General features: G+C 40.5%; 2 protein-coding genes across 2 annotated transcripts; one reads left to right on the top strand and one right to left on the bottom strand.

The window, feature by feature from the left end:
* Positions 1-2,836: 2,836 nt before the first annotated feature.
* Positions 2,837-48,226, top strand: KAT2B (lysine acetyltransferase 2B; the record flags this gene model as incomplete). Its single annotated transcript, XM_082304776.1, has 18 exons — positions 2,837-3,058; positions 11,656-11,782; positions 16,373-16,518; positions 17,034-17,123; positions 19,390-19,571; positions 21,933-22,124; positions 24,740-24,846; positions 26,606-26,731; positions 29,134-29,270; positions 30,674-30,882; positions 34,796-34,922; positions 38,261-38,371; positions 38,608-38,751; positions 41,622-41,736; positions 42,497-42,533; positions 42,844-42,907; positions 43,005-43,089; positions 46,220-48,226. 18 exons carry the CDS (start codon positions 2,837-2,839, stop codon positions 46,411-46,413), a joined length of 2,415 nt encoding a protein of 804 aa, XP_082160902.1. The 3' UTR covers positions 46,414-48,226.
* Positions 48,227-49,927: 1,701 nt separating this feature from the next.
* SGO1 (shugoshin 1) lies at positions 49,928-54,194 on the bottom strand (the record flags this gene model as incomplete). The annotated part of the gene is made up of 8 exons (XM_082337915.1): positions 49,928-50,069; positions 50,310-50,481; positions 51,009-51,857; positions 52,449-52,600; positions 52,760-52,824; positions 53,302-53,406; positions 53,780-53,976; positions 54,059-54,194. The coding sequence occupies 8 exons, from the start codon at positions 54,192-54,194 to the stop codon at positions 49,928-49,930; spliced, it is 1,818 nt and encodes a 605-aa protein (XP_082194041.1).
* Positions 54,195-61,520: the final 7,326 nt, after the last annotated feature.

Genomic DNA, 61,520 nt, shown 5'->3' with positions numbered 1-61,520 from the left:
AGCAAATGATCTTTTCATTCCTTATTCATGCCAAAATTGTGAATGTAATATTTACCTGTCACTGGAGGAGTTTAAGGCAATGTCAAGCTTTTTTTTTTAAACAAAATATTTGCAGAAAGTTAGAATGATAACAATGATTTAAATCAGGCTTAAAGTTCAAAAAAAGAGAAAGACTCACCTATTTGCAGTTAAAGAATGATTTCTTTCTAAGCTGCTTCTCTGCAGTAGCAGGCAGTAGTTCTGCATGTGTAGTGAAATTAGTGTTTATAAATGTTACTATAGTAACTGTATCCGTAGCCACAGGCTGGTAGACTTACTGTTCTGGTTATCTACTGAGCAGCGAGGTAAAAAGGGCAAAGAGAGACATAGTATTGCAAGACAGCCATGCTCTTGAGGATTCAAGGAGGACCTGCAGCAAAAGTATTTTTTGCCTTTATACTATCCAGTGTCTTACTGTATGCAATAAAGCAGTGTTTTTCCCATTAGATTCTCACAGAGACACCATGAAATGTAAACAAATATTTGGGCACTTAACAAAACTCTGTATCTGCTTCATAACAACTTCCAGCTTTGGTTTTACTGCAACGGCAGTAAAATCTTATCAGGCTTTTAAGGACCTTGAAGAATAAGGTGAATCGAATAAGGTCGTTTGCCTAGGCTGTGATCCTGTGAACACTCGCCCGTGCCATTTCAAACATAAGTGCATGCTCATTGGCCTTAATAAACATCAGTGGAATTACTGACCTATGTAAAAATAGTAAATGTAGTTTCAGAATTGAAACTTGTAATTCATTTCTATGCGGGTGTGCAAACTTGATGCTGAGTTACATATCATTAGCTTACCGTTTAAAGGAGAAGCTGGTGATTTTTTTTAAAAAAAAAAAAAAAGGGAAGAAAAAAAAAAGAAAAGATAAAACATATTGGGGGATGTAAAGGCTACAGCGTCTCCCAGAAAAACTAGGAGTCTATGTTCAGGCGTAGACATTAAGTGGTCCACAGGACCCAATACGTTGTTCCAGATGCGCTCTTCACTTATAATATTTGCTACCAAAGAAGAGAAATGGGAAAGCTGAAAGTGAAACTAAGCAATAACAGTTTCATTTTCAAGCCTGGGAGGAAAGTAGAAACCTAACTGGCATAAAAAAATGAAAGCAGAGTTCTTAAGTGGCTGTTACCACACAGAAGCTATTTGTTATTTTAAAACATGATTCAGACACTTAAAAAAATAATAAAAAAATAGGTGTTTCTTAAATTTAAGAGAAATTGGATTTTTTTTTCCCCTGTCTTGAACTGGCTGCAAAGCTTGGGGGAGCCGCCACCGAGGGCAGCGGCTCCTCCACCTTAACAGTCCGTCTTAAAGCACCGGGGATGGCAGCAGCCATCTTACGGGTCGCTGTCACAGCTGCTGGGAAGCCCTAAGCCAGCCCCGGCCTCCGACGCGGGGTCCCCGGGGCCGGGGTTCCCCGGCCCCGGGGACCCCGCGTCGGAGGCCGGGGTGCAGTTCCCGACCCCCCCCCCCCCCCCCAACCTCCTGTCGATTGAAAAATCTCAGCTAAAAAAAAAACCCAGACCCCCTTTTTCATGAAAACACTACAGCATTTTATTCCATTTCCCCCCCCTATCGTTTAATGTAAATACCAACTCACTGTATAACCTTATGCTTGAAAATATCACCAGGAGCTGAGAAAACGGGGGTGAGGGAAGATGGAGACCACAGGGAAAATATTTTCTCACTTCTTCCCCCCCACCCAACCCCCAAATACTACTCCTAAGTTTGCAGAAGTCTGGAGTCATCTTTGCTTGCCCCGTGCAAGGTGGCAAGGCCCTGCGTCTGCCAGAGCTCTTTATACGCTGGGATTCCCTTCCAAACTAATATTGCTGCTTCAGGTTTACACATCAAAGAGCCGTAGATCCCACACAAACGCCCAGCCTCAATCCCAACCTTTTAAACCGTGGTGCCATACTATAGAATTGCCATTTGTGGTTTCTCACAGCTCAACCACGTTTTTACATACGTGCAACGGAGCGTAACCGCCTCAAAACCGAAGCACTTGCTTCTGTGCATAGAGCGCAGTTTCTGTGGCGGGACCATTTACTTAATTTTAGCTTTCAATTAAAAGGTAGTGCCTCTAAGACATAAGTTGACCTGCTGTCAACACTTGTTCCTGGACAAAAAAAAAAAGCAAACCATGAAGCGAGGAACTGAGCAGAGAGTGTTTGAATTCTCCTGTATTTAAAACTGACTGATATTGATATATCGGCCGAAAAAGAAATTATCTGGAAAAAAAAACCGAAGCGTTTAAAAGCGGCTGCGAAGTGCGTAGTGTGGAAATGCAATGGTTAAGTCAAACAAAGTAGTGCCGCTACGCGGGGGAGCTGAGCTGTGGCAGCACGGCGGGCTCCCCGCGGTTCGGGAGCGCGGCGGCCCGGGCTCCGCGCCGCGCGCCCGGCCAGCGACCTCGCCTCTTTCTAGGGCAACTTTCCCCGCCGCCTCCCGGAGGGCCGGGATGGCTCCGCAGCGGCTTCCCGCACGCAGCGGGTGCCGCCGCCGCCACCCTTTCCGCAGGAGCGCAGGGCGCCGCCCGCCCCCGCGCAGCCCCCGCGCAGGGAGGCGGGCGCGCCCCCCGCGGTGCACAGCAGCGGGAGGCGGGAGCCGTGTCCCCCCCCCCCCCCCTCCCCCGCCCGGCGGGGCAGGAGCCGCCCGCGGAGCGGCGGGTCCCTCCTCCCGCCCCCCCGGGGAGCAGCCGGCGGCGGCGCGGCGAAGGGGAGGGTCTAGGGCCGGGCGCACCGCACCGCGCCGGCCGGCCGGACGGGCGGCTGCCGCCGCGCCGCGGGCATGGCGGAGCCTGGCGGCGCCGGGGCCGGGGCGGCGGGCGGCGGCGGGCCGCAGCAGGGCTCCCCGGCCGCCGGGGGGGTGGCCGCCGGGGGGCCGGCCCGCAGCGCCGCCGAGAGCCCCGGGGGGCCCGGCTCGGCGCGCACCGCGGGGAAGAAGGCGCAGCTGCGCGCCGCGCCGCGGGCCAAGAAGCTGGAGAAGCTGGGCGTCTACTCCGCTTGCAAGGTACCCGGCCGCCCGGCCGCGGACGCCCACCCGCCCACGGAGGGTGGGGATTGACGGGAGGGAGGGGAGGAGAGGGAGGGAGGCGGTGGGGAAGGGCCGTGCCGGGCGGGGGAGGCGGCCCGGCTGCAGCCCGGCGCTGCCCGCGGAAGTGGCGGCTCCGGCGGTGCCGGTGGGTCCTGCTCCCCCCGGAGCTTTCCGGCCGGCGGTGGCAGAAATAAACCTCAGACGCACCGAAGACGGGACCGCGGGGGCAGCGCCGTCCTCCTCCTGCCCGAGCCGGGCGGCAGCGGCGGTGCCGGTCCCCGGCGTCCGTCTGTCCGTCCTTCCGTGGGAGGCGGCGGCGGGCGGGGCGGGGCAGCTCCTGGTGCCGGCGGTAAGCACTGGGTTAACCGCAGCTGCCCGCCGCGTAAACATCCCAGCGGGGAGCGGGGACACCCGCCTGCCCGGGGGGCGCGGCCCGCCCCGGCCCCGGCCCCGGGCGGGGGCTGCCTGTCGGCCGGGGCGCGGCGGTGGCGGCCTCGCAGCGCTGGGCTGTTGACATCGCAAAAGCCGCTGCCCCGAGCTGGCACCGTCGCCGGCCGCTTTGGCAGAGAGGCGAAGGGGCGCGGCCTTCGGTCTTGGGAAAGTTGTGTCCCCGCCGGTCACGTACCGCCGTCCCGGTGTCCGGTGCCCGGGCCAGCAGCGGGCACTGCCGCCCGCCTGCACCCTGCCCCAGCGGGGATCTCTTCTCCTGCGCCTGCCCGGTGCTCGCCTCTCATATTCGGGAGAGCTGCCCTGGGTTTCCCTCCACAAGCGCTTTCCTTCCACCTGCAATTTTCTTCTTGGTGGGAGAAGCAGGACTTGCCTGTTTGTCAGAGATGGAGGGAGCCTGGTCGGGGCTGTCGCTCCCCCTTCGGAGGGCTGTGACCACGGGCATTGTCGTCTGTGCCTGTGCACATGCGGCGCGCAGAGGAGGACCAGCGTGCTCGGAGCATGGGCCGCTGGCTGCGCTGCTGCCGTCAGGGCAATTCCTGGATGCACAGCGGGTCTGTCATGTTCAGGTTGGCAGTGCTGATGTCAAATCCACTACTAATGCTTTCAGCATTGAAAATAGCTGTTTGTGAGAAATGTGCATCTTTATTTTCTCTGTTCCCTTACTTTAGAAGCCTCAAAAGGGCAAACATTAAGTGAAGGGCCAAACTAAATGCTAACATACGTGAGAAAGCATCATAGTATGACTTTGTAGTCCTGTCTGGTGGAGTGAGGAGCTTTAACTGTATGCTGAAGGCATGGCGCAATGCTGTCATGTGAAGGCAAATTAAGGAAGCCACACACATTTCAATTTCTTAGCTGCTTCCAAATGTGCAGGCACCTCCGCCTCAGCTTTGGTGCATACATGGGACATTGCAAGATTACACAGGTGTCGGTAAGCTAGAAGAGCAGCTGGTGTGCTTGGAACTTGTGGCCCTCACTGCAGGCTGGGTGGCATGGTTTGAAGCTTTCCCAGTGCTGAGTCCCCTTTGCACCACCATATTTTAATGTTACCGAGACTTGCTGTTAAATGAAGCTGGTTGTGGGGTGGGTAAGATTTTCGCGGGCTGTTAGGAGTGCATGTGCGTGTGTGAATTGCTTTTTTCTTCCCTCATTGGTTGTTTTTTCTTCCTCTGATGTACCTCCAGATGATCTTTGTGAGGGCAAAAGCCTTCTCCTGAGGTGCTTTGCTGCACAGAGGTGGCTGTGCTGTGAAGAAGTGCAGGCAGCCTTGTCTCCTCTCAAACCCTTTGCTTTTTTGGGGACTCACCAGCCCCACATGTGCACTGCCACAAGTGCTTTGTTGGAAGGGAGACGAGTGCCATATGGGAGGGGAGGAGGGCACGCTGTGCCCTCCCGCCAGTCCTTCTATCCCTCTCACAGGGCTCCAGCGGTGGGGTACAGTGCGGTGACAGCTCGTACTGCCCGTGCTCTGCTGGGGTGTCCTCGCTGGCCCTCTTCTGTGAGAAGTCCTGGATACCCCATTGGCACTCCAGTGATGGATGGAGCGGGACCCATGGCCAAGGGCACCCCATGGCCTCTTCCTCCTGCCAGGATCTAGGCACGGCCACAGCACTGAAAGCTGCTCTGTGTTCAGATTAAAATGCAAAACCTACCTTTGCTATTTCACTTCTCTTCAGTAATTCAGTGGCAGGCAGCTTTCTTCCAGGTCTCAAAACAGAAGCAAGTAGGCAGATGGGAAGCTCCTTGTAAGCTAATCAAGTGGCTTCTCCTGTGGGATGAAGGGGGAAGGATGGAGCTGGGTGGGAGAATGTTATTTTTCCTCCTGAACACCCGGCAGGTGCTCCAAAACGTCACAGCTTGCCTTGTAACATTACTGGTTTGCAAGAAACTGTAGCAGTGCAGAGTGTAACTTTGGACTTTTTCTTACTTTGGGTTGCAACTTGTCTTCCATTTATTTTGCATTTCTATATGTGAGTGCCAAAGAGTGAGAGAAGGCAAACACACCATGTCAGAATGGGACATCTGTGTTCATTCAGGTAGTGGCCATACATGAATCTTGTGTAAATCTACATAGAGCTGTACAAATTGGAGTGCAGAAAATATGTAACATCATCCTTAGGATTGATCACCTTCTCCCATGTAAAATTCATGACAAAATTCAGCAGGGAGGATTTATTAGGAACTCAACCTCAGAGATGCTGGGAATAGCAGAGGCTGGGAGCGTGTGTTCACTAGGGATGAAAAGCAGCAACACAGGAAGATGGAGAGCTTGGTGGCCGTGTAGAGGGTGAGTCTCACTGGCGACAGCAGAGAGGCTGAGCAGAGAAGGGTGGAAGATGCTGCTGTGGGGTAGGGTGCTCAGTGCCCAGGAGGGACCTCCTGGTCCCTCTTCAGTGACCCCTTCACGGGAAACATGGACAAAGACTGCTGGCGAAGACATCTTCAGTGTCCACATATTCTGAGCAGAACAAGAGTGAAGTTTAGGGAGCTGCTGCCCAGGCCAGATAAATGTGGGGTTTGTTTCTTTTTCCTGATAAAGAATTGGGACAGGAGAGTTGTAGCTCTTGGGCCTCTCCGCTTGACTTTTTCCCCTGTGAGAAAAGGTCAGGGTGGAAGGGAGAGAACAGGCTCTTCTGTTTAAAAAAAGTCCTTCTTAAAGCCCAAGTTTGTGTGTGTGGGGAAGAAAGCATGTTCTGAACAATAAGATATATATTAGGAGTTGGCACAGTTTTAATGACTTTTGGAAGCGCACAGTAGTGCTGTATGCTGTGCGAGGTTTTGTATTTGGCACTTGCTATATCTGTGCACATATGAATGGCTGCATACATCGTTTTGGTTTTGTCCAGTGTGAAATTGAGCATTAGGCATGCAAGCTTGCAGCACTTTTCTATAAAAGCAGCACTGTGTGACTTACACACATAAATATATTTAATGAAGATGTAGGAGGAAGTCTCCTCGGCTTTTTTTCCCTATTGGTTTGCAGTATGTGAAAATACAACTCTCTCTCCAGTCTCACTGGGAGTTTTTCTTATAAACAAGTTGAAATATGTACTATTTTAGTACACTAAGTTTTCTGTAAAATTGGTTATTTCTCATTATACATATCTTACAGTAATGCCTGGATGCTTATGAATATAATTAGAGCCCAGTAGCCTAAGGCATTTGCACAGGTAGCAGGGAATAATACCTCCTTGGAGAAAGACCTTGTGTTTTAGATAAACAAAATGTACAGTGAGTGAGAAGGGTTATGATGAGATGACTTGGCCAAGGCCCTGTGGCAGGTGAGCGAGTGGCAGAGGTTGAAGTAAAATCTGAGTCCCGAGCGAGCTGCAGACCAGCTGCTGACCCCTGGTAGAGGCACTTCTTCCCACTTCTCATCCTAGAGTGACCTCTATGGAGTTCTCCTGCTCCTACACATAAAAAAGAGTTCATAAGGTAGATATGTACCACCATTTCCATAACGAAATATTTTTCTTCCTGACTTTTATAAGGCAGATTAAGATGAGGCAGACTTGGCCATATTACTGCTGGAATCTGTGTAGTGCAAGTACAGCTCCTTGAAGCTCCACTGGAAATGTGTTAAAGTTCTTTTCTGCAGAAGTGTATAGGAGACATACAAGACATCTAAAGCTTTCTTACAGTCATTTTCATAGTGGGGTGAATCTGTTTTACAATGTCTTACAGGTCCAATTAAAGCATCTTCCTTTACATTAAACAGGAAATCTACCATTGACTTTACAAGGTGGGAATTGGGCCCCTATTATTCGTAAAAGCTTTGTATGTAGCCTACATCTATACTGTAAGTGAAACTGGAAAATACAGGGAATAAAATACTTGGATTGGTCAATAAATGAAGAACATGTCCTTAGAGCTTAACATTGAACTGATTATTTTGTATCGTTAAAGACAAATGGGTCAGCTAATTTCCTGATTTGTATGAGTAGCTCTCCAAGCAGTGTCTAACTGTCTGGTTGCTGGGTACTGGGCATTTGAGTAGGAAAAGTATGTATTTTAAATTCATCAATGTATTTGTTATGGTTTGTGTGATGTTCTTTGTTAAAAGCATCAATTTGAGATTATTGCTTGCAGGAAAAAACTTATAGGTTATTTTACACGGCTTTTGTGTTGGGAGGAAGAATTTTTTTTTTTTTTCTAGAGTAATTATACTTGCTGGAAATAAAGATCTGTAATAATATGTATACATAATCTGTTGAGTCTGCTTTGCATCTCAGTTACCAGACAGGGCAACCTGTATGATTTTGAGTTGGAAAGAGAGCCCAGCACAACAGCTGTTTTGAAAGTCAGTTTTAAGACTGTTGGGGTCTTTTACTTTGTAATTAAGTTAGCTTGAAGTTTGCATGTTCCTATGCTTATTTCACTATCCAAAAAGAGGAGGAATGTTTTAGTTTGTAAGTTACTGTAACATTCTTCATTTATTCATTATTATTTTGACACCTGAAACCCGCTTAAAAGGGGCCGAGATGTGCAATGTTGTAACTTTCAGTGCTTCCTTTGTAAATAAAAATGCTAATAACGTGCTAAAATGTGCTGTATTTTTTCACTGTCCATTTTTGACCTGCTATCAGTATATTCAGTCTTTTAAAGGAAACAGTAACTTCAGTTTGTCCAGAGTTGCAGTTTTCACTGCCCAGAGCTACCAGACAGTTTGATTTCCCACCTTGTAATGCTCCTCCTAACATGGAAGGGGTCAAAAAAATGATTGAAATTGTATTGTACAGTGCAAACTGTACATAATTTCTGCACTGGTTTTTGGTTTGTTTTTTTTTTTTTTTTTTTTTTTTTTGGAAGGGGGCAGGCAACGGTGTGTAATTGTGTTTCATTACACTGCACTCATCCAATTTTATTAAAAACCGCCAATGAAGATGCAGCATTCTTGATCCCCGAGCCTGCAAAGATGACAGTCATTACTTTGCAGGCTTCAGTAAGGTAGAAGTCCCCAACTTGCTCTGGTGGCTTTATCAAAGTTGTGCAGATGTCCCAGAAAACAAGGCTCCAAGTACTGGATGCACTAGTCCAAGTGCTTCTTTTCCTTCCTCCCCTCAAAACTGTTTTGATCTTAAAGTTTTTGCAGAGGTGAAGTCATACTTTATTTTCTAATGAAAAGCAGATGAGTGACATTAAAAACAAAAGGCAGAAAGAAAGGAGAAAGCTGAAGATAGTCAAAGGATTGAATGAACAAAACGCTGTGGAAGACTTAAAACAACTCAGCAATTTAAGCCACTGAGGAATGCACGTTGCCTATTCACTGCAAAATACTTGCACTGTCAACATCTACAATGAAAGCTTAGTTTTAAAGAGGACCTTTTCCGGTTGTGTTTCCCCTCGGTTAACAGAACATTTATGCTGATTCTGGTGTTTTATAGATAGATTAATGAAAAAACCCCACCCTAGTAGTTGTTTGAGAAAGGTCTCCGGAATAATTTGAACAATACAAATTAACATCTGCTTCAAAAAGATCTGGTGAGGAAATACTACCGAGGGCAGAAAAATCTGTGCCGTTGAGCATGCTGGTTTTATTCTTCTGTGGGTGGGTTGATATTTATTTTTGGCAGTTTAACTGAGCTGTTATCACGATTCGTACATCTGTTTGTTTGCATCTTTGCTGTTAATTATTGTGTGACACTAAAGTTTGTGTAGTTACTCACTGTTTATGGTTTTTAGGCTTGATAGTAAACATTGTGTGGTGAGGTTCTGTGAAATACTGTTTCCACTTGGAGAAAAAATTCTCCAAAAGCTTGTGCCTAGCTCGAGGGTTTTTTTTGGACATGTTTCATTGTGGTATGATTTAAGGCAATTAATAATAAGCATGGTATTATGTCAGTAATTTAGAGTGTTGAACATTTGTCCGGACAGCTGCATGGGAAGGATCAAATCTTACTTCCCTAAAATAATATTCAATCAATTTTTGTCTGAGAACTTCTTTGTGATCGTCTCTTGAATTTTCTTTGGCAATAATCTCATTTTCTGACAGTTTTTTCTGTGACAGTTTCTCTATCCTTGTCTTAACTGCAAAAACTTTCATGGCAATGTTGCCTCTCCCACAGAGCAAATGTGGATAGCTCATTTGGCATTGGTTTTGTGTCTAGCTTGAGATGCTAATTGAAAATGTGGTTTCACATCATCTCACAGATGTCCGAAGTCCCCACACCAGGGCAATCCTTGGTTTGCAGGTGTCACTCAATCACTGAGACACTCATTAAACTTTAAGGGGTCCTGTAGGTCTGGATAACAAACAAAAGTAAAACTGGCTCCATGCCTGTGAAACTAAGAGATGGTTTCTGCTGTAAAATAACATCGGGCCTTCTTCACTTCTCTGCCAATCATATTACTCATAGAAAACATGATAGAAAAATAACATAAAATTCACCATAAATCCATCCAGACTGCATTTTATGAGACTTAAAAAAAAATAAATTGTTTTAATCTTCCCCAGATTTCACACTGAAACCTCCCTGATGGCATATTATAAATACATGGGGTGGCAGGCAGTCTGCACCCATGCAGTGAGTTGGCAGAGCCAGGGGGTTCAGGTGACGCAGGTTGTCCCCCATCCAAGGGAAGTACGTGGAAGTGGTTTTGCTGGGCACTTGCAGGTGGATTTCTGAGTCATCCTGGTGGTTCTGGCTGCTGAAAATGCCGCTCACACCCCTTCGTGCCTGCCAGACTGTCCTGGGTGCAGGCAGAGGCCATGGCATCTGGGGCCAGGAGCCCAGCTGGATAAAGACTTAAGCATTAGAGACAGTAAAAACATCATGTGGTGCTCAGCAAACTGCAGACAGCAGTTTTCTTGGTGCTCAGGTTGCTGAATATTGAAATTAGTTTGGAAGAACAATTTGCCATCAATCTACAAAGCTGTCAGTCTTAGGAGCTGTCAAGCTGTGATCCTTTCTGCTTCTCCTGGGTGCTTCTTCCTTAGGTAAGATGGGATTTGGAAACATAAAAGGAAAATGAAATAGATTCCTGAAATAGATTGCATTAAATATATTCAGAATTGGTTTTGAAAAATGACACATTAGTGCTGGATATATTAACATCACAATTTTTCCTACTAAGGTTGTTTCAGTCATAAATATTATGCAGCAATTGGCATACTTTCCTCACTGAGGTCTTGGCACTGCCAATTCATGAGTATCTTGTTACAGCCCAGTGCACAGATATCTCTGAACAGTAGAAAAGCACGCTTTTCTTCCGATTAGATCTTCACATAGGGATATGAATGCTGTTAGAAGAACTTTACCATCAGAATACCTAAGATCTTTTGGATATGCAGAAGAGAATCCCCTCCTATAAAGTTGCTCTTTGGATAACTTTGGATTCGAACTTCTGAATGATTTGAAACATGATTACCCAAGTCACAACCTCTCCCTTCATGGTCACTCCTTTTAGCTGCAGTCTATGGGTGGTGTTTCGGAGTCACTGAGCATAAATAAACTTCCCAGGGTAAGCAGCAGGTTTCATTGGTAGTGTCACTGTCTTTGGCATCCGTTGCTTTTGTGGCTGTGCTTTGGACAGCATTCTCCAATAGTGTAGTTATTGTTTGCTTATTTCAGTATTTAGTTAACCCTGCTTGGGTTGTCATGGGCTTGGTTTTAGTTGCGTGAGTCCTTGTTGCCAGTATAGCTGATAAGGCAGTGATAAATGTGTTGTTGCCTGTTAGATAACCTGTTCGTGCTGAAATCGTTAAAACTGTCTTGGTGGCAGGATCTATATGTGTTGATGTACCAGTAAATGTTTGAATACTTCTTTCGTATAGGAGCTAGAGTGAGGGCTTTTTGTAAAGGAATTAGGCAGAGTTTGTGTATGTATTTTTTCCAAGCACAGTTTGCTTACCAGAACCATGTTAATCTCTCTGTTTGGGGTGCTGTTCTATTTCTGATTATTTCTAGAAAATAAAGTCTAGCTGTGTGGTAGATAAAAAAACAAAACCAAACAAAGCAACAACAACAACAACAAAACACCCTGAATATCCTCCCCAAAACATCAAAACAAAAAAACAACTTGAAATTAATAATGTTACTTTTTATTGCTTTTGAAATAATGCAGTTTCGGCAAGTTCCTGGGTTTTTACCCTGTTGATCGATACCCCTTTGCTTTGATTTCAGGCTGAGGAATCCTGTAAATGCAATGGCTGGAAGAACCCCAACCCACCTCCCACGCCCCCCCGGGCAGAGCTGCAGCAGGCGGTTGTCAGCCTGGCTGAACCCTGCCGCAGCTGCAGCCACGCGTTGGGTAAGCTTTTGCCTTTCTCCTGCAATCCACGTGCTTACACCCAGAAGTCTCCACTCTTGCGAGACGGAAGTCAAGATGCCATGCCAAGACCTAGAAATGGGGGTAACGGTTGGACATAAATGTCAATTAACTTAGATTAAAATGTGTCGGAAAGATCCTAAAATGAGTTTTGAAGAAATTGAATGAAGGTACAACTTCTAACAACCTTGACATCTTAAATTGTTAAAATGCAAAAGCACTTTTAAGCTACTCATAACAATTTTAATACTTTGTGTAACATATGCATTAACGTCACATTGTTTTATCTGTCAGCTCCCTTAGTTACAACGTGAACCCTCTCCTGTAGGCTGTATTGCATTTTCTTACTACAGAAAAAACTATAAAATATTCTTGGACATTGCTAAAGCAGGTATTCTTACCTAAAAAAAGAACTGTGCCTTTTCCATGTCACAGAAAATAATACTGTGGTTGTACATCTTAGCACTGTCTAAGTTATTGTGCAGACAGCTTGCATATCTTGGAAGCAGCTGCTCAAAATCCACTGTTAAATACTGTTGCGGGGCTTTTTTTTTTCCCCCGACTAATAATAATGATTTGTTAACCAACCACATAGCCTGGAAAAGAGTAGTGAATCACTGTATTTTTTTTTTAAGAATTTGTGGTTATCCAAAATAAAAGCTGATGACTTTTTCTGTATACGTTAGCAAATATTGAATAAAAATTGAGCTAAAATAAAATTCAGAACTAATTGAAAAGAAGCAGTTGCTATTTAATTTTTGTTGATGTCCAAAACTTAGGACAGTGAAATAAGAAAAAGGAAACATAAAACCTTCACAATGGATCATTTATTTTTTACTTGCAAAAATAATATTGTACTTTGTGTGGAATACTTTTTTTTTTTTAAATTGGGATTTATTTCTATTTCTGCTCTCTTTTCTTTTTATGCTCTCATTACATTTGATCTATTTCTAGGCTTTTCAGCAGATTCCTTTCCTTTCCTGATATCCCAAATCTCTGGGTTTGCTTGCAGGAGGAGAGTAACAAATGCATAGTATCGCAGAAAGTTTGGTCGCTCTAGCCAAGTTAGTTTCAACCTTTCATCAGGCAGCTTCCCTGTGCTGCTTTTGCAGTTAGGGTAGCTTGTGTTACCCATCCCTTGCAGTCCTGGCCTTTGAAGAAAGAGGTTTTTCTTTTTTTTTTTTTTTTTTAATTCTTATGAGATGTTGTGTCTGTCAGTTCCCTGTTCTTCAGCAGAATTTGTGGATGGCTATGTATTTTGTAGAAAAACAAAAGGCTCTTTTAAAGGCTGAGACTGTTTTTGGTCTATTAAAAAATCTTATATTGCTCATTAGCTAGGGAACCAGGGAAAACCAGTACTGTAAAACCAGTACCAGTGAAATGTACCTTACGGAACAAACGGTATTTTTATTTATTGCTGTTTTTAGAAAAGGCAAATTTTCTTATTCTGCCGGTTGCAGCTAATGAGGATGATGTTTCATTTGAAATAACTGAAATGAGTTGCTGTCTGCTTCCTCATGCTACTGGCAAACATATGTCTTTCAGTGGTGTTTTCCAGGATAATTGTCCTATTCATCTCCTTGAAATTAGTGTGTTCCTGCTGAATGCCTTTAAAACCGGACTGACCACAAGGTGTGCAGGCTTCAGATTATCATCTGCGCTGCATTTTGTCTTCCTCAGAGAGCCGTTGAAGTAGCAATGTAGAAATTCCTGTACTGGTTAAAGCCATACCTGATGTAAAATGTAGGATGTCTGGGTTTTTTGCCTTTTTTTTTTAACTTATTATTTTCTTCCAAAGGTAATCCTAGACATTAGTCTTGCTTGAGACATCTCTTTTTAGGGGTATGGTTCAATCTTCAAGCCAGTGCAGTTTTTGGTGCATAAGTCTGTTTGGTGGTGCATATTAGCTTATCAATCTTATTTCTGTCTACTTACCTACAACTTGTATTCTACTATTTGTGGCTCAGCCCCGCAGCTTGGGTCTGTACTGGGCTTTCAATGAATATTTATTTTATTTGGGTGATATATTGGGTCACTACCATAACACTGTGAAGTGGTGACTGAATTGTGTGTTGGGAGAATTCACTCTCCACCAGCCTCAAGACCAGATGTTACACAGTTAGAGGCTCATTTCTGTTTTATATTTAATTGGTTTCTCCTGTGTTACAGGGTGCATTTTCTTGTTGGTAAACATGTTCGGTCTTGAGTCTAGTGCACTTTTAAACCTCGTTAATTAATGTGTTAGTACACTATGTACACACTCAGGCTTTCTTTTTTTTTCCCCAGCACTGTCTTCAGTTCCCGCTACGCACCTTCATGTAGCATATTTGGGTATTTCTTGCTTTGTCTGTCCTATATACATTACTAGTGTTTTTATGTACACACTGATTTTAAGATAGACTGTGGCCATATTCCTTACGAGTCTGTTTTCTAACTGCTCCTAATTCATACACTCAAGTACTTGCTTATTGATGTTGCACGACTAAAAGAATTAACTTGCTGTTTTTCAGGTCTTCATATCATTGCATTGGCCCTGCTCTTTCTGCTTGCTTTCTTCTTCTATATGCTGTAGCAAGCTATACTTGTGATTTATTTTTTTTAAATTTATTATTTTGCAAATGCAACAGCAGCTGAAGAAGGATGTACCAGTTGGGCAATGCAGATAAGTGGGACTGTGTAACTCTAGTCAAGAGTAACTCAGTATTTGATGTCAGTGTACTAAAGCTTTGATCTTAATAAAACATTTACTGATGGCCACAAGAATTTGGGAATGGGCTGTGAACATCCGAAGAAAGAGTTTGTTGGACTGATGTACAAACATTGGTGACTCTGTAGTAAATGGGTAACCAGTAGTAAATATATGCTGGTAATACACTCATATTACTTTTAGATTCACCATATGGGTAATAATTCTCTAGTTTAATAAACTGTTTAAACATGGCCACTAAGTAGTCAAGGTAACTTTCAGTATTGTTATGGAAACGGTGTGGAAATGGCTTCTTATGCTGATGTTTTATTCATTTGTTGGTTGAGTGTGAGGTTTCTTTAGTATGTTACCAATTTCTAATGCAATGCTCATCTAGGAGGGAATTTATTACTTTTACAAGATCAGAACAGACAGCTGGGAATATTAAACCTTCATATATGGCTCAAGGACAGAAATGAAATAGTTTTATTCTGCCCAGAATGCTGAAAATTTGTCCTTAAAGAAAGCCCATGATGACCATCCCCCTTTCTGTTCTGAGCATATGCTCAAAACTTAAGACACTATATTATAAATGTTCATTTAAGTGAAATGTTCATTTAAGTGGAAAGGATTGGTGTCGTCATTTTAATGTTCTGAGCCATAGTGTCCTTTTTGCTTGAAGCTGCACAAATTTATTGAATTTAAATGTTTTGGCAGGTACCAAACTTTCCAAAACAAACCATCTTTGCTGTGTGCCCAATAAATATGATCGTTTCCAAGTCAAGCATTATTTCTCTCCAGTTCCTCTCCCCTTAAGGAATCAGATTTATGGTGAAAATTTCTTGCCAGTCCTGATCACACTGGCATATCTAAGATAATGTAATAATTATCTAAGAAGTAAATATTGATACAAGTTATTAAAATATATAAAACCGAATATGCCCAACCTTTTAAATAATTTTCCTTTTCTTGTACAGGATATTTTCTTGTCCTTTCAGAGGAAAGGATATGCATACCATGTACATTGGCCTGGAGTCAGCGAAGATCATTGCTTTTTGTAATGCAAATATCTTCTTTCTGGGAATTGACTTTCTGTTTTAAATTGGCTTCTCTCTTCCTGGGGCCACTTGTTCAAACCAGCTTGAAATGAAGGTCCTGCTTCACATGTACAAACCTCAAGCTTTTGAAAATTACAAATGTGGAATTGTATTTACTTTTGGAGATGATAAAAGGGAGTTTGTTACTTGGAAGTTATGATACGTTGAAAGATGCTTTTTTGTAAACTTCTGCACAAATCAGCATGTACAATCTGCAAAAGCTTTGTTAATATAGCGTGCACAAAGCATAGTTTGACTTTACATGATATGAAAGTATGAGACTTAGCCAGTAATGTCCAGTTTAAAACAAAAAGCCTATTTATGGAGCTTTTTTTTTAAAAAAAAAATCTTCATGGAATAAGGTGCTACTTGTATCAACAACTGGATTACCTAATTTATGGGAATTATGGATTTATTTTCTTTAGTCAAGAAACTTTGTCTCAACAGCATAGCTCTTGGACAAAAATATATGTAGGTATTTATATATTGCAACATATCTATATAGACAGGACTTGTGTGGTCTGTTTTAAGTGTTAACAGACACTGTGATTCCAAACAGCCTTTGTTCATCTGCTGTGGGAATTACCACCCCTGGACTACCTTTACATCCTCCTCATCCTCCGATGTGACATATATTTCAGTTACCTCTGATAAGATGTTCGGTTTAAATAGATTATTACAGGATCAGTGCCTTTACCATTAGGGCTTAGTTTGAGATTCCTGGGGAATACTTGCGCTATCGGTTCTCTCAGTAGGCTTTTTACAGGTTTGGATTTTTATTTCATTTAGCTACTCATGTTTCTCACCTGGAGAATGTGTCCGAAGAGGAAATGAATAGGCTCCTGGGGATTGTATTGGATGTGGAGTATCTGTTCACCTGTGTCCACAAAGAAGAAGATGCGGACACCAAGCAAGTTTATTTCTACCTGTTCAAAGTAAGCTGAACTTGTGTAGTATCTTCTCAGGTTTTTCACTCTCTCACGCGTAAGCCCATTTCACTGCCCCTCATGCATGTATTGACTTTATCTGGTGAGATTTTTTTCTCTAGTGTGATGCTCTAGTGGCTAACTATGGGCTATATATTGTGGAACTTGCAATGTAGCATATTTACTCCAAAAGTCATCCAGATGATTCAGGAGCTGACCCTGAGTCCCATCTATAAACTGTCCAATCTGCAAGCCTTACCCTCCTCACTTACACATTGGGAAAAGTCAGTTGACATAAATGCTAACTTAGCTGCCTCCATTTGCTCAGAGAAGCCTCTCATACGCATTTCAAAGAAGGTGAATTCACAGTGAAGTTTAGTAGCTATAAATTCAGATGGCTAAACAGGCAGATAGGTAGCCAGGAGATTTTCAACGCTACTTGCAGTGTGTTTTGCACCTATGACTTCCATTGGCCCTATGTATGCAAATATGCTAACTTAAAAAAATGTGTATATTTTTAACAGCTTTTGAGGAAGTGCATTTTACAGATGGGAAAACCTGTAGTAGAAGGATCTTTGGAAAGTCCCCCTTTTGAGAAACCTAGCATTGAACAGGTAAAGAGTCAACACATGGGTTTGGTTGGTGTGGGGTTTTTTGGGGTTTGTTTGTTTTGGAGTTGTTGGGGTTATTTTGTAAACATAGGCACTGGTTTTGAAAACATGGCATTTTAGGCAGTTTGCAGATGTTTCTGTGTATTACTTAGGACAAAGTAGGGGACTGTAGGAGACTTCTGCTGCTTCTCCTTTAGTGTTGGTACAATAGTTACATTATTTGACTTCCCTCATCATTCATCTTATGCTTTAATGAAACTGACTTTTTTGTGGTTTTAGGGAATGAACTCAAAATACTACTTTTATGTGTGGCAGTTCTTTCTTTGTTTCAACTGATGAAAAATGCTGTTGAAGTTTTGAAATCCAATATTAAAATGACACTTGTCTTCTATAAATCAATGAAAATGTTACAATCCGATTCAGTGAGATCATAGCCTTCTCTTTCAAAGGGTACACAACAAAAAACAAAGCCAAAATCAAAGAATAACTGAGGCTTTTGTAACTCTTAGTGGATAAAGAACATGACAAATTCAGATTTTGGTTAAATAAGCTGCTGAGAATGCACTTTTGGCACACAAGTGGGCCCATTAGCTCCAGTGAGACTATGCAGAGGCTCACATACCTCACTGAAACAGGAGCTCAATGTTTTCCCATCAGTGGATGAGTGAATGCTCTATTGTTAAACAGGATATTTTAAATGTTAAGGCTATTATGTGTAGTAATTATTTCCTTGCAACTCTCACTTCTTATAATTTAGGAAAATCAAAACACTTTATTGCTGAATTTCTGGGAAGCCTTCACCTTAAGTTCTCCTTTAGTTTGAGTATAAACAAAGAATAAGTGTATGTAATCTCTATACACTCCTAGTTCTTAAAATATGCTATTAAAAAGGTTTTGTACAATATAATTTTTTGTCACATTCATCATACTGTTCAATTTGCTTAAGAAAGTAAAGCATAGAGATAAAAGGGTAATTCTTCTTACAGTTTATTTTGAAATAATTTTCTCTTAAAATAGACTGATATTTTCAATTCTGTTTTTAGTAGTTCAGCAACTCAATCACAAAATTATTTGCCAAGCAGCAGTATTATAATTGATTTATAATATATATGTATTGCAGCACTTTTAGTCACACATTTTAACTATCTTCAGTAGTTTTTTTTTAAAGTGGACAGTATACAAAGTGCAATGAGGCAACGTACTTGTGAAATACTGGCACTTTTTAAGAAATAATGTGATGCATAGACACAAACTTAACAAGAAGTCCGCAAGCCCTAGTCTACTATTGAAAAGTAGCTGGAGAAGTTTATAGGTGATACTTGATTTATAGAGGAAATAAATCATGCAGCGTGATTATCAGCAGAATTGTGCATATGTGAGCATATAGAAGAAAGCCTACTGGATCTTTCTCTATTCCCTGACAAAGTTTTTTACTTTGAGAAGCAAGGAAAAATAAAGAATTTTCCTTTTCTCTCTGTCCTGGTTTCAGCTGGGACAGAGTTAATTTTCTTCTTAGTAGCTGGTATAGTGCTGTGTTTTGGATTTAGTATGAGAATAATGTTGATAACACACTGATGTTTTAGTTGTTGCTAAGTAGTGCTTACACCAGTCAAGGACTTTTCAGCTTCCCATGCTTGCCAGGTGCACAAGAAGCTGGGATGGAGCATAGTCAGGACAGCTGACCCAGCCTGGCCAAAGGGCTATTGCATACCATATGACGCCATGCTCATTATATAAACTGGGGGGAGTTGACCAAGGGGCAACGATCGCTACTTGGGGACGGGCTGGGCGTGGGTCGGCGAGTGGTGAGCAATTGCATTGTGCATCACTTGTTTTGTATATCGTTTCATCATTTTTATTATTATTTTCTCTTCCTCTGCTGTCTATTAAACTGTCTTTATCTCAACCTACGGGTTTTAGGTGTTTTTTCCTGATTCTCTCCCTCATCCCACTGGGCTGGGGGCAGGGTGAATGAGCGGCTATATGGTGCTTAGTTGCCAACTGGAGTTAAACCTCGACACTCCCTTTAAGTCAGCTGCTGGAGGTGGATAGAATAAAAACATCTGGATGTATCTGCTGCTGTGTACAGGGGAACCAGCTTGTAGCAGCTACATGAGTAGCTGAGCAAGGAGTTCATGGTCTCCAGTATTTGTTTTCTTTCCCATGTAATGCAAGTTCAGGGTTAATAAACATAAAGTGAGGAATGTTCAAGGGCACTCCTACAAAAATTATGGCTAAATAATTAAAGATTGTTTTCTTCTGTTTTAAGGGTGTGAATAATTTTGTGCAGTACAAATTTAGCCACTTGCCCTCAAAGGAAAGACAAACGATAGTGGAACTGGCTAAAATGTTTCTGAACCGCATTAACTACTGGCACCTGGAGACACCTTCTCAGCGAAGACTAAGATCACCCAATGATGATATTGCGGGGTATAAAGTGAATTATACCAGGTAACGCTGCTTTTGCTTGTTATAAGTCTTGCTTACAAATATGGCATGTACACACTTCAGGAATACATCAGTACCTGTATGCCATAGGTGCACCTTGTGAATTTTTGCTGACGGTTTTAGTGAGACTATATCAGAGTTTCACAGGCATCCTTGTGTTTTGAGAGGTGTGCTTTATCAGCCAAGAACAGGGAGTAGAGGTCATGGACATCTGTATCTAACAACGCTTTTTGCATGTCCTGTGTTTGCAAAGTTGCTCTCAGTCTTCTTAAGTTATGAGCCTCATGTAAGATCCTTATTTCATGTACTAAAAATTCAGGCAGGTTGTTATTCAACCTAAAAAAAAAAAAAAAGAAAAAGAAAGAAGATAACATTAAGCATTGCAAAGCATCACAGTTTGAAACCAAATCATGGAAGATTTGAAAAATTAAAATAATTTTCTGAGTGCTTGAATGCTAAATGATGAATAGATACTGATAGGTTCCTTAAAATGATAGTTCTTGTTATGACCTTTTAAGATGTTTTCAGAATTCAAGGGAATAACTTAGTCACTGGCAGAAGAAGAGCTAGGATAAAAAGCTGGGTCTCTCTTAATTTTGCTTTTCTTATTACAATAGTGCAACGCCTTTTTCAGTTAGCACAGAGACAGCAGTTAAGGTTCCTGCCGGCGCAGGCAGCAGTTAACGTGCCGCCCGTGAGTGCAGGCAGCGGTTAGCTAACGTCTCTGCCAGCACACCTGCTCCCAGGAATGGCCAGGGACATTTTTCCTGGCTGAGGATGAGGACTGCCTCCAGCCCGCTTTTCTGGTGGCCTTTCCTCTGAAAAACAGCTCCATGAAAGAGAACAGCAAATCCTGGTGTGAGTTGAGACTGTGGCTGGTGATACAGCAGACTGTGCTGTGTCTGTGTCCAGCTGGGGTGCGCTCAGATGACCTGTCGCCTCAAATAACTACCTGGCTTAAAGGACAGTTACTGATAATCCATGGGGCTCCTAAGACCATGTTTGGTGTGTCTTCACCCTCCATTTGTTTGTGATAAAGATGTCAGATAGCATGGGTTGGTTGGAGTCAACTTTTATTACGAATCAATAGCTAGCATTGGCTCTGGTTGGTGACTTTTATTGTTAATCATTTTGTCACTTGCTGTTTCTCAAACCTTCCTGCCTGCAGTCCCTAAGGCTGCCTCCGACCCAAAGTGCTGACTGTTTCTGTCTGATCTAACCTGTCAGCATGAGCTTCTCCCCGCCGTGGTGTTTGAGGCACTGCTTGAGGTGCTGAGGAAGCCGCTGTGTGCCACAGGCGCACCTCGTGAATTCGTGCGGTCACTGACTTCATTTGAAGACCTGATGATTTGAGTGAAACTGTATCAGAGTTTCACAGGCATCCTTTTGTTTTGAGGGATGTGCTTTATCAGCCAAGAACAGGGAGTAGAGGTCTGTGAACATCTGTATCTGACAACTCTTTTGCAACTCCTGTGTTTGCAAATGAGACACAAGAGTTTGGGAGAGCGTTTTGAGACAGGCTGTACTTTGGGTGTGGATGAGAAAACCAGTGCAGGATCCAGCACTGTCTGTTTGCATCCAATTTTTAACTTGTTGGGTTTTTTTTTAAATTGTTGGAGCTTTCATAGTGGTTGTGGTCTGATTCTGTTGAAACTACAGATACCATTGACTGTTCACTTACACGCAGATACTGAAATCTTGTTTATAAAATTAACAGATATCGTGACCTACATAGTTGGTGTGCTCCTGATCTAACTCTTCGGTACCATAATCCCTTTTCCAAGAAGAGTAACATGACATGCTATATTTTCATATGTACTTCTTAATGCAAAACTCATTACAGAGGGAGTTACTGGTAAATGGAAGAGTATCGAGTCAGGAAGAAGCTAGCTGGTGGGAGAGCAGGGTGGGAGTCCAGTCGGATTGGGGTGGAGATAGAAGCGTTGCTCCTTTTGTATCTATGTGGGGAAATGCAGAAGTTTAAAGAGGGGAAAATGGGCCAGGCTAAGGGTCTTTGGAGTCAGGCAGAAGACGTGTGAGGCTGAATGAATGAGCTGTGGAGAGAATCCCTGACATCAACACGAATTTTATGTGATCTATGATCACTGTCTGGAACAAGAGCGCTTTGTGGAAACTAGACTGCAGAGAAAAAGAATATATGGAGACTTAAAAGTACTTGGCTGTCATTTCTTTAAAAAACTGGGCAATATAAATGCTGTTTAACTCTGTCCAGACTTGATGTGGAACCGATTTATATGGTCATATAGCTCTCAGCTGCATTATAAACGATGTGGGTAGTGGTTTTATTGCATTAATTTATATGTTAGATGGTGATAATTATCTGGCTTTTTTCCCCCTTTACAGGTGGCTTTGTTATTGCAATGTCCCTCAGTTCTGCGACAGTCTACCTCGGTATGAAACCACCCAGGTTTTTGGTAGGACATTGCTTCGCTCCGTTTTTACTGTAATGAGACGGCAACTGCTGGAGCAGGCCAGGCAAGAAAAAGACAAGCTTCCTCAAGAGAAACGAACACTAATCCTCACCCATTTTCCAAAGTAAGGGGTCCCAATGTGCCTGTATTCAGGTTAACCAGTAGTATGCAACTTTGGCATGGAAATGTAAAAATTACTTGCAGCTTAAAATAATTTCTCCTTTTATTCAGTAACTAGTACATAGTGCAGCTTTCTTTTCTGTCGTAGCTTGAACTAGTGTATTTTATGTACACAACTGCTTGTTTTGCTTTGTCCTAGGGCTTTACTTTTTAAAAAGGGTTATTCATCTTGCTGGTGGATTGTGCGTATTGCCTATTAGCAGGTATTGTTGCTCGCTCACTTTCTTTTTCTGTAGTCCTTGGGAGCCACATAGATCCAGATCTCTAAAAACATGCTCTCTTCTGCATGGAGTGTTGTACTGGAGTTTACATACACCTAAGAATTTCAGTTTAATTCAACATTGTAATAGGGAACAAAGTAGTCATCCCACTCCCAGAAGAGATGCATTCATTTGACAAAGAAGAGAGTAGTTAGTATAAAGCTGCATCAGTGAATCCTAAACTCATGAATTTCATATTGACTACCTGTTCCAGTACTGGAATGTTGATGACAATCTCTCACAATTAAACAACAATAATTACATATTGGGGTATGTGGGAGAATGACTTGTCTTGAAATATGCTCAATTTTGACAGTCCTTAATTTCCAACGTTTTACTGGTGGCTAACGGTGATGGTGGTGACAGGATCATTCATTGTATGCTTCCTGTTAAAATAGTGTATCACTTGAAAAAATCCTTATTTTGTGAGGGTGGCTTGGCTCTAGCCCATATTTTAAAAGTCTGTCCGTCCTAACAACAAAGGAACTGAACCTACAGGAGAGCTGGTGGCACTGATGCTGTGCAAGCTGCTGTCTGGGGCTAGAGTGGGAAATGAAAAACAATATGAGCTTTCCGAAGCTGGGTAGAGCCAGGATTTGTTGCTCCTACTGTTGTTAATGGTGCCTTGTACCACTTTGAAAAGTGTAAACTGTCTCTGGGGTAGACTGTTATGGATACAGGAATGTTTGGGTATATCTGGGAATATGATTATGATCTGGCCCTGAAATAGGTATAAAAAAGGATTTAACACCGCACTGATACAAGGAGCAGATTTGCGGAGGAAGGAGGTGTGCATACGCCCCTATGTTTCCACTGCCTTTTACAGCCTAGAAAAGTAATTTGAAAAGCATTATTATTCACTGCAGTTCCTCTTAATATTCTGCTGGGAAAAAAAGAAAGACAAGCAGTGTTTGACGATGATCTGTGGGAAATATGAATAGCGTTTTAAATCTTTTACGGGCTGTACTTGTCTGATGCATTTGTCTCTGTGCTGGTATTACACAGTGTGAACCCTGAGGAGCAGCTGCCGCTCAGAGCACGAAGCTGGTGCCTGGTTTCAGTGCAGGGTTCCCGGCTGCCCTGGCCGCTCCTTCCGAGGTGAAGTGAGCAGCCACAGATTATGTCTATGTGTACCTAGGAAATAGTCACCACGGGGTCTGAACGCAGAGTCTCTGTGCTACCTGTAAAGGTAGCCTTCGCTAAAGTTTAATTTGTGCTTCTGCTCCGTCACAGATGGTCAAATAGCTGTTACAGACTTTTTAGCCATTATCAGCCATGTAGATAGCAGGAGACACCGCACATTGCAGTGCTTAGGTATAAATGTATATATAAGGTATAAATGCATATAAAATAAAGGTATAAATATATAATGGTATATATAAAGTGTATATATATAAAAATAAAGGTATAAATATATAAAAATAAAGGTATAAATATATATAAAATACAAGAGTAGGACTTGATCCTGAAAATCCTTATCCTGTTCAAGAATGTCTTACTCAACAGTCCTGTTGGTTTCAGCTGGACAGTTTCTATACATATAGATGACTCTAGAGAGTAAAAATGTGCCATGTCAACTTCTGGTCTGAAAACCCCTTTTGTGCAACATAAGATAAGCAGCTATCTTGCTTCTGAGAGGAAATGATGTATTAGCCCTGTGAAGGCAGGTGTGCTGGATAGTCTGATCTGTGGAATTTCTCTCTCATATAATACTACTGAGAGGTTTAAAATCATGCTGTTTCTGTAAGTGTACAAAAGTAAGATTAAAAATACTGTTATGCAAGCACAAACATGCAATTAAATGTTACAGCAGCACACTTACAGGAATGAAAATATCTTCCTAAGAGCATTGTTAATAACTAACACTGGGATTTTATAAATCTGTAAGAGGCAGAAAGCAAGTGCATCTGCAAAACACCAGTTTATCAAAATAGACATATTTTGTCATCATTGTATAAGATGAGTAGCTTGGCATCTGTGAACTTGTAGCTTTCTTATTAGTGCACAGTTTTGTTCTGTAAAAGTGGTTTGTAACGGTTTCTTTCTGCATTTGCAAATTAAATAAATATTGCTTATAATCAAAGATAATTTTTCATAGGTGAAAGCACTCTACTGAATTAAAATACTTGATGTCTACTCTGGCTTGTGATTTTGTGTGTGTTTGGTTTTGGCCAACAACGTTTTCTTACTGAATCACTAAATATTTTTAAATTAAAAAAAGTTGCAAATGCTTATTCTGAAAAAGAACCTGCTTTGAATGATCCTATTAAGTTAATATGTCACCTCGTTTTGTGCCTAGGTTTCTGTCGATGCTGGAAGAAGAAGTGTACAGCCAGAATTCTCCCATTTGGGATCAGGATTTCATGGTGTCTAGTTCCCGAACTGGCCAGCTGGGAATCCAGACAGGTAAATTGCATTTAGTGATGGGTTAGGGAGCACCTGAATATAGAGAAACCTGTGCAAGTGATGCATTCTAAGGAACGAGGTGTAGATATGCAGCTTTACAAATAGCAGGCTATACCAAAATCAGTCTGCCTTGAGTAAGCACAGATGTCTGACTCTCTGGTGCTTCCTCATATAAAGATCCCATTTTGACGATGAAATCCAGCTAATTGAAGGTGCCAGTGGAGCGGGCTGGGTGCTGAGGCAAATCGCCTGAGCAGCACAAGTGCACTCAATGTGGGCGAGTGAGAATGGTCAGTGGGTAAATGGCTGCGGTGGGTCACCTGCTGGACAGTGATCCCCTTGCACAGGGACCCACACCAGTCCTCCGACTCACTAGCAGCAGGGATGTAGGGTCCTAGCAGTAGGGAAGTAGGGGCCTTCCATGTCAGATGTCCCATTGCCTTTGCACACGTGCCTTTTGATTTTCTTGTTTTTGTATAGCTTTTCCTTGCTTTTTCTTATTCATGTGCCTCATCGGCTATTCTGCAACTTTATTCACTTTTCCTCAGTTAGGGTACAGAGGTATAAGTCATCCCTGAAATGGCAGGGGGACATTGATGATGATTTTCTTTCACTTTCCCCGTCTCCTCTTCCTTTCTGCTCAAAAGTATTTAAAATCCATTTATGCAGCTCAGGGGTTGACCTCAATTTTCAGTATTTTAGGAAGCAAAGACTGGAGGTATTTAGTTCAATATTTTGTAACAATTCAGTATTTTGAAACAATTGTTGATTATCAGTTGACAAAACGATCATGTCAGCACTTTATCCGACAGTGAATTTCCTAGAGTAGCAGGGAAATTCCACTGTGACAGATACAGGGTTTTTCTGTGAGAAGTTCCTGGTCTGCACAATAAACTGGTGAATTATGTCTTAGGTGCAAGTTCCTTGCAACTCTAAAGTCATGTTGCTCTCAGAGTTCATTCTATCATGTACATTTCTACAGTGCTTCGTTTTAATGTGCACCTCTTAAGCATTGAATTCTTGGCATGAATATGGCACAAAAGAGCTGTTGCTGGTGATGACACCAGGATAAAGCCATGCAAAGAGAAAGACTGCAGGTGTCCAGACTGCAAGCTGTCACCTCAGCCCCCCACCTGCCTGCCAAAAATCTTGGCACAAATGAAAACCGGATGATTTGGGATGAGTGTGTTTGTTTTTTTTTTTTTTTTTTTTTTTTTAAATATTAGAGAGAGAGATGTTAGTCTGCAGCATTTTAAAATAATAGTTTCATCCTATTAACTGGTGGAACAGCTTCTCCCTTTCTTGAGTTTGATTTGTCCAAATAGTCTTTGAACACTGTTAAAGTGGACAGCTGAAGCTGAATGATGAGATTTTGCTTTTCAATAGACCCCTACAAAAAGCCTTTTCATGAGGCTGAACTCCAGCAGGCTTGGCAGGTATGTGAAGGAAGTTTGTTTTCTTAGCTTGTGCTCGGCACTGCAGAATAATAAAGCCTGATATTTGCAATGAAGTAAAGCTAACTCTGTCATTCAGCAGTAATACAGTCCTTCGTTAGGTAGAAGTTTAGAAAAATATGTTGAGATAAAGCTCTAATGTCTCTGCTTGCGAACTGGTGGCATTGCTCTGTTGCGCAACATTAGCTGTTACTTGGCAGGTGGTGGGTGTGAAGTTGAGTCCCTCATTGTGACAGTCCCTCAGTCTGCACTGTAATGAGTTCCATGTCCTGATCTTGTTGTGTTTGTCTTTTATGCCATTGCAGTTATCAATCCTCCTCCTGTTGCAAGATCTGTTTCATACAGTGCAAGTCCTTCGTCTCTGGAGCAACCCAACAGTGGGAACATGAGTCCTGCTTGCAAAGTTTCTTCCGCCCTTGACCCAAACCTAGGTAATGAAGAGGGAGACTTGCTTTTGGGCATCTGTTGATGTTATCAGTAGTTGCAGTATATGGTGACCATTCCCTTCACTCTGCAATAGTGACCTTGAGGTGTTTTTGCTAAAAGACACGCACACACATATTTTTTTCTCCACTATGGTAATGTTTAACTAGCAGAAATGGCAACTGTATTTGAAAAAAAAATTGGTTTGTTTAAATTCAATTAAAATGGGGAAGGGTCTGCTGGTGTCAGAGACTGTTGAAAAACACTTTATTTGGAGTACATGTACTATGAGCCATGAAAAAAGGTTTCATTTAAATGAAGACAGAGTAGAAGGGGCCATTGGTTTTTTTTGTTCCTTTTTTTTTTTTTAATATATTTCAAGGTACTGAAATTACATACATTTGAGCAATAAAGAAAAGCACAAACATACCAACCAGGTTAAATTTAAAACCTGAATGAGGTCAGGTTAAAAAAAAAAGTTTTTGGGAAAAAAAAGTTGTTGAATGCATGAGTTCTCCTAATAAATCCCTTTTCAAACACCTCACGATTAATGAGTCTGTCAAGAGAGTTTGTAGGTCAGAGAGATGATCACGAGCTCATGTAAAGTAAGTCCTCAAGGAAGTAGGAAAAGCAAAATGAATTCTTAGCCTTGGTGTTCACTGCAGAGGAACTTAAGGCGGCTCCTAAACTGCAGCTTTCTTTGGGGGACAAGTTGGGAAATGGTCTTAAAAGTGGGAATGAGTACAAGAATTTTTTTTAATTACAAATCAGCAAAATGAGTAGTAAGTAGTCACTGTAAGAATTATATTTTTTTGAGAGTGTGAAAAGAAATATGGAATTGACAAACTAATTATTAAGTTGTGCAGCTGAGCTGTCATTGGAATTGCCCTCAGCACTACGGAATTGAAACCCACAGATGCAAAGCTAGTTTGCTTTGCAAAGCTAGAACAAAACAAAGGGGTTCTAAGAGAATTCAGGAAACTGTCAATTGTAAGTCTCCTATTTCAGACAATTAGAAGAAACAATAATAAACTGATTAAGAATGGAATGAATAATTGTTCGAGTAATGTGATGTGTGCAAATTCACTGTGCCTTTTCTAGAACTCACAAATTGTACATATCTATGAAGGAAGTGGTGAGCATTTGTAAAGGGTTTTCTGTACCTGGATTTCCAGAAAGGTTTTGACACATTGCTTCAAAAAATTCTGTTTTGAAACAAGAAATTAATCTCTTGGGAAATAAGAATGAAGGTCCATTCACATATGAATAACTGTTTAAAAAGTAAGAAAAAAAGAATAAGAATAAACCGTTTCTACAATAAAGGGAGGTTAACAATAAAATGCTATTGTTAAGAAAACAATTGTACTGCTTGAAAGCCTGAAAAGGGGAATGAACAGTTTGTTCCTCATATATTTAGAGCGTTATAGCTGTGGAAAAACAATCTGTACAGTATATGTAAAATAGTGGGCATAGTGGGCATAGTGGGCCCTAAGCGACCTGGTTGTTTCAGAAAGAAGATCTTAAAGCTATTGTGGATTTTCCTTAGGGGAAAACAAACAAACAAACAAACAAAACCAAACCAGCTTATCTCACTGATAAGTGCTGATCACAATGGCAAAGTTCTGTGTCCTGGTTCTAACAATGACCAGTAGCAGATCTTAAGGGAAAGAATACAGGAATAAGGTAACCATGGAGTGATATTCCTGTTTATATGCTTTCCTAGTATTTGGCAGTTTGCTGCTTGGATAAATCCTGAGCTAGAAGCTGGCTCAGTATTATTGTACCCACTAGTCCTTGGTGGACTTTTCTTTCATGAATTTGTTTAACTGGTTGCTTTTGCTGTATTACATGTTGGTCTGCAGTTAGTAGGGCAGTTAATAATTAACATGGTATATTTTGATTTGGAAACTTCATAGGGATTTTCTAAGTCAAGTATGTATGACGTGTCAGACTGTAGGTGCTGCTTGGTTTACAAAAAGGGTGAAAGAAATCTATAATGGATACTTTATTCCACTGAATCCCCAAATGGGATTTCATGTTATCCGAAAGTATGCACTATAATTTGTGTATTGAGCACTGACCTTCCAAGACAGCAGCACAGAGGTTCATTGCAGAGGATGCTGAAACAAAAAGAGAAGCAAATAGTTTCACTGTGAATTTACAGAGGTATAGGAGAAGGAGAGGTATATTCATCCTGCTTCATGCTAATACCCCAGTGCAAAGACAAAATTGCAACAGTGATAAGTATTGTTCAGATTGCATTTCTTTCTCTTTCTCCCTTTCTATAGGGATTAAAAAAAAATCGCCAAACTTGGCATACAAATTAAAGAATGTAACACAAGTGCTAGACTTCACAGTGCTAGTGTGTGACTGTTTGGTTGTTCTAATTTGTCCTGGTTTTGTTTTATAGGGGAAAAGAGAAAAAATAATGAACCCTATTCTCTGGAGGATTCAAAAAGACCAAGAGTTGTAGGAGATATTCCTATTGAGTTAATCAATGAAGTAATGTCAACAATTACAGATCCTGCAGCAATGCTTGGGCCAGAGGTGAGAAATATATAGACCTGGTCTGTTTGCAAATGGCCTGTTTTCAATGAATGTTCCACATGGATAGAGTATGATAAGCTCAGAGTCCACAAAACTTACCATGCTGTCAGTAAGAAAAATAGAGACTTTCAAAGAATATGCTTAGGTGAGCAAAAAATATTGATGAAATGCATCATTAACATGAAGAATAGTTCTATCATTTTTTAGTGCATTGTATACTGTTTGCAAAGAGACTTGGAAGCTGGTGCTAGTAAAAAAGTAGATCCCAGGTTATTTTCCAAGGTACTTTTGTTACAGAACAGTTCCAGAGTATGCTTTTTATTGTTAATCATAGATGTAGCTCATAAGACAAGGTAAATGGGGTTCAAATACTGCAGCAGAAGGAAAGATCTAAAGTTAAAACCTCTGTTCAGTGCAGAAGGGCTGATCTAAACAGTTATTTGCTCTGTCTTCCACAGTTGCTCTTTTTTTCTGCTGGAAGAATAAAACAAACAGAATTGCAGAATTGTGCCATGTACAGAATTGCACACTTTTTTTCTTTTGGCTGGCTTGTCCTCCTTCTGTTCCCTTCGCCAGGCTATGTTTTGCCAGCAGCTCTTGTTTGCCAAGGTTTAGCTAGAGACTGCTGAAGATTTGGAACCACCTACATTTCTTACTCAAACTATATACTGTGACTGATGGCTCTGCATATTACAAATGCTGTGCCAGTCTGGCTGTTGGGGCTGGCAGTGACTAGAAACCCAGCAGCCAAACGTTGCTCTAAAAAGTAAACAGTATGTGCATGCAGAGATGTTTTGGCATTGTAAAATGATCTTGAAAAAAAAGTTAAATAAATTGTCTGTATTAATTTAATCTCCATTCAAATATATGGATGCAATTACTAGATATGTAACAGCAAAATCAGTAGGAATTAAAATGTTCTTTTTAAGTTCTTATGATAGTGGCATAGATACTGGAAAGCTAGTTCTAAAATGAAAAAATATGACTTTGCCTGCACCGCCATTAAAATATGTGATTTGCAGTATGCATAGGCGAATCCACTACTTTTGTCCAAGCTGGCTGGACTAAAGAAAATATGAAGACTTAGTGGCATAGGCTTCAACTGGATGAGTGCTGTCCCTTGAGAGATTTTGGAACTTGTTGAGTCATAACCATCGTTGTTGTTGCCTAATCTTTACCAGAAGAAGTTTGAATAATCCTTTGTACACTGTAGTGTAGACTTATATCCAGCTTATTTGATGGTGTCACTTCTGCTAAAAAAAGATAATCATTGGCAGCTCTATTTTTGTAAAAAGGTGGCTTGGAAAAAAGAGGGGGTTTCATTTGTTTGTTCGTTAAGGCTGTTCCATCAGAGGATGTGAAATCTCCAAAATGTGATTTTGTTCCTCTTTTGTGCGGTACAGACCAACTTCCTCTCGGCACACTCGGCCCGGGATGAGGCAGCAAGGCTGGAGGAGCGTAGGGGGGTGATCGAATTCCACGTGGTCGGCAACTCCCTGAACCAGAAGCCCAACAAGAAGATCATGATGTGGCTGGTTGGTTTGCAGAATGTGTTCTCCCATCAGCTGCCTCGAATGCCGAAGGAGTACATCACACGCTTGGTCTTTGATCCGTGAGTACCGCGGGAGAGGGGTTTGGTGGGCGAGACGTAGAGAGCCTGGTGCTGGTTGCAGGCAGCAGTGTAGGAAGGGGCCAGCCGAGGTGGCATGGAGGGCAGCTCTGCCCATGCTACCCTTTTCCCATCTTTTCAAGCCCCCTTAACTCGTGGCCAATCTAATTGGATTGTACCCAAATACTATCTCAGTGGCTGTATTAATGACGAGTGGCTTCTTGTTGTGGGACTGTGGTGGGTTGACCTTGGCTGGACACCAGGTGCCCACCAAAGCTGCTCCATCACTCCCCCTTCTCAGCTGGGCCAGGGAGAGAAAATATAACGAAAGGCTTATGGGTTGAGATAAGGACAGGGAGATCACTCGGCAATTACCGTCACGGGCAAAACAGACTCGACTTGGGGAAAATTAATTTAATTTCTTACCAATCAGATCAGAGTAGGATAATGAGAAAATAAAAACTAAATCTTAAAACACCTTCCCCCCACCTCTCCCTTCTTCCCGGGCTTAACTTTACTTCTGAATTCTCTACCTCCTCCCCACCAGCGGTGCAAGGGGATGGGGAATGGGGGTTGTGGTCAGTTCATCACACGTTGTCTCTGCCGCTGCTTCCTCCTCAGGGGGAAGATTCTTCACACTCTTCCCCTGCTCCAGTGTGGGGTCCCTCCCACGGGGAACAGTCCTCCACGAACTTCTCCAACATGAGTCCTTCCCACAGGCTACAGTTCTTCACAAACTGCTCCAGCATGGGCCCCTTCCACAGGGTGCAGTCCTGCAGGAACAGACTGCTCCAGCGTGGGTCCCCCACGGGGTCACAAGTCCTGCCAGCAAACCTGCTCCAGCATGGTCTCCTCTGTCTCCATGGGTCCACAGGTCCTGCCAGGAGCCTGCTTCGGCACAGGCTTCCCATAGGGTCACAGCCTCCTTTGGGCATGCACCTGCTCCAGCGTGGGGTCCTCCACGGGCTGCAGGTGGATATCTGCTCCACCGTGGACCTTCATGGGCTGCAGGGGGACAGCCTGCCTCACCATGGTCTTCACCACAGGCTGCAGGGGAATCTCTGCTCTGGTGCCTGGAGCACCTCCTCCCCTCCTTCTTCACTGACCTTGGTGTCTGCAGGGCTCTTTCTCTCACATATTCTCACTCCTCTCTCTGGCCACAGTTGCCCAGTCATGCAGCCGCTTTTCCCCCTTCTTAAATATTTATCACAGAGGCGCTACCACCATCACTGATGGGCTCGGCCTTGGCCAGCGGTGAGTCTGTCTTGGAGCCAGATGGTGTTGGCTCTGTCGGACATAGGAGAAGCTTCTAGCAGCCTCTCACAGAAGCCACCTCTGTAGTCCCCCTACTACCAAAATCTTGCCATGCACACCCAATACAGGGACGTGGGCCTGCAGGGAAAGATCCTACCTATCTTGTGCTTTCAAATGTTAGAACTGAAAGTCGGAAAGTAATTATGGTGCTTATTAGTGGTTTCCAGGCCCATACTAACTTGCAGGCTGCTCCATCCTCTGTCTGTGGAGATCATGAACCAAATGGCAGCAGAGACTGAAGTTTTTCAGTGAGAAGAACTTGTGGGATTTATGAACAGCAGCAGCATTTAAGTCAGCATGGGAGAAATCACTCCTCACCCAAGCATGTTGCTTTTCTCTTTATCAGTGCAAGTTTCCTGTCTTGCTTTGGCTGCATCTCTACACCGCAGACACTTGAAAAGAGGCACATTGGCTGTAGCAGCATCCACAGGTTACACATTGGCCTCCGCCTACCCTAGTGTCCTGACTGAATTGTGCCTCAGCTGTGCAAGCATGAAGGGAGGTTCTTCTCAGAAGTGTCTGCTTTTCCACCATTGTGTTTCCTGCAGAGTCTGCTTCCTTTCAACCAGTATGTTCTAAAATTTCTGCCTCTGAACGATCCACGCCTAATGGTAGCCCAGGGGTTTGCTGTACTGACTGCAGCACTCCGCAGTGGAGGGTGCCTGTGGGCTCATTGTTGTGTGTGTGTGTCAGCAGAGACTTGAGAAGCTCTGAGCAGATCACAGCCAGCTACGCAGCCTGGTTTGTGGAATTGCCTTTCTCCACCACTGGTGATATCAGCCTCTGTCTTTGTGCCCGGTATTATAGCTGCAGCAGTTACGAAAACATTTCTGGAACCATTTCCTCTGCTTTTAGGCTGACTAGCATTCCCTCGGCAATACTCTCTCGGTGCCAGCAAACGCTGCTGCTGCTGGGTCTGTGCTGTGCCTGAAGCACAAACAGCCCAGTGCTGGGGACTGTTGGACAGGACTTCGGTCTCCAGGCACAGGAGACTGATCTTGGGGCCTTCTCCTGGGTTCTTCGGATTTGAACAGCACTTGTCTCACAAGGGCCAGCACAGTCCAGACTCTTTTACCTCTTCTGTGTGGGGGTAAGCACCGCTCGGCCAGGAGAGGCAGGCAGCACCAGGATCTTGTCTGAGTTTAGGTGCCTTAGCAGCACTGTGACCTCAAGCAGAGGCTACTGGTTGAAAAAGCCAGGTTCCCTCATAACCGAACATCAAAGCAAAATTCTGAAGTAGTGATGTTGAGTCATGGCCTTCTCCTGTATTATTGGGAAAGAGTCTTCTAGTAGGCTGAGAGGAACTGCTGGTAGTTTAAGTGCTCTTCAGTATAGATATCTGTCTGGAGAGCGGTCTGCGCTTGAGAAAGAGGTACAGATATTGCTACAGCAAGAAAATGCCCTCCTTTATGTGCCCGAGGCAAACAGTTGACCCAAAGGAAGGGAAGCACATTGCCTGGACAGCTCAGAGTGCCCCAGCATTGCTGTGAATCTCCAGGGACACACACTGGAGACCTCCGCTGGGTAGTGGGTCATACAAACCTACGTCAAGTGTGAGATACTGGAGTCCAACATTTCTCTTCCCAAATTTCTTTCAGCTATTACCTTACTTATTATCGCCTTTAATGTTCTTATTTCCAAAACAGCCATCCTTACTGAATCTTGTTGCTTAAACAATACAAACATGAGTAAACAAAATTAAAAGCTCAAGCTACAACATTGCTGCTGTCATTCCACAAATAAAAAGCACCAAAATAAATACAAGAAAAAGAAGAATATATAAAATTTATAAAATCTCCTTCAACTGTGCACATAAAATATAACTACTCTTCAGACTACCTTTTTTTTGGCAGGGGCTCACTTTTGGCACCAACCTTTCCCCCCAAAAAGATATCTTCTGTAAATTTACTGTATTTTTTATACAATTTATAGGATACCGTGTATTGAATAATCTAGAGAACAGTTGCAGTGTAAATCTTTCCAGACCTTGAGGATTACACTAAAATTCTTAATCCTTGACACAAGAGTTCAGATTGCACCTCGTTATGTCTTTCCTGGCAGTCAATGTAAGTGCAACGGAAATGGATATTTATTCTGGTCTTGATTCCACTAGGAGTGGGTGACTAGAAGTAAGAAATATCATTTCTTGCTTCATCAGCTGCATTTGAAACTGATAGCTAAGCTACAGAGAGTGCATGCAACGAAACAGGAATCCCTTAGAAAGGACTTGCTGTCCTGTAACTCCATTAATTTCTAATTTAGTCAGGTAAAATCATCCTGAGAACTGCACAATGGCATAACTGCCAGCAATAGATTCAATGAAAGCAATACAACTCTTATTTATTGGGCATTACCCTAGTATCTAGGAGTACTTCGCAAGGCCAGGACCTTGCTGCATGAATGATGAATTTTACGGTAAATTCAAAGCATGATGTTAAAATAGCAACTCTTCTGTAGATACAAGCAGCTAACTTAACAGAGGCATATACAATTGCATTAGCATCATGGAAAGAAGTGAATCAAGTTTCTGAAAAAAGAATGGTAATGGCACTTTATGTACTATGTACATGAATTAAAGTGACTGTTATTTTTATCTACTCAGGAAACACAAGACTCTTGCATTAATAAAAGATGGTCGTGTTATTGGTGGTATCTGCTTCCGAATGTTCCCCTCCCAAGGATTTACGGAGATTGTTTTCTGTGCTGTGACTTCTAATGAGCAAGTCAAGGTAAAAACAATTCTCTACTAGAGTTTATTAAATGCACTTGAGTCCCATTCACTATTGCATATGCTCCTAATTTTGTTAGTCACATTGAATATATTGCTGAGTTGACAAACAGAAATAGAGTTTGAAAGATACAGTGATTCTGAGTATAATGCACAAAACCAAAGCAAATGTGCAGATTTAGAATCATCAGCATAATAGCAGGATTACTTGTAATGAATTAAATAAATAAAATCTTTCTTAACACAACAATAGTGGCCAGTAGTCTCCCATTCTCCAAGTATTCACTTCTCTGTCTCCAGCAATTGCCTCTCTGTTGTAGTGTAACACCTTGTGGTTGACTGAAATAAGTATTACTTGTGTGTGACAGTAATTTGTGTTCAATCTGGATGATGCTCTTAGTCATATGGTTTAGTTTTAGTTAGTCCTGTGAGGAGCATAGAGTTGGACTCGATGATCCTTATGGATCCCTTCCACCTTGAGATATTCTATGATTCTATGATCACTTTGCAGCATTACATGACTTCAATCAAAATGAGATATATCAAAAAAATTAGGTATAGTTTTGCATTGCAATATAAGCACACGATCTATTCTATACACTCTTTTTTGATTTAATTTCACAAAATGTTCTCTGAGTGTTGAGAATTAGCGGTTGTGGTGAAAGAATATAGAGCACTATGAATACAGGGGATTCCTCCCTCTTTCCTGGGGACTACAGGTAGATCTAACTATGACCGTTTGATTCAGGATTTTGCCTTTAGATGGTGCTGTAGCTTTATGTTTTTCAGTTGAAACTGTTAGAGCTGAGATGTGGGTTAATTCAGTTTGTAGCAGTTGAATATGCAGAGATTGTGTGCCCTCTTTTGAAGGGAAGAGCTCTGGATGTGGAAGGGTAACACAGTGGGACTGAAAACCTGTGACAACTGTTAGTACTTGGATTATATTTTATTCAACTCTGGTGCTAGAGAGGAACATTCCCCTGCACTTAGCAGCGGCCTGTCATAAAAGTATCCAAAGTGTTTTAGCAAATGCAAACAATAATGGAATATGCTTAAGTTATGTCTATTGTAAGCTTGACTAATTCATAAAAGGTGTTTTCATTCTACTGAAACAACCAACTGTACTACACAAGTTAGACTGCCGAAGGTGTGTTCTGATTCTCTAGGAATAACCTTTCAGAATATAATAGAGCAAATAAATCTGACCCACCAGAGTGCCTCCTAGGTTGCATGTGCACACATAATGCACAGTTTCTTCTGTTACCCTCTGAGTGCCTCGCTGTATCAGTTGACTATTTCTGAAAATTTGCCTTCCCACATTCCTATCTGAGTAGGGTGACCCCTACCAGCAGGTAACTGAGAAAAACTAAATGTTCGCACATGGGTAAACTGCCTACTCTTGGGAAAAATAAAGTCCTATTTTAATTCAGTTTGAGGCTGGAGTAAGGAATATGGGTACTGTTTTCCTTTATATGTGATATTTAAAAGTTGGATTGTTTTGGGGATAGTTTGATCCCATGTTACAAAATTATTTTAAATTTTACTGTACATGGCTTAGTTTCTTTTTAGGATTGTTAGACTTTGGCAAGTGTTTGTGAGAATGAATAAATCCTGTGAAGGTTATAAAAATAATAGGTCAGCAGAAAAAGTTTGAAGTAATTGTCATCATAATTGCTGGAATTTCTTTGAGACACAAAGTTGACATTTTTTGTCAGAGATTAGATGCTTTAGAGTTACTGGAATGAATTGCAATGTTTCAGGTGTAAATAAAATGTCAGTGTCTCATACGCTGTTCCTTTCACCCTGCTGATGAGAAGGGAAGTGAGGAGCTTGGCTAGCTCAGGTACTGCTAGCTTGCATTTAAGGAAAACATTTTTCATTACAAATTTTCGTTCAGAGTTTTTGTCCTCAAAGAATTTGAGAACTCAAATTTGCAATTGGAAAGTCTCTTCATTATCTTGAGCACTTCTGAGTTCTAAGAAATGCTGTACCACTTAACATGTCGTCAGTTGTCAAACCACTTCTTCGTATTTGATGCCATGCATGATGTGTGCCACTTTAACAAGTGAACATACGGCTTTAAGAGCTTCCTCAAATTCAGAAGTACTTATTTTTGCACATATGAGGTCTTAATTTTGAATATGAGGTCTGAATACCAGATGCTCCAAACACTAGCTGGAAAGGAAGGACTAATGCACAAATTTTGTACCTAGATTAGCAGGATTTTAAAGAAAATGCCTTACTACTAAATTTTTTGTGTTGAGTTTCAGCACTTACCTAACTTGCTTTTATCTGGCTGTTTCCATGTTTGGGACTATTAAATTGTGAATTAAATCAGAAGTATGTATTTTCTAATTTATTTTTCTGGCCTATGTACATAAATAAAAACTTCCCCAGTTTTCAAGAACAGAGTACCCAAAACGATTCCATGTATATATATCTCTGAGTGTCCAGTTAGTCTCCATGATGTTAAAATTGGAACATATGCAGGAACAACAGGTTATTATGGGCTTTCCTGTCTATTTTACATTTCTTCCTCTCACAGCAGAAGGGGAAGACTATAGCTTACTTGGAAATGTGAATAAATGGAACCTTTTGTTTATTTTGGCGTTGAATGAAAATGGAAATTATTCCTGTGTGCAGTCAGAAGGTATAGCTATTTATATGATTGTGGACTCAATAGTTTTCTGCTGCTTATTATGGTAATAACTGTTTCACTGTTCCCTTTTATGCCCTATGATAAGTTCAGATTATAAATCCTTTGAGGCAGAGGCTGTTTCTGCTACAGGTGCACAGAACGCAGTAAAACAGAGATTTATCTCAGAATGGGTTTCTCTAGAAGGAGTCATTGTGGTATTCCTACTGCTTTCCAGTTTTGAAGTGATATGGCTAAGAAAGGATGCCCTATTATTAAAATATATGTAGTTTTGTTATTGGTGAAATATGTGACTATTAATAGTTGATATCTAACTTAAAAGGAAAAAAATAATGTGTGCGTCTTGAATGACAACTTCCAGGACAATGTACCTCTTTAGAGCTATGCTTTACCCCTACAGAGAGTCCAGGTTTCGGTCTCTTTTAGATTTAAAGTGAATCAGACACTAGAAGCTGTGATATTTTGTGTTCCCTGTTGGATCACAAAGACACCCTTACAAGGCTGAAAACAGTTTGATCTTAAGTACGCCTCACCAAGTTAGTTATGAGAAAATCTTTAAAACAGGATCTAGAGGAAAGACCGCATCTTGAAAAACAGTCTCTAATAACCCTCGGTCCACAGTTTCTGATATGTGCAGTCCCCAAAGGCTTTGTAATGGCTTTTTCCTCATATGTTTTACACAGGGTTATGGGACTCACCTAATGAACCATCTGAAGGAGTACCACATCAAACACAACATTCTCAACTTTCTCACATATGCAGATGAATATGCTATCGGCTACTTCAAAAAACAAGTAAGTCTTACATACATATACATATATACATATAAGCAATTAACTGTTCTTATATCAAGCAACTCCCATAAGAAGGTGTTTGCAACACTATGAACCATGGTCTGTAACTCTTTCCATTGTATTATCTGTATTCTAGCATTATGATTAATTTGGTTCAAATCATCATAGCATTTCAGTTAAAACAAATGTAAAAGGAAAATGGCATCATAACAACTTGAGGCTTTTTTCTTCTTCAGGGTTTCTCCAAAGATATTAAAGTACCAAAAGCAAAATATGTTGGCTACATCAAGGATTATGAGGGTGCCACATTAATGGGATGTGAATTAAATCCAAGGATCCCCTACACGGAATTTTCTGTCATCATTAAAAAGCAAAAAGAGGTAAAGGCTGAAATGAAACACTGAACATTATAATCTATTCAGATGTTTAGAAACAATTCAGTCAGTGCCGGGTTAGCTCTCTTCTTTGCTTTGGTGCTTAAAACATTGGAATGTATACTTTTATTAGTTAGAATAATTCTTTCATTCAAGTCACAGTGCCATAATTTTGCAGTTGAAGCATTAAGTTCTACCTTACTAACTTTACGATAACAGAGTTGTTGAAAAGTACTGATATTTTGAGGAGTATTTCATAGCTAAATTTTGTCATAGATGATAACTAAGCAAAATCTTGTGAGATTGATTTTTTCTGCAGCTTTGTCAATTTTTTTCTCCCCCCCCCCCCCCCCCCCCCAATGACGGTAGTGTTCATTAGAGTGACTTTTGAATGGAGTGTTTGTACTGCATGTCCTGTATTTTAGTTGAAAGAAAGAGGATTATTTTTTCTGCCACTGTTGTAATATACAAATCAAGGGTGGGCCGTCTTAAATTCCAGGCTGTTCCTCTTTGGAGTTTATGTGGGATGTTCTTTATTTAGTCCATAATAATATTCCATATAATAAGGCAGTTTATTAGCAAAATAATTAAGATGTTTCCAGTTGTGTTTAAATATCTTCCTGGGTTTTTAAAGAAATACAAATTACAAGGATAATTTGTTCTTTCAAGGTTGGTCAAATCTCATGACTTTTTGTTTTGTTAAAATGCTTCTTTATGGAATGATCATTTTCCTTCCAATAGAGCTATTTGGCCCATGCTTGCAGAAAGACAGACAATATCTGAGTGCTATACATGTAGTTTACAAGGTTTCTTAACTTCACTCATTGGGAAAATTTTCATATGTCCATACAACATAGATCATAATTTTTTCCCTTTCATTTCTGCTTGGTTGGGTTACTCTTCAGGTCCCAGTCTACTGCTGGACATATCACTTTCCCCTCAGGGATGGGATGTTGTCAGGGTGGGCAGATAACGGATGTGTCTCTTGTAGCCTGTTACATCTCAGGCATGCTTAACTGCATTAATACAGTTCTGGGCCCAAATCATCAACATGTCACTTCCAAAAACTTAAATTATTTTTTAAGATTTTGGCTCTGTAACTGCTTTATTAGTGTATGTTATTTTGCATTCTTCGCTCTCTCATTCAGTGGGATGTCCATATTGTTCCAAAGCACTTGGAGACACTCCACTTGGAGATAAAGTGCCTTGGTCCTCCAGACATCTCATGTCTACCATTATTAGAAAGAAAGCTCTTATTATAGACTGATCTATGCTGTTGTATCTTCTCTGAGGGTAAATATATACACCTTTGGAAGTGCACCTTAGGCTTGCCTGTTTGACACTCAAAACACAGATCAGGCTTTTTATTCTCCCTGTTCCAAGGAAATTTAGAAATAGCCCTCACAGTCCGCAGCTTTATGAAGAACTTGTCTGCTCAAATCAAAAGCAGTGAAGATTATACCTGGACATAAGTAGAATTTTGAATGTTGACAGCATGGATTACGTACTGATTTGTTTTGCTGCATGTATTGGCCAGTACTGGACATCAGACTTTTCTAGTCCTGTCCTTTTAGAAGTGAAGGTTTTCACAAGATCTAAGCTTTTATTTAAAGAATTAGAGTATGTGCCTGTGGCTGCTAAGACCATGTCACCCACACTGGGTACCGGGCACAGACCACCATTTGTGAGTTTGCACTGTCTGATTTGTAGCTCATTTACAGTCATTCTGAAAAACATGAAAAATCCCTTTATGCAAAGCTTTGTGACCTGCTGACTTGTGAGTAATCAGTGTTCATGATTGAACAGCTTGTTTTAATCAGGAAGAGCCACTAGTTCCTAAATTATAAGAAGGGTTTAAGGTGGATTTAACAATTAGTTTGAAAGTATTTTGATGTTACGCTGGAATCTGGCCATGGTGCTGTTGTATACTGTATTTCTCTTAACATTTGTAACCTCTATTGAAAGTCTGATTTCTTTCTTTTCCTCTTCTTTGAGAGAAAATACCATATATGGGGGAGTAAAGGTCCTTCAAAATGAAAATATGTCCATCTTTATTATTTCCAAAGAAAATAGTCTCTCAAACTGTGGTGGTCTGAATGGCTGTGCATTTGTTTACTCACAGTTATGGAGTAAGCCATTTTGAAAGTGACATATTCAGGACACACAAAGCTTAGGTAAGCGTCTAAGTGTTTATCAAGAGCACCAAACCAAATTACTTGGAATTGAGGTAATGAGATTGCAAAGCAGAACAGAGTGTACCCCAGAATTGGGAAAGCCTGTTCTGGCATTTACAAAGCAGAGTGGAATATCGGTTCCAAAGAGTGGCATCATTCTGACTTCCTTGAGAGAAAATCTTCAGTAAGAGTATCTCTGACTGATATCTAAGCAACTCCTACAGTTACATGGAGATTTCAAAGTGAACAGGCATTTCTAAAATTTTGGAATGTGAACATATATGTGCATTGAAATATGTACATTCAATATGTGCCTTGAAATTTCTGACCAGGCTGTGCTGAAACAGTTCAGAAGCACCAGCTGTTAGAATTAGAGCCAGTTTCCAAACCTGCTTCCAGGAAATTTCCTTCCTTATGTCTGCTGCCGCCTTCCCAGGAGCTGTGCAGCTTGTGATAAATACAGCAAGCCCCCTTTTCTTCCAGATTTGCACCTGAACAGGCAGCTGAGAGACCTGGTAGCCTCACCGGCAGAATCAGTGTTCAGCCAGGTACCTCACCCCTGTTTACCAGCTTCAGGGGATCTATAGGGACCATAAGATTAGGAAGCGAGAGCGTTTCTGTTCATCACAGTTTTGCATTAATCCTCTGGGTTACTTTTGAGCAAATGAATTATTTTTTGTTTTCTCTGCTGCTTTATTACAGATAATTAAAAAGCTCATAGAAAGGAAACAAGCTCAGATACGAAAAGTTTATCCTGGTCTTTCTTGCTTCAAAGATGGAGTACGGCAGATTCCTATAGAAAGCATTCCTGGAATTAGTATGTATCAAGCTCTTTTAATGTAGAACAGAAGCTGAACAGCCCAAGAAAGGTCCAAGACTAGAAATACTAATGTAGTCATGTATTTCTTTTTTATTAAAGTGTAATTGTTTTGGTCTGTTGATTTGATTTCTATGAAGATTGTTGTGTTTCCAGTACAATTGCTGTCTTCGAGACTTCCCCAAGGCATCCCAGGCTGATGCTCTTTTATGTACTTGTGTGTAATTTTATTTATATGTGATCCATCTTTGATTTGTATTGCAGTGTAGTCAGCAATTTCCCTTTGGCACTGCTGTTACGCACTTCATTCCTGTACAAGGATGTGTTCTGTGCTAAGCATGGACTTACAGGACAAAACAGAATTAGAACATTTATGTATCATCTTTTGGGGGATTTTTTTTTCAATTGTGCTTTTCTGCAATTTATTCTCTGTCCCTAGGGAATTAAATTGCATAAATTTGACATCATTATTCTTTACAGAGATTATGGTAAAATATGTATTGAATTATTGAGAAAATGTGTGTTTCATGTAGGAATATTTTATAATCTTTTCAGCAGTCTGGAGGAAGAGGCATGTAGGAAATTGAATGGGGCTGTAGGCTAGATGGTTGTGTTATTTATTAGGAGTAGCTTTTAGTCAAACCAACCCATTTTACTGCAGCAGTGCTGAAATGGCTTGTCTGTTTAGAGTTGCAATAACTCAGTTAATGTTTTGACCTACTGTAGTTCCCATGTAATCTCTCATGTTGTTGGTGTACAGGAGAGACTGGCTGGAAACCAAGTGGAAAAGAAAGAGGGTAAGTGCTGCACAAAGTAAAATGATGAAGCAGTTTGGAGATTCCTTTGAGAAAAGTCTTTAAACAATGTCCTTTGAGATTTCCTTCCATCCATTGGAAAATAGATAAATAATCTGCAAGGGATGAGTTCTTAAGTGGGTTTGGTTTTTTTTGGGGGGTGGGTTTTTTGTTTGGTTTGTGGGGTTTTTTTACTTTTATTTTTTCCATAAAATACTTGAAACTTTGGAGTTGCTTTTAGGTAAGATGCATGTCATAGGAATGAAGATAAGGGATTCAAGCTAATCTTTTTGTATTCATATTTTGTTTCAAGTAAGGAGCCCAAGGATCCAGATCAGCTTTACAGCACATTAAAAACCATCCTGCAGCAGGTGAAGGTGAGTGCTAGTTCTAGTTTACCTTCTGTAAAGATTTTTAAATGATTTCCAATATAGAGTTTCCATATTAGATACCTTACTTTTTTCTTTACCAAAGAGCCATCAAAGCGCTTGGCCCTTCATGGAACCTGTGAAGAGAACAGAAGCTCCTGGATATTATGAAGTTATAAGGTTTCCCATGGGTAATGCCATTAACATTTTTTAAGTATAGAGTTTAAAAATCTTTATAGCTGGAGACATAGCAGATAAATTGTAATCTGATTGTTTTATGTTAAAAGATATATATTACTTGCAGCTGAATAGCTTGCAGTTCTGAAGTGCCAAGGGTATGATGCTGTCATTTGAAATTTATGAATGCTTTGTGACCTTTGTGAAGCATCTATAGTGTATACATGTGAAATCTTAGTATGCCCTAGAGAGCCCTAGCAAGCTGTTAAATGGTGCAGTCAGCTAGAAACTTTTGGGACTGATCTGGTTTATGGGAGTTGTACGAATATGTTTTTGTGTGTGGTAACTGGTCATTGCAGATCCTACTGGTATGTTAAAAAATCTCAAGGCAAACTTTCAGGAACACCTAAGCATTTGAATTGCTTTGAAAAACAGATTTAAGCTTTCTAAATCACATAGAGAAAACCTTTTCAAAACTACCAGGGTTTCTAATTAAGTCTTGACAGTTTGCTCCAATTTAAGTTTAGGAAAATGCTTCATGCAACCGATTGTTAGATAACTTTTATCTTTGTATTTTAGATCTGCCAAAGTTGTCCGAGGTGTTTATTTATTTATTTATTTTATTTTTCAATCATGCAGCTATTGTTTATGCAGGATTACTTGCAAAGGGAAGTACACAACTGCTATTAACGTTTTTATTTGCTTTTGACTGCTGGGTCATATAATTTCAATGATGATTTAGTGTTGTTCTAAACAGATGCTTGTTTTGATTTGCATTGCAGCAGATTTAAAACTGAATCCTGCTCTTCCTTCATTGTTTATGCAACACTCACTTCCATCTTTCTGATTACACTTTCTGTACCTTTTAATGTTATTAGAGAATGAAATACAAGTTCATTGCAGGGTACTATCAATCAGTTTCTCAGAGAGTGAAAGTGTTTGTTCCTGTTGCTTTGCATAGGCTCCTAGCCTGTGTGTACCAATTTGGCTTAATGATTTTTTATATTCAACTTCTCATCTCCAAATAGCAAATATATATGTACTTTATAAAACAGCAGCCGGCTTCCTGTATCCCTGACACAAATGTATTTTCTAGCAATGAAGAAAAGGAATGTTGACACCCTCCCGTGGCAGAGTTTTCTCCATCTGCTTTTCTGAGTAGAGGCGAGATCTAGAAGGCTGTTTAATCTGAGCAGTGGTTACAAAGAATTTACTGCCTGGGTTGGCAAACCCAAAGTAGGAATGTTGTCTGTCCTTTCTGTGTTCAGATGTATTACATTGGAGGTGGGGGCAGCAGCTCTCGTTTTAGGATTAAGCTGAGGTCTTTGGTTTAGTTTTGCTTTGTTTTTTCGGCTAAGGAACCCAGCACAACTAAACCATGTTTTGATTCATGATCAACTTCTGCTTGCTTTCTGCTCCCGCTGCCAGCATGATACTATACAAAAATCGCTCAGACATAATTTCAATTAAAAAGAAACATCATTGCCTTTTCTTCTGCTATCACATACAAGGTATAACATTTGTCCTTACTTTTGCACACAGAATAAATTGAACAGTGTTTGAGAGGTATGGCTGTAAGTTTTTTTTACTACCTCCTAAGGTCAGTTCTCATGTAGAAACACTTTCCCCCCCTGTTTTAAGTGCTCTTTCAGCTGCTTATTTTCAAGAAATACTGTTCAGTTTTGTTTTTTTTTTTTTCTTTTCATCTGCAATACAAAAGCTGTATGGCTGAGTGGCAGATGGAGCCAAACTTTCACTGTAGTTAGAGGAGAACAGTTAAACTGACCAGCCAGGCAATGTTTGCTTTAGGGTGAGCTGAACAGCCTTCTCAGTCGGGTACTGTAATTAGACTATGGATATCTAGTTTAGGTGTAGGCACCTAAATTTCAGACATAATGGGAGCTGAATGAGCCTTTGCTTTTGCAAAATATTGTGCAACACTAGTGAATGGCAAGTTGTATATCATTGGAAGAAGTATTTGAGAGCATCCCTCAAGCTTTTCTTAAATAATCCCCTCTTGTCAATTTGACACGTTTTTTCTCTATTTTACCAAAGTAAAATCTCCCTTAAAGAAACAAAAAAACCCCCAAACCCAAACAAAACCAAAAATACCCACAACCGTATTTTTAAATCTTAAGTTTTAAGGTTTAATTCCTTTGCATTGGAGGTCTTTGGTCTCTGCTTTCCTTGCAATACTTGTTTGGCAGTCAGTCTTCTCCATTTCAGCTGTTTCTATTATGGTTTCACAACGATGCTGCTGAAGCCTGGCTCAAGCATTGCTAAAAAAATGGTTGTTAGAGCATCTGAGGTGAGAGAAGCCAAGGCATCCAGCACACCTCCCACTACTTCTATTCCAGTACTCACTCCTAGAACACTTGTAATGTAGACAAAATTTTTAAATGCCTGATAAGAATTTCTGGGAAAGTGACTGTGTGGGGAGACACTGAGATGATTTACGTATTTTATGGATGGCTGATTTTAGTATAAAGGACAACATTTCTTAAAGAATGTTCTGTAAGTAAAGTTTTTGTATGATGTGTTGAAAGCAGGAGAGATCTATTCTCACGTGACTCTTAAAAAGGGATACGAAACTATAAATTTTGAAGACGTAATTAAAATATACATAGAGTGTGGAACATTTAATCTTTTTTCAAAGCTGCAAGTACTGCTTGTAGTATAGACAGATGTCTCTTCTCTGCTGTGTTTGCACAGAAGTGAGGATTTTAGGTTAACATACATGTTTTGTGATGTTTGAATTCTTTCTTTGCTTGTACACTCCTAAGGCCTCCTCCAGCAGAGCTGACAACAGCTTTGCCTGACAGAACAGTTAGAGGAGAGTTAGAGACACCTAATACTCACTGAAAACTCAGAGAAGTACGAGAACACAAAAGAATGATGCTTTAATCTTTTAAAGAAGAAAAAATAAACTCTACACAAAATCATTCTTACAGTGAAATATTCCTTAGTTCCAGGGGCTCAATTGCTGTTGAAGCTAAAAAAGGGACCACGCCTTAGATGAAGGCAATTAGGAACGCCAAATCCTAGCTTTGCCAGTTGCTGGTAATTGGCAAATCAAACTAAAGGGATATTGCATACAAAAAGTATTTGAATCAAATGCTGTTAATCTATTTTTCTCCTGTACAGATCTCAAAACAATGAGTGAGCGACTCAAGAATAGGTACTACGTGTCTAAGAAATTATTCATGGCAGACTTGCAGCGAGTCTTTACAAATTGCAGAGAGTACAACCCCCCCGAGAGTGAATACTACAAGTGTGCCAACATACTGGAGAAATTCTTCTACACAAAAATTAAAGAAGCTGGATTAATTGACAAGTGACACTGTCTTTTTTACAACCAATCAGCGTGCCTGCTTTGTGGGCAGGGGAAGCCGTTATATATCTGAGTTGTGGGACTTTAAGGTTTCAAGAAACTTCTGTTTAATACTTAGCACTTTTAAAAACCCTTTTAGTTTTGCAAACATGTATTATACTGAAGTTACAAAAATTATTTTATTAAAATGCTTTATAACATATTTAATTACGGAAAATTTCTTTTGTGTGCCCTTTATCATATGTTCATAGTAAGTTTATCAGCTACAGCCTCAGAAACCCCACAAAACATGTGGGAAATTGCACATGTTTGGGAATATGAAGAAAATTCCCAGACAACAGATGTAATAGCTTATCTAATGCAGTACCTATTTGATAGTTTTATTATTTTTTTCCAGTAAAAAAGAAAACAGTAAGGGAATACAACAGTTGGGGGGGTTCTGAAACACTGTTTCTTTGTAGAATCTTTTTATAAGATATTATTTTTTAAAAGAAACACTCAGCTGGTTGAGAAGCTGTGAGAGAAGAGCAGCCAGTTCTGAAAAAGGACTGCCTGTAATCTTTGATAGATGCAAGTTTTTCTATTCATTTTGGGTTTTGATAAATATTTTACCTGCAGATTGTAATCTCATAACCACTATTTAAAAAAAAAAAAAAAAAAAAAATCTGGCTAGATGTGTAATGATGTCATAGTGACTTGGCTTATGCAGGACATAAGTACCCAAAATAACTTCAGAGAATTCAATTTGCGCATACTAGACAAGTTCAATTGGCTTAGTAGAGTTAAGGTTTTGATGCACTTCATGATCCACCCTATTTACTACTCTTCACTGATAAATTCTTTAGATTATTCAGCAGAGATAAGACTATTGTACACAAAAGACGTCAACATATGACAGCTTCTTAGCTTATATACTTGGCTCTGTGGTAAACTGGATTTTCTACCAAGCTTTATTGTAAATGCTTATTAACTGTGATTATTTAGACCCAGGAACATATTAACATTTTACAACTCATGTTAGTATATCTTCAAATTGGGCACTTATATATATATATATATATTATATATATATATATATATTTTGCTGCTTACACTACATTTAAGAGGTACACCTAAGTTCCTAATGGAGATCAGTACTGGCCAAAAAGTTGTCACTTGACATTTTCTAATTAGAGTTTGTAACTGTAAATTATAATTGCTTTTGTGAAAAACAGATTTAACTTTAATTCTTGGTGTTTTATATTTACAGATGTTACACTGGTAAAATTCAGTAGTTATAAGACTGAAAAAAACCCAATCCTGTGCTGTGTCAAAGAATATATTCCTGCAAAATGCCTGTGCAATGTTAAATCACAAGTCGATTCAGCAAGTAGATGTCAGGAACTACCTGGAAGTAGTAAATGTGGTACACAAGGTATTCAAAATGTTAACACTAGACTTGCCATAGTGTTTTGTATGAGATTAGTCTGACCTACATTTGGATCTATAACAAAGGTACAGTGAGTATTTTTTTTTTTTTTTTTAATAGCCAGTACTGGATGCTATAATCCTGTTTTGTAGATTGGGCCTACAGATGCGCCTGTTAAGCTTGGTATCCTGTGAAATTTTGTTATTTTCAGAGTAGATTTTCTTATCGTCTTTCAATCAGATTGTCTCTTCTATATTGAAACATTTGTTTTCTAATTTAAGAATTAATATTTTCATAGATACTGTGCAATAAAGTTACGGTAGGATATGTGGTTTTGCAAATGCTTTAACAGCTGATGAATTTTACATTTGTAAAATTAATATATTGTACTGGTACAGAATAGTTTTAAATTATATACGTACAAAACCCTACTTATTTTGGTCTCTTTTTTTCATTAATTAGTTCTTGCACTACAGATATACACACTAAAGCAATTTCTCAACTGAGCAAGCGACTCTACAAGAACGCAGTCAGTGCCTCTTCTAGGTACACTAGAAAATATGCAAAAAAGCCTCCGAGTTCCCTGGGAGCACGGTGTGCTACGCTGAGCTGAGAGTTCAGTACGGAAAGCTATGACCATGCCAATACCTGACAGACAATTAGAGAGTATGAAGAGATTTATTTTTTTTATTCCCCATCCCCTAAGATTTAGTCCTGTGCCACATCACATAAAAGCATACTGTTCAGAGGGTAGCAAGGAGTGGTAAAGAGGCTGAGCTGTTTTCCCGGATGCTTCTAGGAACATCAGTTGATGTCAGGTGAGCTAGACTCAGACTCCTCCTTGCAGTTGTGATGGAACTGCAGCAATTCTTCAAGCTTACTCAATCCAAAAAATCCCCAGGCCCACACTTGCCTTGGGCTACTTGGCTATCACATTGTTCTTTTTCTGTCCCTGATAAACAGCTGTTACAGAAAGGGAAAGATCTTGTACCTATTGAAGTGGGACAGGCAAGACAGGCAATCTTGCAAGGCAAATGAAGAACCTGTATTTTTGTACTTTCCCGTTATTTATTTTGAACGTAGCTTTCCTCTTTGTATTCATGTATCCATTAATACTTCTTAAATGTTTCAAAGCAAAGAAAAGCTAGCTTGAGGGCTCTGCAACCTTGAAATCTTGCTGGACAGTTTATAACAGTGTTCTTCTAGCATATTGCCTGTTGTAGTACCAAATGGTACCAGTTCAGATGTGGCAGAGCTTCCCCTGGTAAAGGCACTTGGCAAAGCAGGGCCAAAATTATTATGAAGTCCCATAATAGCAGTTCAATTTACGCTCTACCAAAGCAGAGCACTCTTCACCAACTTTCACAGATAGATTTGCTTTGTTCCTATCTATCTGTTTAAGGTGATTACAACTTGCATTCGTAGCAGTACCAACCAACTCTAAATTCCTACCTTTGAGAGCTACAGCTTCATAATCAAATTACACCTGGCACTCTTGCTTCTAAATAATGCTTATGCCCCATAAGATAAGAAGGGAGTACACGAGGTTGCAGTATGCCTACTACTGACATTGCTACCCTTGAAGCCAATATAGAAACTGTGCAAAAAGAACACCAACCTACTCCGAGCTGTTTCTGAACCCTAAGATGTTTATTACGAGCTTCAATGTGAAACTACAGCCATTACATAAACAAGATCTGTACAAACATTGTTATAAAAAAAAAAAAAACAACACAAAAACATTTGATCTTAAATGCCTAAAGTTCACCTTTCCAACCATTGTGAGATCAAGAAGGGTAAGTCATAAAATTACATTCACCATCTTTTCCATCAGATATTTCTGATACACTCACAGAGCCATGATGTAGGGATGCCTTCTCTCAAAAGAGTTTGAATGGAATCACCTTAAGTTACAAAAGTTGTCTTGTGTCTTCTATATCATTAAAAACAAGCCACTGGATTAAAAACAAAACCCTTTAATTTTATATCCTTATTATTAGACACATAGAAATAATTGCTTATTTGCATAAGATACTGCACAACAATAATTCCTGGATGAAAGATTGCCTTTCTTCATGGAGCGAGCGTGGTTTTGCTATCATGACCGCAAATCTCAACGACAACCAACAAATTTCTCATTGTATTTTGACAGAGATTCTTTCTTAAGACAATGGCGTTTAGCATCTTTTTTCTCCTTGAAAATTGGTGAATGCAGAAAATGTGTATCTGTAAATGGATCTCCTCTCCTCAGTTTCCTGTTTAAAAAAAAAAACAAAACCAAAAATGAGCAAAATTGAGTTTTGTTCCCCACATCACTTAAAACATTAAATTTCAGCTAGTAAGTTCAATTTCACATGAACTATTTCATATTACTAACATCAGACCTCTCAATGTTTTGTTAAGAACTTATTTCCAATACTTAAATAATCCCCTCAAATCCTCCATTTGATGGAATATCATGAACTTTATATCAAACTGGAAAGCAAGGCACCTACCCTGCAATACTTGGTTCTTTATAGTTCACAGTAAGAGTACAGCTTCGCTTGCGTTTTGGAGATCGTAGTCCTTCACCTTCTGGGACCATAGTTGCATTCCCCGTGCTGGGAAGCAATGAAGTGGTATTGGTAACATCACAAAGATGACCACGAGATGGCTCAGAAGGCTGCCCTAGGAAGAAATTAGGCACACTTAAGACAATTCAGGCAAGCTAGCTTAAAAGAGAATGTCAATGAACATAGTAGATGTGAAGTAACTCTCAGCTACAACTATTACCTTCATCTTTCCACTTAAGAACACAGAAGAGGATCAACAAATATTCAGGATTTTAATTTGGAAAAATAAATTAACACTAAGCAGTGCCAGGGAAAGTGTGATTTGTTATTCCACTTCTCTCTCAATTTATACTCATTTCTCTTTTTCCTCAGCATTAATACATCATTAGACATATCTAAAATATAGTATTAATTCACTGTTGACCAATTTCTTAAACAAAATGTATCTTTAATTCCAATTTCTGCTGAGGAAAAAAAAAAATAAGACAGACGGAAGAATTAATCTAATAATTTTTTATAACATTATTCTGCTTGTGTTTATTAAAAAAAAAAACTAAAATAAAAAAGCCTTAAATAAAATCCCTTAAACAATGTTATCTCTCAAGGAAACAAAACAAATTACAGAACACTTTCTACACTTACTAATAGACTTGTCACTTGATTTATTGCTTTCAGTCTCTTTTTCATTATGGAGTTTTTGCTCACGCTGTGCCAAACATCTTTTAGACCTTGGTCTTGCACGGACTGGCGATGTATCTTTCTTGTCCACTGAACTTTTCCTTTTTTTCGATTTATTTGTGTAAGGCTCATAGAGGCTATCATCTGAATCTTCAATATCACTTGATTCGACGGTATTCGTTTCAGATAAGTCTTTGTCATCCACATGAGTATCTGTGTCATTCACCTTATTTTGTCGAAAAGGTGTAACATGGACACTCTCTTCAAAATGAAAGTCATAAGCATCGCTGGAGCCACCCAAGAAATCCAACTTTTCTTTGGAAGCCTCTTTACCCTGTTGTTTTTTTGGTCTTTGTCTGGAATTATTTTTAGGCCATTCCAGTTTTCTCTTCCGATGCTCGTCTTTCCTTACTTGAGAGTCTTTTCTGCTTTTACACTTGCGTTGTTTAAGATCAGAATTATTGTTTAAGTTGAACTGTGCAGTTTCAGAATCTATTTGCCTCAACAGCAGCTCTGAATCTACCTTGTTTTCATTCAACTGAGAAATATCTGAATTTATGTTTTCTACAGTACACTTCTCTAGACTTTCCTCAAGTCTAATTTCATTCTGTTTAGAAAGCTCTTTTGTTGAATCAGGTGCTTCTGAATGGTCCAAGACACCAGTGCAAAGTTCATTGTGATTTCTCATCTTTGAATAGCGACGCCTGGTGGACACGCTTTTTGGTAACACGTTACCAAATCCATCCTCTCCACTTGAAGAAACCTTTTCCAGCTCCGACCCTGTGTTGTCCAGATGAAAATCAGATGTTCGTCCTTGTAATTTAAGAGAAAAAGTCATATTAAAGCTAAATAGTAACAGCCTGTTAAGGTTTTGTGCAAATTCTGAACCTGTCAAAAATTAAGGCTATTCTTAGAATTTTCTCCACAGATCCGTATAAATCAGTATTTGGCAATCAAGATAAGCTCTGTTTAATACAGCTTCCAGACAGAAAGCACTTAAGTATACTACATTAGAATTTTCCTCTAAACTGTTCTGTTTGGAAAGGTTATCTACAGGTCATTTATTTTTCTGAGTATTTAGCTTTGTCAACAATTGTTGATTTCATAAACGATAACAGATGACTAAAGATGAACTGTTGAACTCTGTTGAACTGTTTGGTAGAGAATGAAAATAGATTGCAGGTATATGGAAGACAAAGCATTTTCAAATTCCTCTCCCTTTTTGCCAGGCATCTTCATTCAGAAAGTTTACCGGTTGCCAATGTAAATATCTAACCTTTATGATAAGAAGTGGAAAATTGCTTGACAGTTACTTCAAAAGCAGTAATTAAGTTTTAAACTTATACTCACACATTTTTTTCCTGATTCAGAATAGAGCAATGTCTGATACTTTGATTTAGTTACCTTTGCCTGGAACTATTTTGATTAAGGAAATGGCATTGTCAGATTCCTCACAGATCTCTGACACAGAATGAGCCAGCTCATTTCTATCGCTATCAGCCTCCATCCCACTTGGAAGTACTTGATCATCTCCATCAGCACACTGTAGATGTCCTCTAGATAAAATACCAAAGGTAGTATTTACTGAATAGCAATATATTTTATGACAATGAACTATTCATTACACTGGATTTCTTCCCTTCTTCCAGTCAGAAAATTAAGCTTACTGTAACAGAATTTTCAAACATAAATAGGTATTAATAAAAGATACTTACACTGAATGTATTTCTCCTACGACACTGGAATTATTTTCAAGAACAGAAGAAAGCACACTCTGATTCTGTCAACAAAATAAATCTTACGGTGACTAAATAGCTGAAACAAGCTTGCACTATATACAAATTTTAGACAACAGCCAATTTGCCCACAGAAAGGCCAAATAGGCCCTTGACTCTTTTTCTTTCTGCCTGGCTAACGCAAAATGCTGTGGGATCTCACATACTCAGCTGCTGCAAGTCAGCACATTCATCACCAGCCCAATCATACAGATAGTTCACAGGGGAAGGAACTGCGAAAGAACAAGACACAAAACCATAGAAAATCAGGGTGCCCCTAGCACCTCATAGCAGAGCCTCAGTCCCACTAACAACCTACTACACACCCCCACAGTCTGGGCCCCCTGTCATACTGGGAACTGTGGGACTAGTCGTACCTCCAAACTAAGGCTCAAATATCAAAAACTATGTGCATCTATGCTGGAAGGAGTAAGGGGAAGAATTAACAGAAATCCTGCCCCTCAAGAAGAAAAGGTACTTACTATGCCTATGGAACACAAATTCTTTGCTGGGCTAAGGAGATCAATTGAGTCCCGTAAATTCTGAGAAACTTTTGAAATGATCTCATTCAAGGCTGACAGTTGATTCTAACAGACAAAAGGAGGAAAAGAACACTGTTACTGTCATACTCTAGTATCCACTACCAATGTAATAACTTTTTATCTGTATTATGAGATGACTAAATCCTGAAGGTACCTGTGTCAGATACCTTCAACTGTGATAAAAAAAAAATAAAATTCACAGAAGATAGATTTTAATTAAAGAGGAAAGAGTAGCCAGAAAAAAAAAAAACCCACACATTTAGTTAGTGACCAGATTAGATGAAAATATGAAAAAACTTGTTCTATATATTTAGTTATTTTTTTATGAAACCTTTAAGATCATAAAGATATCAGTGGGTTGGTGCAGATTCTGATGTTCAGCTTCACTAAATCATAACGTTATTATTATTATAAATACCTCAACAAGCCCTTGTGCTTGCTTGAACCCAAGATTTCTTTGCAAGTCAAACATGTGAACCTTCAGATCTTGATACTCTTTCCTTAAATGAAGGATGGTAGCCTCGGCATCCCTCAGTTTGAGCTTTTCTTCTTGCAAAGCCTGAGCTAGAGCTTTGTTGTTTGCTTGGATGCTCTTCATTTGCATGGAGCTGTTGGCTGCAACAGAACAGTTAGTATTTCAACTTGGTTAAAAAAAAAAAATAAATATGAAAACTATTAAAATATATAAGCATCTTACTTGCTATTTTGCACTTTACAGTGGAGATCTGGCTGATTTTACCCAACCTCATCCATTTCTGATTTCTCTTCTCTTTCATTCGTTCTTTTATATCAGCCAGACTGTCTTTGAAGGGCTTTTTCAAGTATTCAGCCATCTTCTACCTTTAGAAATATAACAGGGGAAGAACTCATTAAGCTGGTGTTGCACAATGCTCCCCGACGCCAAAAGGAACGGAGAAACAAGAGCAAAGCTCACGGTATGTTTAAGTTGCATATATACACACGTAGAAGAGACCCACAAATACGAAAAGACACGCAGCTATAGCCGTTTTCAAAACAATTTTTGCAGCGTGGCTACCGTTACTATTGCCGATTACCCGAACTGCAAACCGCACGGTGTCCGCGGCGAAGACCAGGCCGAGGCCTCTGAACACCCGCATCGGGGAGGTACGGGGGGAGTGGCAGGGGGGTGGTGGCAGTGTACCCGAGGCGTCGGAAGCAGGCCCCCGGCTCCTCTAACACTGAAGGAAGACCCTCACGACACCCACCCACCGACCAGCCGTACCTCCTCAGAAAGGCGTATACACCGCCGGGCACCTCCCACGCGCGGCCGCAGCTGCCCGCGCCCCAGGCGGAAGCGATACCGGCCCGGCCGCCCCCAAGCCCCGGCGGCCGTTAGCGCAGCAGCCGCTGCCGGCTCCCGCCCGGCGCCCCCCGCAGAGCCCCGGCTTACCTGACAACGGCAGCAACCGCTGCCCGCGCGCTCGGCCTCGGGGGGCGGTAGGGCGTCCCCGCGCGCGCGGCCGGACGGTTGGGCACTGCTCCCTGACGTTCAAAAACCACCGCCGCGCCCTCGGATTGGTGGGGGCGGTGCGTGGCGTCACTGCATGGCCGCTGCGCTCATCCGGGCCTCGCGCCTGGCCCCGCCCCTCGGAGCGACGCCGGAGGCTCGCCCGTGAGGCGTCCCCGGCCAGGGGAGGCGGTCTCAGCCCCTGGAGGCCGTTGCGGCCGTTAGCAGCCCCAGAGGCCGCCGTCCCCCGCACCAGGGTTGTGGCTGGAGTCGGGCTGAAGGCAGATGGGCCTCGCCGCAGCTCCCCCGGCCGGAGCTTCACCCCGGGTCCTGTGTTCACCTGCAGCACCTCAGCTGCCGTAGCGGAAAGCCATGGAAGCAGAACAACAGCTGTTTATTAAACAGCAAAACTAGGAGAATAAAAATCATTAGTCTTAGCTGTTTTATTTAGAGCAACTGCTTGTTGCAGCAGCAGCAAGATGAGCCTTTCCCACTCTTCCTGAGCCATGCTTCTTGTGGAGTGCTCCTAACTCCTTCTGTTGCAGCTTGGAATGGAAATACTATAAAAGCTGCAGAGTTAAACCTATTTTCAAACACTTATTTTCTGAAAGAAACTGTTCCAAAATCCCCTCGATAAGATGATGGCAACTGCCGCTCTGTGAGGTTTATGCATGGTGTAACCGCGAAGCATAGGACTAGCACGGCTGAGGTCAGGCTGGCGGCCTGGCCGGGAGGGAAGCCTCCCGGGGGAGTGCCAGGCTTGAGGCCACTGCTCACCTCCCTGCCACCCCATGGGCCTTTTCTTTGATTAAGGCATTTCTGTAACAACTGTAACTGATTAGTATATGCTAATATCTATGCATATTGAACATGGGCGTGCTGAACTTTGATTAAACACCGCTCTATGATGGGAGAAGAAAAAAATCAGCTAAGCAATATCATTAACAGTAGAATAAATGGTATTCTTGTATCTGAGAAATTAGCATTTCGTAGCTACTAGATTTTTTCTTTTCTAACAGCTACTGCCTGCTTGATTTTATTCATTACAGCTTGGTTGTCATGTGGCAAGCTGATTTCAAACTTGAGAAATTCTCATAGATCATGACAGAAACCATAATCCATGATATGTATGCATTTATCCTTTCCCACTCCTTGGAAGATTATGTATTTTTTGTTTCCCCAGTTCAGAATAGCTGGCCTCATCTATGTAGTTTTTACAGTCATGTAAATAAATATCATTTAACTTACTCTCTTACTTCATCAATAGATACTGATAAAGTTGGGGTTGCATTTCCTGTCAGCAAATAAGTTGCCCTGAAAACACAGTTTCTTATGCAGCATGATGATCCCCTTTTGAGACATGAGATCACGTCAAAAAGAATCACAATTTCTTTAGGATTCAGCATGAAAAATTATGAGCAGATTAAAGACATTAGACCCTCTTCCTCAGTTAGTAGTGTTACGCAAAGCCAAAGCAAAACAATTTTAGTTTCTCTTCATGTCTTTTTGCTTCTTTCTGTCTGCTTGCTGAGTCTACCAAACACCTACCAACCCACACTTCCAGCCCCCAAATAACCCTCCCAAAACCAAACAAAAAATCCAGCAGGCCTGGGGAAAAAAAAAAGAAAAAAAAAAAGGAAAGAAAAAGAAGGAAGTACTGGATATAAAAAAATCACATACCCAGTAGAAATACCGGTTTTCTGATATTGTACAATTAACCTCGCATCCACTTCCTACAGGCCTCTCACTGTTTTACAGGCAATAATTGGGCACACTCCTCCACTCAACAGCAGCTAACAGCCTCATCTGGACCCTTGCAAACAGCTCACTCTAAACATTAGATGAAATTAGCTCATTGAACTCAACTTCTGGGAGCTTGGGGGGCTGTTGGTTTTGGTTTTTTTTTTCAGCTAAGCACCAGCTATTCTAACCAAAATTGATACCTTTCCCTACAAACTTTGTCTCACTTGAAGCTTGCAGGTGTTTTGCATCTGACCAAGTGGCAATTGGCAGTTTCCAGCAATGTTGGTGAGGTCTTTTAGCCATTAGTCATTCATTTGCTTGACACGAATACACTGATTGTGATTAAATGAACCATGCTTTGATTGAAAAAGAATGCTTTCCTCTATGCTATCTAAGTGCTATTCTTAATTACTTTTTTTCCCCTGCGTATACCTATATCAAGATTAAAAAAACTGTCTTCACCTTTTTTCTTTCTGTTGTGTTTAATGTTACCCATTAATTTTGTTACACCTCTTTCAGAAACACTTTGGGGTCTTTCTGCAGGTTATCTGTTGTTTTTTAATGTTGAATTTCCATATCCTGAAAATCACATTTCTCTGTTACCAAGGTGTGCTTATTTCTGCATTATTCTCATCTCAAGCCAGTTGTATTTCTATTAGGTTATTTGCAGGTTACACCCTCTGTATTATTTTATTTATTTATAGTGCGGTATTCCTAGTAGTGATTTTTTCTAGCTCGACTGACTCTTTACTGTAAGCAATTTCACATTTTCCTCTATGAAGATTGATGCTATGATTGATGCCAGAGGTGCTCTAGATTATTAGTTTATTTCTAGCAGGTGTACTCATGTGGCAAAACAGCTGCTACTGTGACTGGAGTTGGTGAAGTATGAAAAGATTTGCTCTCATCTTAGATTTACTGACATATTACAAGGAAAGAGTTGCTTCATATAATTACAGAAAATTACAGGAATCAGAGCTGCGATTCTGGGAGCATTCTAGATACTTCTCATCAGAGTTCAAGTCTGAGTGTGGTGTTACAGGCTAATGTCCAACGCGTTCTGTTAGTGGTCTAAGTAAAAGGCTCAAAGTTAGAAAGTTGTTGTTTTTCCCAACTAAGCAAGCAATCAGATATGAAATATCCTATGGAATGTTAATTAGTTACTTTTGTTGCTACCAATATCAAAGTCTTTAAATAAATGGAATTTTAACTTTTTTAGTGGACGCTTCTGAGAGGTATTGATAATCCAGTCCTTGCTGGAAAATACTTTAGAAACTCCTGTTGGTTTCAGTAACAGGATAAATTTGTATGGCTCTAAAAAGACAGATGATTAGACTCACCGTATCTACTTTTTCACTCATTTTTGGTGCTCACCAGTAGGGGACAGAAGAGCAGCCATGATACGGTGACCAATGGCAAGCTTTTGTTGATGCAGGGAGCTGGATAACTTCCAGATACACAACTTGAATACCCCACCCATCTTTTCAGCTGCCCCATGTCCAGCCCCCTACATCAGGCAACCACAATGATGATGTTTATACCATCTGGTTTTAACCATCAGAGTAGCTCAGTTAGGGTAGTAGATATGACTCGTATTTCACTACCTCTATCAAAACAAGATACAGAGGTGGAAACTACAATGTATGCAATACAGCGCATACTGCGAGGGCAAACGAAAAAGCATATGCAATATACTGTTATGTGTAATACCAAATTAATTAATACTGCAAAGTGTTCTCTGTTAGAGGACATCCTTAGAAGTGGTTCTTACGGATTACCAGTATTTCCTTCCTTTAGCCGGAGAGTGAGACTGGTTAGTGGCACACAGGACTGTCAAGCTTTCCGTTACCTTTGGAGTTGGGGAAGATCATTTACGCTCCTATGGCTTGCTGAGTCAGCTTTGTTCTCATTTCTTGTGACTTCCACACTCATGCTGCCTTGCGGTGCTTTGCTCCTTGACCATCAGATGGCTCGTTTGTGAACTGCCTTCAAACTGTTCAGTTCTGATCAGTTTTGAGTAGGACGTGTGTAACGATCATGAGTTTGGAAGTGTCATATCAGGAGTCTAAGAATATTTGGTACCTGAGGGCTGTGGGGACTATAAGATGCTGATGCACCCACTGCTTCCCTGAAAACGGAAAAGCAGCAAGCGTCTTTTGAAGAAGCTAGCACAGACTTATCTGAGCAAAAAGGCCTTGTACTAACTTGACCAAGTTTGGCTGAAAATCCTGTACAACTAATGAGCTGAAAAGATTTTGACAACCAGATGATTGATATTTGTCCTTCAGCAAGGTTAAAAAAGAATTGTGAGTGTCATCTAGGTGTCATTATTTTTTATGTATGTCTATATGTGCTATTTCTTCCACATTTCAGGATGATTTATCAAATTAGGCCCATAAGCTGCTAAACTTCAGCCCACTTCTATTTTGGGATATGTTATCAGTAATGTATTCTCTATTCTAAGTTATCCATAACCACTTTCTAATTACAATTTTTATATTTTTCTTTCTCAAGATTACTTTGTTCTACTTACAGCTGAAACCACATACATAAGAGGAAAACAAGCATGAGTTAATTGAAGCATGAGACAACATGTGTTTCATTAAGCTAAAATTAATAAGCTATAAATCAGCATACCTACATTAATTGTATCAGCGTCTTTTTGATGTGTATGTATATTCTAAAATTTTTCAGTTATTAATCAGTTTAATATAAGTAAGGAGGTGAAAGATTAATAAGTATCTTCATCTGTTCATGAGAGAGATTCCAAAGAGGAAAATATTTGCAGTGATTTTTATATGGGTCAGATGCAGCTGCCTCTTCCACTACAGACACAATTTATTATAAGTATTGTGATATATACTCATCTGAGTTGCCACAAAATCTTTCCTTTCAGAATTCCCAAATTCCAGAAGAGTGTCTTAATCCCATGGCACTATTACAACAATATAAGTACCAATCTGAAATCTTGAAACTACATGGATATATGAGCAAAGTAGGGATCATGAGTCAATAAAGTATATACCAACATTTAACATTTTCTCAATGTTTCCATTGAGTATGTACCTTAATTTCATTATACCATCTGTCAGCTGACTAGAACCCTGACTTTCTCCAATGTGCAGCAGTTATAGAACATGCATTCAGAAGCAACCTCCTCCCCCTCAAATTTTCTGCCCCCAATTCTTATACCAACCTCTGCCTCACATTACTGAAGTGAGACTTATCACTGGTTCTGGGTTTCCAGGTAGTTTTAAGTAAACTTTTTTTTTTTTTTTTTTTTTAACACTTTAAAGTTTTGTTAACTGTTGAATGGAATATTTACTGACAAAACTCTTTTTTTTTTCTTTATAGTGTTTGTATAAATATGTGACTTTCCCCTAATTACTACCCATTTTTTCCTGATGAATAAATAGCTCAGAGATGCACTAGTAGAATAGTGGCATAAAGAGACAAAACCAAAAATGTGCTCTCTTATCTGCATAGTGGATCTCGATGATGATGATGATACTATCCGACATAATGGAAAGAAACTCATTCATGGATACAAGAGTGTAGCTTTTTTTAATGCTAACACACTTATAATCTGAGAGGTCAATATTAACCATGTAATGATATGTACAGAAACCCTGGATCTTGATGGAGCAAAGTCTCACCGACTTCCTGCTTTTATATACCTCCCCTCTATAGGTACTGATGTCAGTGGAGAGGGTCTTGGTTTATACAGGCAAACCTAGGATTAGCACTGATCCCTTTTCTTTTACCTTTCTCTTTAAACATGACTACTCTATATGTACACCTTAAATACAAGTATTTATTTGAGGCCTCGTAGCGGTAGGTACTGTACAATCCTTACTGGCTCCTAAAGCCGCTGGTAAAACATGATGAAGGACAGAAGACATAAGAAATTAATAGTAGTATTCTGCATGCACATGGGCTAGAGCACACTGGCATCAGGCAGGGAAAAAACGTCTAGACACCATCTCTGCTTCTAGATCAGAATATTCGGTTAAGGAGGATTTTTATGAAGTGTGGAAAAGCAATTTTCCTTCCTGCTGGGGTTGTATTGCTGCAGTCAGCTCTCAGAGGTTTGGGTCATGGGTGAATGACTTTCAAAGAGCTAATCATTGTTCATAAGTAGAAGACATAGGTATAGATTGACACTTTGTTCTCTCACAACAGGTCCTGCGCAAGCACTTTTTAATGATTTCAGTCCACAACAGAGAACAACAGAGAGAAGATAGGGTACAATTTATAACCCAAGATATACCAAGAAGCAAACATTTTTACCCAGTAGCAGTCCATTCAGTTCTGCTCTAGGTACCCTGCCCATATTAAAGCAGGGTCATTTTATTACTTAAACACTTTGTGGGAGATGCTGTGGGTAATACCAGACAGAAAACAGAGGCAAAAAATGAGTGGTCAGTGCTATAACAAAGCAATACAGCTCAGCCATCATTCTGTGCCTCTGTTGATAATGTATCTCAGCTCACACAAAGGCTGCTGTTTCTTTGTAAGAAATGAGGGACTTGAAAGACTAGCGCTCATGAGGATCAACAAAAGTAATAGCTATATGGCCAAAATGACATTATAAAGTTTGACATTAAAATGGCTTATAAGGGTTAGGGTTGTTTTGTTTCTGTAGCTTAGCCTGCCACTAACATTCTGATGTTTATTTGAACAATTGAAGCAAATCTGTCACCAGAGAAAGCTGTAAGTGGCGTGGCAGTGGTAAAGAGATAGGGAAAGGCAACTGAACTGCAGCTGATATGAACTTCAAACATGACAAGGTTTTTGACTGACAGAAAAGCGCAACAGTGGCAGAATTCTCTGGGCTCTCTTATCTTTGCACTTTTCTCTACTTCTGCTTCTCTGTATCTTGCTACCTTTTATCATTCTATTATCTTACTTTGCAACTGTGTTATAGTGTCCAGTGTTACAGCTTTTC

The sequence above is a fragment of the Platalea leucorodia genome (genome assembly GCF_965183815.1).
Source record: "Platalea leucorodia genome assembly, chromosome: 1".
NCBI classification, from domain to species: Eukaryota; Metazoa; Chordata; class Aves; order Pelecaniformes; family Threskiornithidae; genus Platalea; species Platalea leucorodia.
The sequence above is the reverse complement of the archived record's forward strand: the minus strand, read 5'-3'. Positions and strand labels throughout refer to the sequence as shown.